The 72,089-nt window shown below is 48.2% G+C and overlaps 1 protein-coding gene across 1 annotated transcript; it reads right to left on the reverse strand.

Moving 5' to 3' along the window:
• Nucleotides 1-28,851: 28,851 nt before the first annotated feature.
• On the reverse strand, nucleotides 28,852-51,021 carry LOC121274154 (rhomboid-related protein 4-like). Its single transcript, XM_041181334.1, has 3 exons — nucleotides 50,469-51,021; nucleotides 45,749-45,878; nucleotides 28,852-29,212 (listed from the first exon to the last, which is right to left on the reverse strand). Exons 1-3 carry the CDS (start codon nucleotides 51,019-51,021, stop codon nucleotides 28,852-28,854), a joined length of 1,044 nt encoding a protein of 347 aa, XP_041037268.1.
• Between the last annotated feature and the right edge of the window lie 21,068 nt (nucleotides 51,022-72,089).

The raw sequence follows: 72,089 nt of genomic DNA on the forward strand, positions 1-72,089 counted from the left end.
AGTGCCCACTCTCCCCCCTTTGCCTGTGATTATGTCAGTGCCCACTCTCCCCCCTGTGCCCATGCTTACGTCAGTGCCCACTCTCCCCTGTGCCCGTGCTTACATCAGTGCCCACTCTCCTCCCCTGTGCCCGTGCTTACGTCAGTGCCCACTCTCCTCCCCCCTGTGCCCGTGCTTACGTCAGTGCCCACTCTCCTCCCCCCGTGCCCATGCTTATGTCAGTGCCCACTCTCCCCCCTGTGCCCGTGCTTATGTCAGTGCCCACTCTCCCCCATGCCCGTGATTATGTCGGTGCCTACTCTGCTCCCCGTGCCCGTGCTTACATCAGTGCCCACTCTCCCCCTGTGCCCGTGCTTACATCAGTGCCCACTCTCCCCCTGTGCCCGTGCTTACATCAGTGCCCACTCTCCTCCCCTGTGCCCGTGCTTACATCAGTGCCCACTCTCCTCCCCCTGTGCCCGTGCCTACGTCAGTGCCCACTCTCCTCCCCCTGTGCCTGTGCTTACATCAGTGCCCACTCTCCCCCCTGTGCCCATGCTTACATCAGTGCCCACTCTCCCCCGTGCCCGTGCTTACATCAGTTCCCACTCTCCTCCCCTGTGCCCGTGCTTACATCAGTTATCCACTCTCCCCCTGTGCCCATGCTTATGTCAGTGCCCACTCTCCCCCCTGTGCCCGTGCTTACGTCAGTGCCCACTCTCCTCCCCCCTGTGCCCGTGCTTACCTCAGTGCCCACTCTCCTCCCCTGTGCCCATGCTTACATCAGTGCCCACTCTCCTCCCCTGTGCCCGTGCTTACATCAGTGCCCAATCTCCCCCCTGTGCCCATGCTTACGTCAGTGCCCACTCTCCCCCTGTGCCTGTGCTTACATCAGTGCCCACTCTCCCCTGTGCCCGTGCTTACATCAGTGCCCACTCTCCCCCTGTGCCCGTGCTTACATCAGTGCTCACTCTCCTCCCCCCTGTGCCCGTGCTTACGTCAGTGCCCACTCTCCTCCCCCCTGTGCCCGTGCTTATGTCAGTGCCCACTCTCCCCCTGTGCCCGTGCTTACGTCAGTGCCCACTCTCCCCTGTGCCCGTGCATACATCAGTGCCCACTCTCCCCCCTGTGCCCGTGCTTACATCAGTGCTCACTCTCCTCCCCCCTGTGCCCGTGCTTACGTCAGTGCCCACTCTCCTCCCCCCTGTGCCCGTGCTTATGTCAGTGCCCACTCTCCCCCTGTGCCCGTGCTTACGTCAGTGCCCACTCTCCCCTGTGCCCGTGCTTACATCAGTGCCCACTCTCCCCCTGTGCCCGTGCTTACATCAGTGCCCACTCTCCTCCCCTGTGCCCGTGCTTACATCAGTGCCCACTCTCCTCCCCCTGTGCCCGTGCCTACGTCAGTGCCCACTCTCCTCCCCCTGTGCCTGTGCTTACATCAGTGCCCACTCTCCCCCCTGTGCCCATGCTTACATCAGTGCCCACTCTCCCCCGTGCCCGTGCTTACATCAGTTCCCACTCTCCTCCCCTGTGCCCGTGCTTACATCAGTTATCCACTCTCCCCCTGTGCCCATGCTTATGTCAGTGCCCACTCTCCCCCCTGTGCCCGTGCTTACGTCAGTGCCCACTCTCCTCCCCCCTGTGCCCGTGCTTACCTCAGTGCCCACTCTCCTCCCCTGTGCCCATGCTTACATCAGTGCCCACTCTCCTCCCCTGTGCCCGTGCTTACATCAGTGCCCAATCTCCCCCCTGTGCCCATGCTTACGTCAGTGCCCACTCTCCCCCTGTGCCTGTGCTTACATCAGTGCCCACTCTCCCCTGTGCCCGTGCTTACATCAGTGCCCACTCTCCCCCGGGGCCCGTGCTTACATCAGTGCTCACTCTCCTCCCCCCTGTGCCCGTGCTTACGTCAGTGCCCACTCTCCTCCCCCCTGTGCCCGTGCTTATGTCAGTGCCCACTCTCCCCCTGTGCCCGTGCTTACGTCAGTGCCCACTCTCCCCTGTGCCCGTGCATACATCAGTGCCCACTCTCCCCCCTGTGCCCGTGCTTACATCAGTTCCCACTCTCCTCCCCCTGTACCCGTGCTTACGTCAGTGCCCACTCTCCTCCCCTGTGCCCGTGCTTACATCAGTTCCCACTCTCCTCCCCCTGTACCCGTGCTTATGTCAGTGCCCACTCTCCTCCCCCCCTGTACCCGTGCTTACGTCATTGCCCACTCTCCCCCTGTGCCTGTGCTTACGTCAGTGCCCACTCTCCCCCGTGCCCGTGCTTACATCAGTGCCCACTCTCCCCCCTGTGCCTGTGATTATGTCAGTGCCCACTCTCCACCCCTGTGCCCATGCTTACGTCAGTGCCCACTCTCCTCCCCCATGCCCGTGCTTACGTCAGTGCCCACTCTCCTCCCCCGTGCCCATGCTTATGTCAGTGCCCACTCTCCTCCCATGCCCGTGATTATGTCGGTGCCTACTCTGCTCCCCTGTGCCCGTGCTTACGTCAGTGCCCACTCTCCTCCCCCCTGTGCCCGTGCCTACGTCAGTGCCCACTCTCCTCCCCCTGTGCCTGTGCTTACATCAGTGCCCACTCTCCTCCCCCTGTGCCTGTGCTTACATCAGTGCCCACTCTCCCCCCTGTGCCCATGCTTACATCAGTGCCCACTCTCCTCCCTGTGCCCATGCTTACATCAGTGCCCACTCTCCCCCCTGTGCCCATGCTTACATCAGTGCCCACTCTCCTCCCTGTGCCCATGCTTACATCAGTGCCCACTCTCCCCCCTGTGCCCATGCTTACATCAGTGCCCACTCTCCTCCCTGTGCCCGTGCTTACATCAGTTATCCACTCTCCCCCTGTGCCCATGCTTATGTCAGTGCCCACTCTCCCCTGTGCCCGTGCCTACGTCAGTGCCCACTCTCCTCCCTGTGCCCATGCTTACATCACTGCGCACTCTCCCCCCGTGCCCGTGCTTGCGTCAGTGCCCACTCTCTTCCCCCCTGTGCCTGTGCTTACATCAGTGCCCACTCTCCTCCCCTCCCCCCCCCCAATCCTGGCAGCGCTGAGCTTTTCAGCAGGGTGATTGGCCAGCCAGCGTGAAATGGCGGGCATCAGTCCATTCCCTGGCTGCTCCTGGGCCCACCGATTGCGCCCACACACCGAGCTAAAAATCCTGCCCCTGGTTTCCGATGTTCCAAGAAAGGGATGGCAAACTAGATTACAGAAAATAGGAGCAGGAGTAGGCCATTCGGCCCTTCGAGCCTGCTGCGCCCTTCAATATGAACATGGCTGACCATCTGTCTGAAAGTCAAACTCCTGCTCTCTCCCCATACCCCTTGATGCTTTTAGAATACAGAAATCTATTTCTTTCTTCAATATGTTCAGCGACTTGGCCTCCACAGGCCTCTCTGTGGCAGAGAATTCCACAGGTTCACCACCCTCTGAGTGATAAAGTTTCTCCTCATCTCAGCCCTAAATGGCCTACCCCGTGTCCTGAAGCTGTGACCCCTGGTTCTAGACCCCCCCCACCCCAGCCGGAGGAAACATCATGGACAGTCACTGAATGAGACACTGAGGGTGTCTGACCTGCCACACTGAAGCAATTTTGCAGGAACCTCCTTCCAAACAGATTTCTACTGACAACTGCACATGCTGAAATATTTTAATCGAGCATTTTAAAACAGAAAGTAAAATCACATCAAATTTTGCCAAGAGAAACAATACATTTGACCTGCCCATGTCGGTGTTTCTGCTCCACAAGAGCCTCTTTCTACCTGCTTCATCCCACCCTATCAACAGCTTTTGTCCTATTCATTTCTCCCTTGTGCTTATCCAGCTCCCACAACCATGTAGGCTCCATAGCCTCTCACCCAATATCTACTACCGGCAGACCTCAGAAACCAGCCCTTTGAATTAAAAAAAAACTGCCAACAATTGCATAGAGTTGTCATCCAAACACGTTTTTGGAAAAACTCATTCCAAAAAACTGAAAAAAAATTTAAATCCCTGTAAATGGTTCATCTGTTGTAAGAAAGAAAACATCTATTTCACAAACCAATTCAAAGACAGGTAATCCTTTAATAAACTCATAAAACTGAATCAAAATATAATCACCCCACAACCCTGCCAAGGAAAGTGGTTCTGGTGCTTTTGAAAGTCAGCCAAGCATTCATAACGCGCTCCACTGTAATTACAAACCAGTGCAGTACACACAAACCATTGCAGCTCACAGACAATGCAGCTTATTGAAATTGCAAGCACGGACGGCTATGATTGTGTTCTAAGCTACACCATGTGGCCTGTCAATTAATGCACTCTAGCAGCAGGTGTTTTTTTTTACTCTAAGTGAAAGCTGCAGACGTGTTATCAATTTTAAAGGGATATCTAACTTACAATACAGCATCTAAATATTGAAACCGAAAGAAGTTTTTTCTTTCAGCCTGTCAATGAAACGACTCCAGGAGTAGGCGACTGCTTTTTTCTGGTTCCCCAGCTGGGACGGGGGATTCCCCCCATAGTTCACAACCGCCCCGAGAGGCCGTGAACCATGTATTCTTATGGAAGGGGCCCGACTCCACTAGAATTGCGGGGAGGGTTTAACCCACCCACTGCCGTAACTGAGTCAGCAGGAGTGCTACCCGCACCCTTATTCTGTGCCAGTGAAAATTGCAAGAAATGGGAATGAGGGTGGGCACCATGGAATCAGCTCCCATCCAGAATTTTAAAGTGATCCTGAGTCACCCTGACTCGCAGATGATCCAGGCCTAAGGTTAAATTTATGTGGAGTGATTACACAAAGGAGTTTGTATTCCCTGGAATGTAGATGGTTAAGGGGTGATTTGATAGAACTTGTCAAGATATAAAGGGGAACTAATAGTCTAGACAGAGAGCAACTATCTCTGCTAGCTGGAGAGTCTAGGGCTAGAGGGCAGAATCTATAAATTAGAGTCAGACCTATCAGGAGTGAAATTTGGAAACATTTCTGCACAGAAAGGGAGGTAGAAGTTGGAACTTTCATCCAGAATAAACAATTGTTGCTGAATCAATTATTAATTTTAAATCTGAGATTGATTGGTTCTCGTTATCCAAAGATATTAAGGAATATGAGACAAACATAGGTGAATGAAGCTAAGTCACAAGTCAGCCACAATCTCATTGAACAGTGAAACCAGCTCAACCAGCTGAATGTCACCCCACCATGTCCTGCTGTCCAAGGAAGGCTGAATGGTGTCAGAGGTCGATGATCAACTTTGGGTGGAGGGTAGTTGGGGTGGTCAAGGGCGGGTGTCATCTTGCCACCTCCAAAGGTTGTCAAATTTGAGAATTACATTTTGTCAAATGCTGCTGAAAATTACATTTTGAGAAGTGCAGGGTTTTATATGCTCTGTAAGCGAGGAGAGGGGACTGGCTGCTTTGCAACGAAGCCAGGTTACAGGCAATTCTGTCACCCATCTTGCAACTGCTGACTTCCTGTCATGTGGCCTGCCAAGTGGCAGACATGTTGGTGATATTTATTGGGCTGGGACAAGTTCCAAAATGAAGGAATGACACAAACTGTTACCCTCCGAAACTCTTGGATTCAACCTCCAACCATTTGAGGAGAAAACAAGAGAGTGAATTCAGCCAGCGAATTCATCCCATTCATGAACTCCATCACCGAACTTTAACAACAGCCTGGGATCTCGAGAGACTGAGACTAAACATGTTAGGGACAACCAAGGACCTTTAACCAGAGGTCAATCTCTGGAGCTTCTCTTGCACTACCTCAGGTAATTTTACTTTGCAAATAGCTTCTGTTAAAATTTATCCTTGTCACGCCCATTGGCAAGAGTTTTGTTTCTGTCCCTAAAACTGAGTTTGGAAGATCAATAACAGTGCGGCAACTCAAAGTTCCCCATTTCTGATCCTCTGGTGCATGACACATCTTGGAAAGGAGACAGCCTTCTCCATGTCAGCCCTCATCTCCACCTCCCTCCATTGCATTGTCCCTCCGCACCTCTGTAAACCTCCATTCCATGCTACTCCTGAAAATTGCCTTCTGCTTTTCTGACTCTCTACCTTGCACCCCCACCCCCTTCCCCTGGCACCCCCAACCCAACCTTGCATCCTGTCTGCTCTAATTCTTTGGCTAAACTGTCAATGCCATCAGCCTCTTCCCAGTCCTTCCCTCTCACACTTGTAGGAGAAGAGTCTGGCACATACCGGGTTAATGTGGGACTGGGTACAGTATCTCCCACACAGTGATGTAAGAAGGTACATGACCCAGACCTAGGCAGGAGGCAGTGACATTGTGGCATTGTCTCTGGACTAGTAACCCAGAGGTCCAGGCTGATGTTCTGGGGACCTGGGTTCGAATCCCACCATGGCAGATGGTGGAATTTGAATTCAATAAAAAATCTGGAATAAAAGGATAATGATGATGAAATCATTGCCATTTGTAAAAACCCATCTGGTTCACTAATGTCCTTTAGGGAAGGAAATCTGCCCTCCTTACCTGGTCTGGCCTACATGTGACTGCAGACCCACAGCAATGTGGTAGGTTCTTAACTGCCCTCCGAACAAGAGCAATAAATGCTGGCCCAGCCAGTGACACCCACATCCCATGAGCAAAGAAAAAATATATAAATGCCGGTTTGTAACACAGAACGCTGGGGTACGAGTTTGGCAAGCTCCTCAAAGCAGAAAGTACAGATTGGCTGCAGTTCAGATTTTGGCTTTGGTGAAGTCTTTCCCAGCTCATTATTAACACATTTGAAGAGTGCTGGTAAACTCCTGCTGTAGACGTCCATCTGGGTATGGGTCCATGTGGGCCATCGCTGGAATGAGCCAAGTGGAGCTTCATGTCTAAGTCGAGCCAGAGCATGATGGATTACCGAGGAGTGTGTACTGTACCCTGCTCTGGTCTATCTATTTCAGAGCACACTACGGAAATGGATCTATGCTTGTCTCCCTGCCACTGCTATTCTGCAGAATCCAGCCACCCTGCAGAATCCACCAAGCTCACCAGATTTGGGTTCATGGGTGTGTCTTAACTGTGTGCCAAAGTGGGCTGAGTGACCAGTTTCAATGCTGTCCACCTCAGGGACTCGGTCTCTCAGCCGCTTCCTCCTTCCCACTCACCTGCAAGTACAATCAGCGGTTTCGAAGCAAGCAGCACATTTAAGAAGGGAGACCAGGCACTGTGTGGCCTGCAAGTTAGAAGATTGGCGGGGGGGTTGGGGGCCAGAGCAAGAGTGGGACCGGGGCCCAGGGAGAGAGCAGGGTTGGAGAGCCCATGGCAAGAATGAGGGCCTGAGGGCTGTTACAGACCAAGGTGGGAGAAATGCACAGTCAATTCTAGCTTCACTTCTCCACATAACAATGGTTTACATGTTTAATTCACCCACAAAACTGGCCAATTATTTACCTTTGATACTGCTGTTCCCAGCATAAGAACTCTAACCAAGACTTCCTTCAATAAACACAAAGAAATATTGATTTATTATAAAACAAGCTACTTTTTAAAAACAAGTTAATAAACCAGTTGGCATACAAGTTTTGTAGTTTAGAAGTGTAACAATTTTCTTCTTTTTAAAAAAAAACAGGTATTTGAACCCCCATACACTCAGACACGAACAAAAACACAGGACAAAGCAAACACAGCACCCTGCAGAGGCTGGAGGATTAGAATATTTCTTTTAAAAAGGTTAAAATTCAAAGAGATCTCGACGGTGTTGATCTGACAGGATTCTGGTCACAATAGAAGTTCTTTCAGATGGATTTGTTGGTACAACTGTCCTTGATCAGTCTTACTTGTCACAACATCGCAAACTCTCAAAAAAAAACAGATGTTATCTCTGAGGAAGGTTTAACACAAAGGTGGGGCAGAAAGGGGGTAAGAGAGGGTCTTTCCATTGCAGCCTGCTTCTAAGACACACACACACACAAACACAGACACACTCTCTCCCTCTGACTGAGAGTTTTAAAGAATAAGATATTAGAGAATACTTCTCTTAGGTCAGGTGTTTTTAACCAATAAGCAAGAGTCTTTATCCTGGTAATAGCATTTCTTTGTTAATCCAGATATACAAAGTCTCTCTTCCCTGTTAACCCATGGTTTCTTGAAGATTGACATGTTCAAGCCCCGAATTAAAAATAACTCAGGATGAAGAATGTCCAAAGTTAAATGTCCTACAAATTTCCCAAAAACAGGCTCCACACAGAGCTCAGAGTGAAAAAGGACCGGGTGTGACAGTGAGGGGAGAGTGTGAATGTCTGTGTGTGAATGTGTGTGAGAATGAGGAGAGAGTGTAAGTGAGTGTGTGTGAGAGAGAGTGAGGGGAGAATGTGAGTGAGTGTGAGAGTGAGGGGAGAGTGTGAATGTCTGTCTGTGTGAGGGAGGAGAGTACGATTATGAGAGCGTGTGTGAATGTGTGTGAAAGAGGAGAAAGTGTGAGGGTGTGTGAGACAGAAGATATTGTGAGTGTATATGAGAGGAGAGAATGAGTGTGTGTGAGAGGAGAGAGTGTGTGTGTGTGTGAGAGAGGGGAGTGTGTGTGTGTGAGAGAGGGGAGAGTGTGTGTGTGTGTGTGTGAGAGAGGGGAGAGTGTGTGTGTGTGTGAGAGAGGGGAGGGTGTGTGTGTGAGAGGGGAGAGTGTGAGTGTGTGTGAGAGAGGGGAAAGTGTGTGTGTGTGTGTGTGTGTGAGAGAGAGGGGAGAGTGTGTGTGTGTGTGAGAGAGGGGAGAGTGTGTGTGTGTGTGAGAGAGGGGAGAGTGTGTGTGTGTGTGAGAGAGGGGAGAGTGTGAGTGTGTGTGAGAGAGGGGAGAGTGTGAGTGTGTGTGAGAGAGGGGAGAGTGTGTGTGTGTGTGAGAGAGGGGAGAGTGTGTGTGTGTGAGAGAGGGGAGAGTGTGTGTGTGTGAGAGAGGGGAGAGTGTGTGTGTGTGAGAGAGGGGAGAGTGTGTGTGTGTGAGAGAGAGAGAGGGGAGAGTGTGTGTGTGAGAGAGGGGAGAGTGTGTGTGTGTGAGAGAGGGGAGAGTGTGTGTGTGTGAGAGAGAGGGGAGAGTGTGTGTGTGAGAGAGTGGAGAGTGTGTGTGTGTGAGAGAGGGGGGAGAGTGTGTGTGTGTGAGAGAGAGGGGAGAGTGTGTGTGTGTGAGAGAGGGGAGAGTGTGTGTGTGTGAGAGAGGGGAGAGTGTGTGTGTGTGAGAGAGGGGAGAGTGTGTGTGTGTGAGAGAGGGGAGAGTGTGTGTGTGTGAGAGAGAGGGGAGAGTGTGTGTGTGTGAGAGAGAGGGGAGAGTGTGTGTGTGTGAGAGAGGGGAAAGAGTGTGAGTGTGTGTGAGAGAGGGGAGAGTGTGTGTGTGAGAGAGAGGGGAGAGTGTGTGTGTGTGTATTTTTGATATATTTATCTGTGATATATTTGATGATCTGAGTAATTGTCTTCATTTTTCACTTTTTCAAAATTATGGGGGTGAAATGAGGCACAATTTCCAGCCCAGAAACAGGCCATTCAGCCCATCTGCTCTGTGCTGGTGTGTCTGCTCCACACGAGCCTCCTCCCACCCCCTCTTCATCTCCCCCTATCAGCCTATCCTTCTATTCCTGTCTCCCTCATGTGTTTATCCAGCTTCCCCCTTAAATGTATCGATACTATTCACCTCGACCACTCCCTGTGGGAGCGAGTTCCACATTCTCCTCACTCTCTGGTAAAGAAATGAGCTCAGACGACGCTCACGTGAATCACACGCTCTTCACAAGAATAATTCACATTTTGTCCCACTGCCCCGTCTCTCCCCATAGCCCAGTACCAACCCCCAAACTAATCCCACTGTCCTGTCTCTCCCCATAGCCCAGTACCAACTCCCAAACTAATCCCACTGTCTCGTCTCTCCCCATAGCCCAGTACCAACCCCCAAACTAATCCCACCGTCCCGTCTCTCCCCATAGCCCAGTACCAACCCCCAAACTAATCCCACTGTCCTGTCTCTCCCCATAGCCCAGTACCAACCCCCAAACTAATCCCACTGTCCCACTCTCCCCATAGCCCAGTATCAACCCTCAAACTAATCCCACTGTCCCACTCTCCCCATAGCCCAGTACCAACCCCCAAACTAATCCCACTGTCCCGTCTCTCCCCATAGCCCAGTATCAATCCCAAACTAATCCCACTGTCCCGTCTCTCCCCATAGCCCAGTACCAACTCCCAAACTATTCCCACTGTCCCGTTTCTCCCCATAGCCCAGTACCAACCCCCAATCTAATCCCACTGTCCCGTCTCTCCCCATAGCCCAGTACCAACTCCCAAACTATTCCCACTGTCCCGTCTCTCCCCATAGCCCAGTACCAACCCCCAAACTAATCCCACTGCCCCACTCACTCCCCATAGCCCAGTACCAATCCCCAAACTAATCCCACTGTCCCGGCTCTCCACATAGCCCAGTATCAATCCCCAAACTATTCCCAATGTCCCGTCTCTCCCCATAGCCCATTATCAATCCCAGTATCAATCCCCAAACTATTCCCAATGTCCCGTCTCTCCCCATAGCCCATTATCAATCCCCGACTAATCCCACTGTCCCATCTCTCCCCATAGCCCAGTACCAACCCCCAAACTAATCCCACTGTCCCGTCTCTCCCCATAGCCCAGTACCAATCCCCAAACTAATCCCACTGTCCCGTCTCCCCATAGCCCAGTACCAACCCTCAAACTAATCCCACTGTCCCGTCTCTCCCCATAGCCCAGTACCAACTCCAAAACTAATCCCAATGTCCCGTCTCTCCCCATAGCCCAGTACCAACCCGCAAACTAATCCCACTGTCCCGTCTCTCCCCATAGCCCAGTACCAACCCCCAAACTAATCCCACTGTCCTGTCTCTCCCCATAGCCCAGTACCAACCCCCAAACTAATCCCACTGTCCCGTCTCTCCCCATAGCCCAGTACCAACCCCCAAACTAATCCCACTGTCCCGTCCCTCCCCATAGCCCAGTACCAACTCCCAAACTAATCCCACTGTCCCGTCCCTCCCCATAGCCCAGTACCAACCCCCAAACTAATCCCACTGTCCCGCTCTCTCCCCATAGCCCAGTACCAACCCCCAAACTAATCCCACTGTCCCGCTCTCTCCCCATAGCCCAGTACCAACTCCCAAACTAATCCCACTGTCCCGTCTCTCCCCATAGCCCTGTATCAATCCCAAACTAATCCCACTGCCCCACTCTCTCCCCATAGCCCAGTATCAATCCCAAACTAATCCAACTGCCCCGCTCTCACTCCATAGCCCAGTACCAACCCCCAAACTAATCCCACTGCCCCGCGCTCTCCCCATAGCCCTGTATCAATCCCAAACTAATCCCAATGTCCCGAACTCTCCCCATAGCCCTGTATCAATCCCAAACTAATCCCACCGCCCAGCTCTCTCCCCATAGCCCTGTATCAATCCCAAACTTATCCCAATGTCCCGAACTCTCCCCTTGGCTCTGTATCAATCCCTAAACTATGCCACTTCCACGCTCTCCCAGAACTCTGTATCTCCCTCTGCATTGAAGATTTGTTCGATTTCCCATGAACAGATGTTTGTTTTTGGCTCAGATGGTGAAATATGGAATTCTTCACAGGAGCTGCTGACTGTAGTGAAACATTCTGCCTCCATCTGTTTGTAATGACTGTCCCCTGGTGGAATCATTGCTGGGTCCTCAGTGCTGAAACACAAAACTGCTTCTTAATCTTTCTCTGTATTGGAAACTTTTATTGCTTTTATTCTTTAATAACATTGAGTGTCTAGATTGAAATAATCTTCCATTTCTTCCCCTACGTTGACATTCCTCATCTTCATAACCATCAGAATTCACTAAAGAAAGATCAATTTTAGAAAGAATCTTTGTTTAGACAGTTCGCTTATTGTCCATATTTATGTACAGTTTAGTAAAGTGGGAACTTGCATTTATCTAGCACCTTTTATGATCCCAGCATGCCCAAAGTGTTTTACAGCCAACTAAGTACTTTGGCACTGGAGTCACTGTTGTAAAATGTGCGAATCTCAGCAGGTAATTCATGCACAGCATGATTCCACTAACAGCAATGTGATGATGATCAGATAACCTGATATTTTAAAAAAAAAATTATGTTAGCTGAGGGATAAATTTTAGCCTAGACACCAGGGTGGCCTCCGACTGCTCTTCTACCAATCCCGGCCGTGGGGGTTTTTCACACCCCTCTGAGAGGGTGGGCAGAGCTATGTTTTAATGCCTCAGCTGAACGGCATCTCCAGCAGTGCAGCACTTACTCAGTACTGCACCTGGAGTGTCGGACTGGATTATGTACTCAAGTCGCTGGAGTGGGGTAAGTTCAAATAATTGTACCTTCCGAAATATTGGATTCTTGCCCAAATTGGGAATCTTGCTGGGTACAATTCCACAGCTGGCCCTGCCCTCCAGTGTCCTGTGACTCAGACCGTGAGCCTTGGCATGGCTACTAATCTGAACGAGCAGGAGGACGGACACTGGCTGCTGACCTGGACCCTGGCTGAGCTCTCCGCTGCTGGTCAGCACTGAGTCCAGACTGAGGCGCTGTCACTGCTGGCACCAGCTGGAGAATTTCATCCATTCTCAGGGGTGCTCGCAACTTCAGGAGGTCCAGGTAGAGGTTCCTTCCTGGCTTTCTCAACTCACTGATACTAGAAGGTCCTAGAGTTTCTGACATTACAACAGTGGCTACACTTCAACAAAAAGCACGTCATTGGCTGTAAAGCACTTTGGACCATCCTTGTTCACTTCAACAACAAGTAATTCAATGTCTGTAAAGCACTTTGGACCATCCTTGTTAATGGTATGTCACTTGTAGCATCAAGGTTAAGTACATACAGTACATTGCTTGATTAGGTATCTTGAGCACATATAAAGAAAGACTGCTGGGACCCTGAGTGTTGGTAGGTAGGAGGCAGAGATATATAATGCTGCATCCTGTAAATAACCATACCATCAAGAAATCAATCGCTATCTAGTTCCATGCTTCATCTGGCTGCTACATAAATGCAGGCTCTTTCTGCATCCCTTCCTTTCAATTCCTTCCTCTCTTCCTTTCTAACTATTCTGCCTTCCTTTTCACTCTTCCTTCCCTCCTCTCACTTCCCCACTATCTTTCTTCAGTCTCTCTTTCCCTTTCCTTCCTTCCTTTGTCCCTCCCTCTCTTTCTCCCTCCCTCCTTTCTTTCTGTGTTGACTTCAGCTGATTGCTGGGATAAGGGAGGGTGTGTGTTATGAGGAGAGGTTGAGCAGGTTGGGCCTGTATCCATTGGAGTTTGGAAGAATGCGAGGTGACCTTATTGAAATGTATCAGATTCTGAGGGGGGTGGTGCTTGACAGGGTGGATGCTGAGAGGGTGTTTCCCCTCATGGGGGAATCTAGAACTGGGGGCACACTTTAAAAATAAGGGGTCTTCCATTTAAGATGGAGATGAGGAGGAATTTCCTCTCTCAGAGGGTAGTGAGTCTGTGGAATTCTCTCCCCCAGAGAGCAGGGGAGGCTGGGTCACTGAATAGATTCAAGGCTGAGTTAGGTTGACAAGGGAGTCAAGGATCACGGGGATCAGATCACCCCTTAACTTTCTAAGTTCCCTTGTGTAATCTCACCTTGTAATTTAACCCTTGGAGTACACGTATCACTCTGGCGAATCCACAATGCACTCCCTCCAAGGTCAGAAGGTGTGGTGCCCAGGGCTGAATGCATGTCTCCAGCTGTGGTCTAACACAGAGAGGATTTACAAGGATGATCCCAGGAATGTGTGGGTACACAGATCAGGAAAGGTTTGACAGACTGGGTTTCGTTTCTCTTTGAGGGAAGGCAGCTGAGGGGGGACCTGCTAGAGGTCTTTACAATTCGGAAAGGTTTTGGTCCACTGGATACAGACGGAATGTTTCCTCTTGTGTGGGGGGGGGAGACCAGAACTCGGGGCCATCAGTATAAGACAGTCACTAATAAACCCAGTGGGGAATTCAGGAGAAACCCCTTTACCCAGAGAGTGGGGAGAATGTGGAACTCGCTCCCACAGGGAGTGGTCGAGGTGAATAGTATCGATACATTTAAGGGGGAAGCTGGATAAACACATGAGGGAGACAGGAAAAGAAGGATAGGCTGATAGGGGAAGATGAAGAGGGGGTGGGAGGAGGCTCGTGTGGAGCAGAAACACCAGCACAGAGCAGATGGGCCTGAATGGCCTGGGCTGGTTTCTGTGCTGTATATCCTATGTATGTGCTGTTCTGTATTGTAACCATTCCATATAACCAGGGCACTCTATAGCTGAAGAAGGACCTCTACCTTGTATTCTAGCTCCCTTAATGAAGGCTGCCTGTCCTGCCGATGAGTTGGTCGACTCTTTAGCATCGAGAGGAAGGTTCTTCAGAGGAACTTCCATGCACCACACCTCAGGAAGGGCAGATTGGCCTCAGGGTGGAGGTGGTGGGTGGGCAGTGTAGACTCACCAGAATGTTACTGCGGCTGAAAAGGTTAAAATATGAGGACAGGTTACCCAGCCTGGGCTTGTATTTCCTTGAGGTTAGAAGGTTAAGGGGTGATCTAATCGAGAGGTTTAAGCTGATTCAATAGGGTCGATGGAGAGAAACTATTCCCTCTGGATGCTGTTGAGGGTGGGGGTTGGTGGGGGAGGGAGTCCAGAACAAGGGAGCCAGTCCATTCAGGGGGTGATGTCAGGGAGCACTCACAAAGAGGAGGGGAAATCTGCAACTCTCTGCCACCCCAAAAAAGGCTGTTGAGGTCGAGGGTCAATTAAAAATTTCAAAACTGAGATTGAGAGATTTTTGTTGGGTAAGGGGGGGGGGGGGGGTGGGGTCAAGGGTTACGGAATCAAGGTGGGTATGTGGAGTTAAGATACAGATCACCCAATGACCTAATGCAATGGTGGGATAGGCTCAAGGGGCCAAATGGTCTCCTTCTGTTCCTGCACTGAGCGAGTAAACCCTTTCCTTCAGCTTTCAGTCAGCCTGTTTCTGATGGTGGGTCCCTCCCTCAAACCCTGCCTCATCTTGCCTCTCGAGGGCTGATGGATCCACCCTCTGTTCCCCTGCCCCATTGACACCAGGGCTGAGACGTGATTCACCTGATCTCCAGAGAATGACAACCGGCCGTGACACAGCTCTGCAAAGCAACGATCGGCAGGAGCCCCTCGGGGAGTGGGAGGGGAGGGGAGGGGGCTGGTGTCAGCATCTTCTCCGTTGCCTCCGGTATCTGGGTGGAGATATGGGTCGGTTGTCTGAAAAACACAGCAAACAAATCTCTGAGCGTCAGCAAGTGGACTCTGTCTGGCCTTCCAACTTTCTCAACCATCCCTCCCAAATCTTGGACCATCCATTGAAGCACTCAGCGGTCAGGAGGGGGCTGGCCTCCTTGCCCCTCCCCCTCCCACTGCCCAACCTCATAGAACCAAGAAACACTGTTACAGGGCAGGAATAGGCCGCTCGGCCCATCCTGCCTGCTGGCCCTTCACAAGGCCGATCCAGGGCCAGCTGCCCTTCCCTGTCCGCATGTTGCCCCCCTCAGCTTCCATAACTGGGTGGGGCTGGTTGATGTGCCCAAGGGGCACACACTGATATCAGCGCCATGTCTATTCAGTCCAGCAACTGCTGGTGGTGTCTCAGGCACTTTGGCCCATTGGTTCTCCTGCAGTGTTGCTCACTTTCTGTGTTTTTTAAATTCATTCATGGGATGAAGGTATCTCTGGCTGGGCCAGTATTTATTACCCATCCCTAATTGCCCCTTGAGAAGGTGGTGGTGAGCTGCCTTCTTGAGCCACTGCAGTCCATGTGGTATAGGTACACCCACAGTGCTGTTAGGGAGGGAGTTCCAGGATTTTGACCCAGCGACAGTGAAGGAACAGCGGTATGTTTCCAAGTCAGGATGGTGAGTGACTTGGAGGGGAACTTCCAGGTGATGGTGTTCCCATGTGTCTGCTGCCCTTGTCCTTCTAGATGGTAGTGGTCGTGGGTTTGGAAGGTGCTGTCGAAGAAGCCTTGGTGAGTTGCTGCAGTGCATCTTGTAGATGGTACACACACTGCTGCTACTGTGCGTCGGTGGTGGAGGGAGTGAATGTTTGTAGATGGGGTGCCAATCAAGTGGGGCTGCTTTGTCCTGGATGGTGTCAAGCTTCTTGAGTGTTGTGGGAGCTGCACTCATCCAGGCAAGTGGGGAGTATTCCATCACACTCCTGACTTGTGCCTTGTAGATGGTGGACAGGCTTTGGGGAATTAGGACGTGAGTTACTCTCCACAGGATTCCCAGCCTCTGACCCGCTCTTGTAGCCACAGTAATTATATGGCTGGTCCAGTTCAGTTTCTGGTCAATGGTAACCCCCAGGATGTTGATAGTGGGGGATTCAGCAATAGTAATGCCATTGAACATCAAGGGACGATGGTTGGATTCTCTCTTGTCGGAGATGGTCATTGCCTGACACTTGTGTGCCACGAATGTTACTTGCCACTTGTCAGCCCAAGACTGGATATTGTCCAGGTCTTGCTGCATTTGGACATGGACTGCTTCAGTATCTGAGGAGTCGCGAATGGTGCTGAACATTTTGAAATCATCGGCGAATAACCCACTTCTGACCTTATGATAGAAGGAAGGTCATTGATGAAGCAGCTGAAGATGGTTAGGTTGAGGACACTAAGAACAAAGAACAAAGAAAAGTACAGCACAGGAACAGGCCCTTCGGCCCTCCAAGCCTGCGCCGATCATATTGCCCGTCAACTAAAACATTTTGTACTTCCGGGGTCCATATCCCTCTATTCCCATCCTATTCATGGATTTGTCAAGATGCCTCTTAAACACCACTATCGTACCTGCTTCCACCACCTCCTCTGGCAGTGAATTCCAGACACTCACTACCCTCTGTGTAAAAAACTTGTCCCAAACATCTCCTCTATAGTTTTCTCCTCTCACCTTAAATCTATGTCCCCCTAGTAATTGACTCTTCCACCCTGGGAGAAAGCTTCTGACTATCTACTCTGTCCATGCCACTCAATTTTGTAAACTTCTATCAAGTCGCCCCTCAATCTCCGTCGCTCTAGTGAGAACAATCTGAGTTTCTCCAACCTCTCCTCATAGCTAATAACCTCCAGACCAAGCAGCATCCTGGTAAACCTCCTCTGCACCCTCTCCAATGCCTCCATTATCCTTCTGGTAATGTGGTGACCAGAATTGCACGCAATATTCCAAGTGTGGCCTAACCAAGGTTCTATACAGTTGCAGCATGACTTCCCAGCTTTTATACTCAATACCCCTGCCAATGAAGGCAAGCATGCCATATACCTTCCTGACTACCTTATCCACCTGCGTTGCCACTTTCAGTGACCTGTGGACCTGTACACCCAGATGCCTCTGTCCGTCGATGCACTTAAGGGTTCTGTCATTTACTGTATAATTCCTACCTGTATTAGACCTTCCAAAATGCATTACCTCGCATTTGTCCGGATTAAACTCCATCTGCCATTTCTCTGCCCAAGTCTCCAACTGATCTATATCCCGTTGTATCCTTTGATAATCCTCTTCACTATCTGCAACTCCTCCAACCTTAGTGTCGTCTGCAAACTTACTAATTACCCCAGTTACATTTTCCTCCAAATCATTTATGTATACTCCAAACAGCAAAGGTCCCAGCACTGATCCCTGCAGAACTCCACTAGTCACAGCTCTCCATTCAGAAAAGCACCCTTCCACTGCTACCCTCTGTCTTCTATGACCAAGCCAATTCTGTATCCATCTTGCCAGCTCACCTCTGATCCTGTGCGACTTTACCTTCTGTACCAGTCTGCTATGAGGGACCTTGTCAAAGGCCTTACTGAAATCCATGTATATAACATCCACTGCCCTTCCATCGTCGATCATCTTTGTCACTTCCTCGAAAAACTCGATCAAGTTAGTGAGACACGACCTCCCCTTCACAAAACCATGCTGCCTCTCACTAATACGCCCATATGCTTCCAAATGGTAGTAAATCCGGTCACGAAGAATCTTCTCCAATAATTTCTCTACTACTGACGTAAGGCTTACCGGCCTGTAATTTCCTGGATTATCCCTGCTACCCTTCTTAAACAATGGAACAACATTGGCCATTCTCCAGTCCTCTGGGACCTCACTCGTAGCCAGTGAGGATACAAAGATTTCTGTCAAGGCCCCAGCAATCTCCTCCCTTGCCTCCCTCAGTACTCTGGAGTTGATCCCACCTGGCCCTGGGGACTTATCCACCTTAACGTTCTTCAAGACGCCTAACACCTCCTCTTTTTTGTTCTCAACATGATCCAGGCTATCCACACACTCTTTCCTAGACAAATCGACCGCTAAGTCCTTCTCTTTGGTGAATGAGAATGAGAAGTATTCATTCAGTATCTCTCCCATTTCTTCTGGCTCCACACACAGATTCCCACCTCTGTCCCTGAGTGGGCCCACCTTTTCCCTGGCTACCCTCTTGCCCTTTACATATGCATAAAAGGCCTTGGGGTTTTCCTTAATCCCTGTTGCCAATAACCTTTCATGACCCCTTTTAGCCCTCCTGACTCCTTGCTTAAGTTTCTTCCTACTTTCTTTATATTCTCCACGGGCTTCATCTGTTCCCAGCCTTCTAGCCCTTATGAATGCTTTCCTTTTCTTTTTGACTAATCTCACAATATCCTTCATTATCCAAGGTTCCTGAAACTTGCCATACTTATCCTTCATCCTAGCAGGAACATGCTGGTCCTGAATTCTTATCAATTGACGTTTGAAAGCCCCCCACACGTCAGTTGTTGATTTACCCTCAAACATTCGCCTCAAGTCTAGATTCCTCAGTTCCTGCCTAATATTGTTATAATTAGCCTTCCCCCAATTAAGCACCTTATCCCGAGGACTCCTGTTATCCTTATCCACCAGTACCTTGAAACTTACTGAATTATGGTCACTTTTCCTGGAATGCTACCCTACTGAAACTTCGACCACCTGGCCGGGTTCATTCCCTAATACCAGATCCAGTATTGCCCCTTCCCTAGTTGGACTATCTACATATTGTCTCAGGAAGCCCTCCTGGATGCACCTTACAAATTCTGCACCATCCAAACCCCTAGCACTAAGTGATTCCCAGTCAAAATCACCCACCACAACAACCCTATTGCTCTTACATCTTTCCAAAATCTGCCTACATCACTGTTCCTCAATCTGCCGTCGGCAATTGGGAGGCCTATAGTAAACCCTCAACATTGTGACTGCACCCTTCCTATTCCGGAGCTCTACCCATATTGCCTCGCTGCATGAGCCCACCGAGATGTCCTCCTGTCATACAGCTGTGATATTCCCCTTAACCAGCAGTGCAACTCCCCAACCTCTTCTACATCCCTCTCTATCCTACCTGAAACATCTAAATCCTGGAACGTTTATCTGCCCTAAGGAACTCCTGCAGTGATGTCCTGGAGCTGAGATGACTGACCTCCAACAACCACCACCATCTTCCTTTGTGCTAGGTATGGCTCCAACCAGTGGAGAGTTTCCCCCCGATTCCCATTGACTCCAGTTTTGCTAGGGCTCCTTGATGTCACACTCGGTCAAATGCAGCCTTAATGTCAAGGGCAGTCACTCTCACCTCACCTCAGGAGTTCAGCTCTTTTGTCCATGTTTGAACCGCGGCTGTAATGAGGTCAGGAGCTGAGTGACCCTGGCGGAACCCAAACTGGGCATCAGTGAGCAGGTTATTGCTGAGTAAGTGCTGCTTGATAGCACTGTCAATGACACTTTCCATTACTTTACTGATGATGGAGAGTAGACTGATGGGGCGGTAATTGACTGGGTTGGATTTGTCCTGCTTTTTGTGTACAGGACATACCTGGGCAATTTTCCACATAGCCGGGTAGATGTCAGTGTTGTAGCTGTACTGGAACAGCTTGGCTAGGGGTGCGGCAGGTTCTGGAGCACAAGTCTTCAGTACTAATTGTATCAGCAGGCATAGTGATGGGAGCAGGGTCCGGCACCGTGGGGTCATGGTTATGGTACTGGGCCAGTTACCCAGAGTGTGTGAGACTAAACGACACCGATAACTCCGAGAATCTGGGAAACAATATGAGCATTGATGTGTAAAAACCTATTTGCTTCACTAATGCCCTCCAGGGGACTGGAACCTTCCCCTGTACCCATGCCCCCTGTGCCCTGTCGGGGGTCTGCTCTAGGTGTCACAACTTGCGGTTAACCCTTAGTTGCCTCTCGGAAGCTTGTAAACAATTGGCTTAAAGGTGAAAGCACATCTCCTGCTATGTGCCAGCCTCGTCTGTGGGGCTTGAGACTAAAAAGGTTCATGTGCTTGATTTGTATGTGTGTTGTGGACAGTGAGGTACAAGTGGTTCACGCTTGGCGGGACAGGGTGAGAATGGAGTTACGTGGTGGACGGGGTATTGGGGTGCCAGTTGGGCTGCGGTTGTGGGGGGGGAGTGGGGTGGTGGGGGGTGCGGGGGTGGTGGAAGGGTGAGTGGCATTCTCACACACCTCTTCCCGAGCACCCAGAGAGTGGCACTGGAGGAGAGCAGGCAGTAGAGGGGGATCTTGACTCTCAGTCTGTCCACAAAGCACTTTGCAGCTTCTGAATCACTTCCAAACTGTTGTCCCATAGATAGAGACAGCAGACAATTCGCACATGATCAGATCCCATAAACAGAAATGCAATTAATGCCAGTTAATTTGCATTTTTTTAAGGGATGTTGTTTGAAGGGTAAATATAACAACGTCTGCCCTGGCTTGGCCTTGATCATCAGATGGATGAGGACCATATACCTAAAGACCTTCTGTACGGTGAACTGGCCACTAGGTCACCACCTCCTGGGTCTCTGTACACCGCTGCAAGGAGACCCCCTGAAGGTGGCGGACATTGACACTGACAGCTGGGAGCCAGTTGTTGATGACCATGACCTCTGGAAGTTAACTGTTTGGAAGGGCGAGCAGAAACCAAAGCTCAGCTGGCTGGAGAGAGGGCTGAGAGGAAACAGAGGCCAGTGAATCCTGCAGCTTCACAGCCCACCAGAGGCTGCCAGGTTAGAGTGGGACCCCACTTAGCACAGGGTTGACCAGCACAGCACAAACCTGTGTTACGAGACAGAAGACTGGCAAAGCAGAAAGCATAAAGTGCTGGAAAAACTCAGCAGGTCCGGCAGCTTCTGTGGAGAGAGAAACCGAGTTAACCTTTCCAGTTGAATGTGACTCTTCTTCAGATCTTGCTCTGTTCTGAAGTAAGGGTTGTATCCAGGACAACCCGTTACCTTCACACCAGAGGGGCTTCAGTTTAATGTCTCCTCCAAAAGACGGCACCTCTGACAGTGTGACACTCTCTCAGTGCTGGAACTGGTAGCATCAGCCTAGATCATGGACTTAGGTCTGTGGTGCGGGATTTGAACCCAGTACATCAGTACCCAGTGAATCAGAGGAGTAAATGTGACCGACTGGGCCACAACTGACACTGACAGACTAAACATGACAATGAAAACATTTCTCAGTGTGCTGTTACTTTGTCCTAGACCTGGACCCTTGCTCTCTGTGGTGAGGGCCGTTCACACAGCCCTGTGGAGAATCCCTCAGTCAACTATGCAACAATTATTCACATTTACTCCTCTCTCTGTTTCCAGTGAATCACAAACTGATTTGTCCACATCTGAACCCTTCTGGTCTGAGCCGAGATGGAGAATTGCGCCAGTATCTTTTACTCAGACAACTTCACAGCTGAGCTACATCCTACTTACAACTGACATCCACTCAACTCCGTAAACACACCCACCCATAAAAACATACGTCACAAAGACACAGCACATACGCTCGCAAAACCACACATGCACACACACATCTCAGTCCCAGGTCATCACTGCAGGAGTTCCTCAGGGTAGTGTCCTCGGCCCAACCACCTTCAGCTGCTTCATCAATGACCTTCCTTCCATCATAAGGTCAGAAGTGGGGATGTTCGCTGATGATTGCACAATGTTCAGCACCATTCGCGACTCCTCAGATACTGAAGCAGTCCATGTCCAAATGCAGCAAGACCTGGACAATATCCAGTCTTGGGCTGACAAGTGGCAAGTAACATTCGTGGCACACAAGTGTCAGAAAATGACCATCTCCAACAAGAGAGAATCCAGCCATCACCCCTTGATGTTCAATGGCATTACCAGCACTGAATCCCCCATTGTCAACATCCTGGGGGTTACCATTGACCAGAAACTGAACTGGGACCAGCCATATAAATACTGTGGCTACAAGAGCAGGTCAGAGGCTGGGAATCCTGCAGCAAGTAACTCAACTCCTGGCTCCCCAAAACCTGTCCACCATCTACAAGGCACAAGTCAGGAGTGTGATGGAATACTCCCCACTTGCCTGGATGAGTGCAGCTCCCACAACACTCAAGAAGCTCAACACCATCCAGGACAAAGCAGTCCGCTTGATTGGCACCCCATCCACAAACACTCACTCCCTCCACCACCGATGCACAGTAGCAGCAGTGTGTGTACCATCTACAAGATGCACTGCAGCAACTCACCAAGGCTCCTTAGACAGCACCTTTCAAACCCACGACCACTACCATCTAGAAGGACAAGGGCAGCAGACACATGGGAACACCACCACCTGGAAGTTCCCCTCCAAGTCACTCACCATCCTGACTTGGAAATATATCAGCCGTTCCTTCACTGTCACTGGGTCAAAACCCTGGAACTCCCTTCCTAACAGCACAGTGGGTGTACCTACACCACAGGGACTGCAGCGGCTCAAGAAGGCAGCTCACTGTCAATGTATAAATAATCACACTGCCCAGCAATCAACTTGTTAAAGACAATTGCTAGTTAAAGAGGTGAATGGCATTGATTATCCCATGTAAACAGAATGACAAGGTACAGCTGGAACACTGTGTGGGGAAGCGACTTGGAAGACAGCAGCACTGAGGAGCTGTGTTGACAATAAACCAGTTTGAACCAAAGGACCAGCCTGGATTAATTCTTCCACCAAAACCTCTTATTGTGAGTAACGTTCACCACCACCTTCTCAAGGGATGGGCAATAAATGCTGGCCCAGCCAGTGAAGCCCACATCCTGTGAACAAATTAAAAAAATCAAATATACCACACACATAGAAACACAGCCAACTATAAAACAAGGATACAACTGAACAACTTGCGCACAAATATACCAGGCACAAATATACAACAGGTGCAAATGTACAAAATGCTAAAATGTAGAACTCACACATGCATAAAAAACAAGCACACCCAAATATCAGACAGACAAATATACAATACTCACATTCAAATGTACAACAGACTCAGAAATCTACAACACGCACAGGCAGATTTACAACACACACAAATAGACTGTATACACACAGATATACAATGCACATAAAAATATACACAGAAATGTACCATATGCACACAAAAATACACAACAGGCAAATACACAACACACACAGGCAAACATACAACATCACGAAAATAGAAAACACACCCAAATATACAACACACACCCAAATAGAGCACATACAAAAACACACACACAAATCTACAACACACAATGTACAACATAGTTATATACAACACACACAAATGCACAACACACATAAGGAAACACAGCACACAACTAGACATTACAGACACAAACATACATATAAATATACAACAAATACACAGATGTACAACCCACACACAAATATTCCAAACACACCAAACACACACAAAACACCCACCCATATATACAACACACATAAATATACAACACACAAATGTACAATACAGTCAGAAATATACAACACACATGCAAACTACAACACACAAGCATACACACAGAAATATATAATTCACACAAATATACAGTGACACAAAGATACATCAGACACAAATATACAATACACAGATACACAACACACAAATATACAATAGACATACAATAATCCAACACATGTAAATATGCTAAACACACACAAATACACAACACACCAAACACACACACACACACACACACACACACACAGGAATATACAACATGCCAAACAAATATACAATACAGCACAACAGCACAAAAGTACAAACAGCACAATAAACATACAAACACATTAAATATATAACAGAAATCTACAACACACAAACACACAATACACTTAAATATACAACACACACATACACATATATAACACACACATGCAAATATACAACACAGAAACATACAATGCTTACAAATATACAGCACAGACAAAACACCTACACACATATACAACACAATCAAATATACAACACACATAAATATACAATTCATACACACATACAGAACATGAACACATGAATATACTAAACACACACAAATATAGAACACACACAAATATACGATACACACAAATTTATAACATACATGCAAAATATACAACACTAACAGATAAATATACAACACACAAATGTACAACACACAGACAAATATATAAAACACATGCAAATATACAACACACAAAAGCACACATAAAATACAACACACGCACACACACAGGAATATACAACATGCACACACAAACATACAATACACACACAGACAAATTTACAACAGCACACAAATAAGAACACCATACACACAAATATATAACACACAGAGATGTACAACACACACAAAAAGATAATATATTGAATACATGGGCGCTAATATACACACATACATAAATAGACAAACTCCCCATGCACTTATACGATACACTGACATGCAGCAGTACTACAGGTATTGATACAGAGATGGCAGAAATATTAAATAATTATTTCACTCAATGTTTACCAAGGAGATAGGACAGGTAGACATGACAATGGATGGGATCAGGTAAGCAATGAGATGAATGGAATTAAAGTTTTAAAATAGGCATGTATTGAATAAACTAAACAATCTTAAAGAAGATAAATCCCCCTGGTCTGGATGGATTGTATCCACGTATTTTGAGATTCTAGGAAAGAGAGAGCAGAGGCATTACTATTCATATTTAATAATTTGTTAGAAAAGGTGTAGTACCAGAGGACTGGTGGATCGCTAATGTAATTCCTGTATTTAAGAAGGGGGAAAAAACGTATCCAGGGATTTATAGACCAGTCAGCCTAGCCTCAGTGGTAAAGAAAATATTGGAATTCTTATTAAAGAAGAGAATAGAAGAATATTTAGAAATGAGAAATATAATGATGAATATTCAGCATGGATTTCAAAAGAGAGAATCTTGACCAACCACATTGAATTGTTTGAGGAGGTAATGGAGGGTAGTTGATGGTAGTGTAGTAGATGTAATTTATCTGGGTTTTCGAAAGGTCATCAGTAAGGTGTCCCATAATAGACTAATGAATAAAGTCAGGGAATGCGGAGTGAGGGGACAAGTGGCAGAATGGATTGCTGGCTAGCTTCCAGACAAGAGCAGAGACAGGAGTGAAGGGGGAACGGCAGGAGCTGGGTTCAGTGAGGCAGAAGGTGGGAAGTGGCCTTGCACCAGGATCAATGCTGAGACAACCGCTGTGCACAATTTATATCAACAATTTAGACTTTCCCGTCAAAAACAGAGGCCAGGATTTTCAGGATGGTGGGGTTTCCCCCCCCACCCCCACCAGTTGAAGGGTTGGCAGAGAACACATCCCCACCAAGACTGCCCACCCTGCAGCCATTTCACACTCCAATAAGCACTGACGACTGGGGGCGGCCCCTCACTGGAGACGAAGTCCCGCCTCAGAGAGCTGCTGGACAATCTGATTGGCTGGCAGCTCTCTGGTCTCTACAGCGCCAGAGGCCACAGTGGACAGGACTGGGACTGCAAGCAGTCCCCCGAGCCTTGGTCCTGGGTGTCCAGGAACAGGTAGGTTTGGGGGGGGTTCTCAGGGCAGGGATGGTGTGTGGGCCTGGGGGGGACGTAGAGAGAGGGGTGGTGGGGTGTTAGAGGAGATGCTGGGGCTGGGGGGACAGGGTGGGGGGGGGGGGGGTGAAGGGAGAGGGACCAGACCTTATGAGGGAGGAAGGGGGAGGATGGGGGTGGTGAGGCGGAGGGTGGGGTGGGGACAGTCCTGGAGTTAAAAAGAGGCTAATGATGGAGGCAGTTGAAGCCAGAACACGGGTTAATTTTCGAGCATCCCCCCCCCCGCCCCCCCAAACCCCCCACCGCAGGCCTGGAGCCCCTCCCACCAACCTGAATATTGAGGCTGGGTAGGAAACGGCCCTTAGGGGTCAATAATTGCTCAACTCGAGGACCTCAACTGGGGCAAGGGCGCGCTTAGGCCTCGCCTGTCAAAGTGTGGAGAGGACAAGGGTGGGTGGGAACCTGGTGGGAAGGTCCTCTGAGAAACTTGACCCTCACCCCAACGCCATCAATACCCCCCCAACCCCAACCCTCCCCCTTCAACCTCAACCCTCCCCCCTCAACCCCAACCATCCCCCTCAATCCCAATCCTCCCCCTTCAACCTCAACCCTCCCCCCTCAACCCCAACCCTCCCACCTCAACCCCAACCCTCCCCCTCAATCCCAATCCTCCCCCTTCAACCCTACCCCCCTCCCCTGCCTAGAGACCCACTGGTTTTTCTAAATTCACGATTGGCAACAAATTAGGAGGGGGCGGGGAGTGAGAGGTGGTCAATACTGAGGAGGACTGCAACAAATTACAGGAGCACTTGCCGAACGGGTCAATATTCGGCCAATAAAGTTCAGCGCAGATAAATATCAGGTTTGACCGAATGGGGGGTCATTTATTACTTGGAAGGTGTGAATCTCGCTGGGGAAGAGGAACAAAGGGGTCTCGGAGAATGAATCCACCAATCACTAAATGTTGCTCCACATGTTAGGAAGGCTGTTAACAAAAACAAGCCAAGCACTGGTCTGTATTTCTAGAGCGATAGAATTGAAAAGTAGGGGAGTTGTACCGAGCCTTGTGTCAAGCCTTAGTTAGGCCGCACTGAGAGAATGGTGTGCCCTCCTGGTCTCCATGTTATAAAACAGATATAGCGGCGCTGGGGAACGTGCAGAGAGGATTTACACGGATGATCCCAGGAACGTGTGGGTGTACAGATCAGGGAACGATTGACAGGCTGGGCCTCGTTTCTTCTAAAAACAGAGGCTGAGGGGGGTGAGCTAATCGAGGTCTTTACAATTCTGAAAGGTTTTGATCGAGTGGCTACAGAGAGAATGTTTCCTCTTGTGGAGGGAGATCAGAACTCGGGGTCATCAGTATCAGACCGGTCACTAATAAACCCAATGGGGAATTCAGGAGAAACTCCTTTACCCAGAGAGTGGGGAGAATGTGGAACTCGCTCCCACAGGGAGTGGTCGAGGTGAATATTATCAATTTTGGAAGGTCTAATACAGGCAGGAATTACACAGTAAATGGCAGAACCCTTAAGTGCATCGACGAGGAGAGGGATCTGGGTGTACAGGTCCACAGGTCACTGAAAGTGGCAGCGCAGGTGGATAAGGTAGTCAGGAAGGCATGTGGCATGCTTGTCTTCATTGGCAGGGGTATTGAGTATAAAAGCTGGGAAGTCATGCTGCAGCTCTGTAGAACCTTGGTTAGGCCACACTTGGAATATTGCGTGCAATTCTGCTCGCCACATTACCAGAAGGATATGGAGGCATTGGAGAGAGTGCAGAGGAGGTTTACCAGGATGCTGCTTGGTCTGGAGATTATTAGCTATGAGAAGAAGTTGGAGAAACTCAGATTGTTCTCACTAGAGCGACGGAGATTGAGGGGTGACTTGATAGAAGTTTACAAAATTATGAGTGGCATGGACAGAGTAGATAGTCAGAAGCTTTTTCCCAGGGTGGAAGAGTCAATTACTAGGGGGACATAGATTTAAAGTGAGAGGAGAAAACTATAGAGGAGATGTGCGGGGCAAGTATTTTACACAGAGGATAGTGAGTGTCTGGAATGCGCTGCCAGAGGAGGTGGTGGAAGCAGGTACGATAGTGGTGTTTAAGAGGCAGCTTGACAAATACATGAATAGGATGGGGATAGAGGGATACGGACCCCGGAAGTGCAAAATGTTTTAGTTGACGGGCAATATGATCGGCGCAGGCTTGGAGGGCCGAAGGGCCTGTTTCTGTGCTGTACTTTTCTTTGTTCTTTGTTCTTTGATATAGTTAAGTGAGAAGCTAGATAAACACATGCGGGAGAAAGGAATAGAGGGATTCGATGGTAGATTTAGATGGGGAAAAGTAGAAGGAGGGTCAAGTGGAGCATAAACATCAGCATGGACTGGATGGGCTGAATGGCCTGTGTCTGTGCCATGTATCTTGCGTGGTCCTGTGTGACATGTAAAAAATGTAGATTATATGCACACAAATATACAAGGTGCACATAATCATACAACACACACAGAATATAAACACAGAAATATGTAGTGCACACACACACACACACACACACACACACACAAATATACAATATACACACACCAACATACCACACAACGCACAAGCATACAATCAGCAAAAACATATACAGGATTGGTTTATCTCCCTCCCTGGGGACACCCATTGTAACTCCTTCACCCCCCCCAGATCCTCAAAACCCACTGTCACCCCACCCCAGGGGCAGCTAACTCAACGCAGACCGGGGATGGGATTAGGCCTCCTCCAGCCTATCAGAGCTGGGCTCCTCCCAGCCTTGGATGGAGATTGGGCCCCGCTAACATTCCAGTTGTGGATCGAACAATCCAGATCCTCGGTCGATTCCAGGACACAAAACAAACACTTCCCTCGGAAAAAGATATCAATTGCCCCCCCGGTCCCATACACACCATCCCCCCCCTCCACCTCAAAGTCCCTGAAGCCCAGCACCAACCATCGCCCACCCCCAACCCAATCCATGCCCAGCGCCTCATTACATCTCAGACCAAGGAGTGGTTTGGAAGCTCCACAAAGGAGGCCATTCAGCCCGTCGTGGCCATGCTGGCTCCGTGGAAAGGGATTGAAGGGGAATGGAAACTCATTGCGGGCGGCCGGGACGAGACGAGCTGATTACCAATAACGCCGACAACCCAGCCACTTGGGGCCCGAGTGAACGTTTGTGGAAAGAAACGCGCCACGAGCAGCGGGACAAGTCGAGGCGCCATGAACCCACCTCTCTCGAACTCCTGGTCCTGACACGTACACAGTGAATGGTGGCAGCACTCCATGAAGCGCACATTACCATATTCTTTGCCTGTAAACCAATTAATTATCATCTTCAGGGGTCCTTTCACATAGGCTAGGCCAACCAGAATGCCTGCTAAGTGGCCAACGAAAGAAGATCTAAAGTTAACAGAAATAAAACAAGCAGTCTTCATGGAACTTGCAACTTAGATATCAATAAATATATATCTAGTGTGTAACACATTATGGACACATAAAATGGCACTGGACCCCAGTGTTATACAGTGACAGACCCGTCCCCACCAGTACTGGACCCCAGTGTTATACAGTGACAGACCCGTCCCCACCAGTACTGTACCCCAGTGTTATACAGTGACAGACCCGTCCCCACCAGTACTGTACCCCAGTGTTAAACAGAGACAAACCTGTCCCCACCAGTACTGTACCCCAGTGTTATACAGTGACAGACCCGTCCCCACCAGTACTGTACCCCAGTGTTATACAGTGACAGACCTGTCCCCACCAGTACTTTACCCCAGTGTTATACAGTGACAGACCCTTCTGCACCAGTACTGTACCCCAGTGGAAAATGATAACAGACCCATCCCCACCAGTACTGTACCCCAGTGTTATACAGTGACATACCTATCCCCAACAGTATTGTACCCCAGTGTTATACAGTGACAGACCTGTCCCCAACAGTATTGTACCCCAGTGTTATACAGTGACAGACCCATCTGCACCAGTACTGTACCCCAGTGTTATACAGTGACAGACCCATCCCGACTGGTACTGTACCCCAGTGTTATACAGTGACAGACCCGTCTGCACCAGTATTGTATCCCAGTGCTATACAGTGACAGATCTGTCCCCACCAATACTGTACCCCAGTGTTATACAGTGACAGACCATTCCCACCAGTACTGTACCCCAGTGTTATACAGAGACAGACCTGTCCCCACTGGTACTGTACCCCAGTGTTATACAGTGACAGACCTGTCCCCACCACTACTGTACCCCAGTGTTATACAGTGATAGACCTGTCAACACCAGTACTGTACCCCAGTGTTATAAAGTGACAAACCTGTCCCCACCAGTACTGTACCCCAGTGTTATACAGTGACAGACCCGTCCCCACCAGTACTGTACCCCAGTGTTATACAGTGACAGACCCGTCCCCACCTGTACTGTACCCCAGCGTTATACAGTGACAGACCTGTCCCCACCAGTACTGTACCCCAGTGTTAAACAGTGACAGACCGGTCCCCACCAGTACTGTACCCCAGTTTTATAAAGTGACAGACCCGTCCCCAGCAGTACTGTACCCCAGTGTTATACAGAGACAGACCCATCCCGACTGGTACTGTACCCCAGTGTTATACAGTGACAGACCCATCTGCACCAGTACTGTATCCCAGTGCTATACAGTGACAGACCTGTCCCCACCAATACGGTACCCCAGTGTTATACAGTGACAGACCATTCCCACCAGTACTGTACCCCTTTGTTATACAGAGACAGACCCATCCCCACTGGTACTGTGCCCCAGTGTTATACAGTGACAGACCTGTCCCCACCAGTACTGTACCCCAGTGTTATACAGTGACAGACCTGTCCCCACCAGTACTGTACCCCAGTGTTATACAGTGACAGACCCGTCCCCACCAGTACTGTACCCCAGTGTTATACTTTGACAGACCTGTCCCCACCAGTACCGTACCCCAGTGTTATACAGTGACAGACCTGTCTGCACCAGTACTGTACCCCAGTATTATACAGTGACTGACCTGTCCCCACCAATACTGTACCCCAGTGTTATACAGTGACAGACCATTCCCACCTGTACTGTACCCCAGTGTTATACAGTGACTGACCTGTCCCCACCAATACTGTACCCCAGTGTTATACAGTGACAGACCATTCCCACCAGTGCTGTACCCCAGTGTTATACAGTGACAGACCATTCCCACCAGTAATGTACCCCAGTGTTATACAGAGACAGACCCATCCCCACTGGTACTGTACCCCAGTGTTATACAGTGACAGACCCATCCCCACCAATACTGTACCCCAGTTTTATACAGTGACAGTCCCATCCCCACCAGTACTGTACCCCAGTGTTATAGAGTGACAGACCTGTCACCACCAGTACTGTACCCCAGTGTTACACAGTGACAGACCCTTCCCCACCAGTACTGTTACCCAGTGTTATACAGTGACAGACCTGTCCCCACCAGTACTGTACCCCAGTGTTATATAGTGACAGACCCGCCCCCCACCCGTACTCTATCCCAGTGTCATACAGTGACAGACCTGTCCCCACCAGTACTGTACCCCAGTGTTATACAGTGACAGACCTGTCCCCACCAGTACTGTAACCCAGTGTTATACAGTGACAGACCCGCCCCCACCAGTACTATACCCCAGTGTTATACAGTGACAGACCTGTCCCCACCAATGATGTACCCCAGTGTTATACAGTAACAGACCCATCCTCACCAGTACTGTACCCCAATGTTATACAGTAACAGACCCATCCCCACCAGTACTGTACCCCAGTGTTATACAGTGACAGACCCGTCTCCACCATTACTGTACCCCAGTGTTATACAGTGATAGACCTGTCAACACCAGTACTGTACCCCAGTGTTATAAAGTGACAAACCTGTCCCCACCAGTACTGTACCCCAGTGTTATACAGTGACAGACCCGTCCCCACCAGTACTGTACCCCAGTGTTATACAGTGACAGACCCGTCCCCACCTGTACTGTACCCCAGCGTTATACAGTGACAGACCTGTCCCCACCAGTACTGTACCCCAGTGTTAAACAGTGACAGACCGGTCCCCACCAGTACTGTACCCCAGTTTTATAAAGTGACAGACCCGTCCCCAGCAGTACTGTACCCCAGTGTTATACAGAGACAGACCCATCCCGACTGGTACTGTACCCCAGTGTTATACAGTGACAGACCCATCTGCACCAGTACTGTATCCCAGTGCTATACAGTGACAGACCTGTCCCCACCAATACGGTACCCCAGTGTTATACAGTGACAGACCATTCCCACCAGTACTGTACCCCTTTGTTATACAGAGACAGACCCATCCCCACTGGTACTGTGCCCCAGTGTTATACAGTGACAGACCTGTCCCCACCAGTACTGTACCCCAGTGTTATACAGTGACAGACCTGTCCCCACCAGTACTGTACCCCAGTGTTATACAGTGACAGACCCGTCCCCACCAGTACTGTACCCCAGTGTTATACTTTGACAGACCTGTCCCCACCAGTACCGTACCCCAGTGTTATACAGTGACAGACCTGTCTGCACCAGTACTGTACCCCAGTATTATACAGTGACTGACCTGTCCCCACCAATACTGTACCCCAGTGTTATACAGTGACAGACCATTCCCACCTGTACTGTACCCCAGTGTTATACAGTGACTGACCTGTCCCCACCAATACTGTACCCCAGTGTTATACAGTGACAGACCATTCCCACCAGTGCTGTACCCCAGTGTTATACAGTGACAGACCATTCCCACCAGTAATGTACCCCAGTGTTATACAGAGACAGACCCATCCCCACTGGTACTGTACCCCAGTGTTATACAGTGACAGACCCATCCCCACCAATACTGTACCCCAGTTTTATACAGTGACAGTCCCATCCCCACCAGTACTGTACCCCAGTGTTATAGAGTGACAGACCTGTCACCACCAGTACTGTACCCCAGTGTTACACAGTGACAGACCCTTCCCCACCAGTACTGTTACCCAGTGTTATACAGTGACAGACCTGTCCCCACCAGTACTGTACCCCAGTGTTATATAGTGACAGACCCGCCCCCCACCCGTACTCTATCCCAGTGTCATACAGTGACAGACCTGTCCCCACCAGTACTGTACCCCAGTGTTATACAGTGACAGACCTGTCCCCACCAGTACTGTAACCCAGTGTTATACAGTGACAGACCCGCCCCCACCAGTACTATACCCCAGTGTTATACAGTGACAGACCTGTCCCCACCAATGATGTACCCCAGTGTTATACAGTAACAGACCCATCCTCACCAGTACTGTACCCCAATGTTATACAGTAACAGACCCATCCCCACCAGTACTGTACCCCAGTGTTATACAGTGACAGACCCGTCTCCACCATTACTGTACCCCAGTGTTATAAAATGACAGACCCCTCCCCACCAGTACTGTACCCCAGTGGTATACATTGAAAGACTTGTCCCCGTCAGTGCTGTACCCCAGTGGTATACATTGAAAGACTTGTCCCCGCCAGTGCTGTACCCCAGTGGTATACAGTGACACACCCGTCCCCACCAGTACTGTACACTAGTGCTATACAGTGACAGACCTGTCCCCACCGTACTGTATCCCAGTGTTACACAGTGACAGACCCGTCCCCACCAGTACTATACCCCAGTGTTATACAGTGACAGACCCGTCCCCACCAGTACTGTACCTCAGTGTTATACAGTGATTGACCCGTCCCCACCAGAACTGTACCCCAGTGTTATACAGTGACAGACCCGTCCCCACCAGTACTATACCCCAGTGTTATACAGTGACAGACCTGTCCCCAACTGTACTGTACGCCAGTGTTATACAGTGACAGACCTGTCCCCAACAGTACTGTACCCCAGTCTTATACATTGACAGACCTGTCCCCACCAGTACTGTACCCCAGTGTTATACAGTGACAGACCCGTCCCCACCAGTACTGTACTCCAGTGTTATACAGTGACAGACTCGTTCCCAGCCAGTCTGTACCCCAGTGTTATACAGTGACCGACCTGTCCCCACCAGTACTGTACGCCAGTGTTATACAGTGACAGACCTGTCCCCACCAGTACTGTACTCCAGTGTTATACAGTGACAGACCCACCCCCACCAGTACTATACCCCAGTGTTATACAGTGACAGACCTGTCCCCACCAGTACTGTATCCCAGTGTTATACAGTGACAGACTCGTTCCCAGCCAGCCTGTACCCCAGTGTTATACAGTGACAGACCTGTCCCCACCAGTACTGTACCCCAGTGTTATACAGTGACATACCCATCTCCACCAGTACTGTACCCCAGTGTTATACAGTGACAGACCTGTCCAGTCTATTACTGTACCCCAGTGTTATACATTGACAGACCTCTCCCCACTAGAACTGTACCCCTTTGTTATACAGTGGCAGACCCATACCCACTGTACTGTACCCCAGTGTTATACGGTGACAGCCCTGTCCCCACCAGTACTGTACCCCAGTGTTATACAGTGACAGACCTGTCCCCACCAGTACTGAACCCCAGTGTTATACAGTGACAGACCTGTCCCCACCAGTACTGAACCCCAGTGTTATACAGTGACAGACCTGTCCCCACTAGAACTGTAGCCCTTTGTTATACAGTGACAGACCCATACCCACTGTACTGTACCCCAGTGTTATACAGTGACTGCCCTGTCCACACCAGTACTGTACCCCAGTGTTATACACTGACAGACCTGTCCCCACTAGAACTGTAGCCCTTTGTTATACAGTGACAGACCCATACCCACTGTACTGTACCCCAGTGTTATACAGTGACTGCCCTGTCCCCACCAGTACTGTACCCCAGGGGTAGCTACTTCCGTTGTATAGGGTATTGGTGAGACCACATCTCTCGTACTGTGTCGTATTGTAGTATTGGTCTCCTTATTTAAAGAAAGGTGTAAATGCATTGGATGCAGTTCAGAGAAGGTTTACTAGACTAATAGCAGGATTGAGTGGGTTGTTTTATGAGGAAAGGGTGGATGGGTTCGGAATTTATCCGCTGGTGTTTAGAAGGGTAAGAGGGAACTTCATTGAAACCTTTAAGATCCTGAGGGGTCTTGACAGGGTGGATGTGTAGAGGATGTCTCCTCTTGTGGGGGAATCTAGAACTAGGGGTCACTGTTTAAAAATAAGGGGGTCACCCATTTAAGACAGAGGTGAGGAGAAATTTTTGTAACAAAGGGTTTGTGAGTGTTTGGGCTCTCTCCTCAAAAGACAGTGGAAGCAGAGCCTTGGAATACTTTAAACGCAGAGCTGTAGCTGTCCTGGGAGTGTTTGATGGGGACAGTGTAGAGGGTGTTTACTCTGTATCTAACCCCGTGCTGTACCTGCCCTGGGAGTGTTTGATGGGGACAGTGTAGAGGGTGTTTACTCTGTATCTAACCACGTGCTGTACCTGCCCTGGGAGTGTTTGATGGGGACAGTGTAGACGGAGCTTAACTCTGTATCTAACCCTGTGCTGACCCTGTCCTGGGAGTGTTTGATGCTAACACTGGGGATGTATTTAACTGAGGTGATGAGGATGCCCACATGTTGGAGATCTGGTGAGAGATCCAGGTCGCTTATTTTCAAATGAAATGCCAATGATGCCAAATGTGCAAATATGGGCCTTTGTCATGATTAAGGCCCCTCGGTGCCTCAATCCCACCCCGATGAGCTGGCGACCAATCAAAGTCAAGCAGCTCTGCATGGCTCGGCAGAGCTAGTGGGAGGCAGTGGCTTCTGCTGGTAATGCACCCAGCAGTGACTCCGGGTTGCCGAGGGAGATGGGCACAACTGTGTCATGGCGGGAGGCAATCAGGGTAGAGGGGAGCATGCAATACTCAGCCGTGGCTCTTGGAAAGCCCCCACCCTCTTCCCCATGCCCTTGAATGAGGGAAACACCCCTCCCCCCACGCCCGGGAAGCAACCCCGTTAATGTTTGTTCTTTGGGTTTCCCATTTGCTGGGGCCTCATCCTGCTCTCCCTTGTCCACCATACGAGAAGCCCAAAATGTCCACCTTCACAGGGTTTATTTGTGGCCTTCCCGGGGGTGTGGCTGTGGGCATTAATTACCCACTTAAGGACCTCACTTGGCAGAGGGGCCTGTAGGCCCTTCATCAGCCTTGCTGCCCCTCGGCTTAATTGGGGCAGAGGCAGCTACCACCCTCTCGCTTGATTAACTGCCCCCTGCTGACAGCAAACCTGCCTTGGTGGAGGGTATTTAATCCCACCACTGGGCCTGTGAAATGGAAACTGGTTCCGCTATTCACAGCCCTCACCACGATAAGCACTAATTATACATCTTGACTGATGTACCTAGAGAGTTGGCCTGCTGTCTGTGATGCTTGAATAACAGGGGGAATGTTAAAAACAAAAAAACTGCGGATGCTGAAAATCCAAAACAAAAACAGAATTACCTGGAAAAACTCAGCAGGTCTGGCAGCATCGGCGGAGAAGAAAAGAGTTGACGTTTCGAGTCCTCATGACCCTTTGACAGAACTTGCGTTCGAGTCCAAGAAAGAGTTGAAATATACTTTCTTGGACTCGAACGCAAGTTCTGTCGAAGGGTCATGAGGACTCGAAACGTCAACTCTTTTCTTCTCCACCGATGCTGCCAGACCTGCTGAGTTTTTCCAGGTAATTCTGTTTTTGTGTGGGGGAATGTTCGTACAATTAAGGACAAGTGCTTTTCTCGCAAACACCCCAACAGAACTGATTGTATTTCTGTCCTTCCCGCGACCTGAACTATCCCCGAAACCGTTGGATTCGAGTCAGTAACACCTTCGACTGTAAAAATCAAGCCAGCCCGATTGTAGTGGTTTGTGAATGTAGTTCAGATGCTCAGTTATTGGGTCATTGGCTAGGGTTAAATGAATGCTGTGGAGTGAATGGGAGAGCTGACCCCTCCCCCCACTCCGACACTGCCCCAGATCGTCGCCAGGTTGAAGAATGTTTATTTGCCCCCTTTGTGATTGACATTTCTGGTGATGACGAATGGTCAGTGCTTTATTCCTGACGTTGACAGCTGTCTGGGTTGAACGGGGGGTTGTTGTAAGTGTTGGGGCCTGTGGGACCTACGTAAATACTCCTGCTTCCCGTGTGCCATGGTTGGTTTGCCCAATGTCCTTCCACTGTCTGGCGCCCAGTGCTGCCACTGTGCCAGGTCGCCAGTGTCCAATCCGAGCTCACAACTTAAAGGCAGCTGTGCCTCAGTGGGTCACCCCATCACCTCTGGGTCAGGAGGTTGTGCTTTGGAATCCCACTGCAGGAACCTGAGCACAAAGTCCAGGTCGACACCCCCCACAACCAGTGCTGGCTGAGTGCTGCACTGTCAGCGGTGCTGTCTCGCTGATGAAACTGACCTCTCAGGTGGATGTAAAAGATCCCATGGCCACGTCTGGAAGGAGACTGGGCGGAATGCTCGCCGCTGTTCCAGACCTGATATTTATCACTCATCACCTGGCCATTCTCGGATTGCATTTTTTGGGCTCTTACTGTGCACAAATTGGCTGCTGCATTTCCTACATTACAACAGTCACTCCACTGGGGAAGCTCATCATGGGCTGTAAAGCGCTTTGGGAGGTCCTGGGGTTGGGAGAGATACTATCGCAATGAAAGCCTTTCTTTCAATTTGTCCAACCTATCCTGCCTGAGACTGGTCCCCCTCAACGGGCGACTGGGTCAAATTCTAGCTCCTCACTTCCCCAAGGGTGTCACACGGGTCTACAAGAGGAAAGGCCCACCACCAACTTTCTCAAGACCAACAGATGTTGACCTTGCTAACCACACTGACACTCTGTAAATGGAAATTCCTACACGAGGCCTGTGGAGTAAAGGGTTAACATCAGAAGCGTACATGAGGCTAATGTAATAATGATGTCAGATCACATGACTGAAATGTCAGGGAAGTTGGAAAGATGAGAAGCTCCAGCTTCATGCAGAGGTCCAAATGTGTAAATATCCGCTGTAAATAAAAAGTAATGGTTTTAAGAAACTACAGACTACAGCAGCACGCTTTGGGAGAAGAGACAATCCCTAAAATCCCCATCTAGAGCCCAGCCACACAATGAAACATGGTGGCAGCGAGTCATAGACCCACGAATCTCAAGAAGAAGATACAGGGCTGGCAAGGAAAGAGAGCCTCGAAGGAGGGAAGAAAAAATAAAAAATTAAGACTCACCAAGATGTTGGAGCATCACGGGAACAGCAGATACAAGCTGAGACACAGACCCAGGGATCAGACAGCAGTGAGCACAGGCGCCAAGCAGCAAGGAGCAGCACAGAAGCAGGGACAATCCCAGGGCTCAGCAGAAACATGGAATCCAAACAACCACTCCAAGAACCATTTCAGGGTGCAGAAGGCTTGCAACAGGCCCTGAACAGGGACGACTGGAGAAAAAGGTGCACAAGGTACAGAACCGCTCCAGGATTACACCAAAAAGATCAAAAAGACCAGGGCGGTACACTATTTTATGCAGTAGAGTCCATCGCTGACAATGTGATAGCAAGGCAGGGGTCTGATGAGTCTTTAACTTCTTATCGATAAGCCCTGCAAGCTTTCAATTCTCATTTCAGCATCTGTCAGAATCTAACAATAGAGTGGGTTAGAGTTAATAAAAGAAAGCAGAGACCAGATGAAAACATGGATCCATTCATCAACAATATCTATAGGCTGGCTGGAATTATCTTAAAGGAATCTTAAAGGACGAGCTGATTCATGACAGGATTGTAGTCGGGGTCCTAGACGAAGCATTATCAGAACTCTGGCAGACAAGAGAGGGGTTTAACACTGGCGAAAGCAGTGCAGGTTGCAAGGCAAACAAAACTCAGGAAACAGAATCGGGCGTTTGTTAGCGGGGAACGAGAGGTCCCATGGAGAAGATCGAGTGAGACCACTCAGTTTGTATGCCATAGGAGAGAACGCGTGGCAAAGCAGAAGCCCACCAAAACTGGGGAAATTGTACCAACCATCCACTTTGAAATGTTTTCAGTGAGGTGGGAACAAACTGCACTGTGGAATTATAGGCCGCTTCAAAACTACTTGTCGCTCGAAAATGTTGACAACCTGTAAAGAGAGGGAGAAAATTTTAAAACAGGACCACAAAGAAGAAGTGGTAGAACCACAAGCAAAGGAAGTAACCTTCCTGGGGGAGGTCAATGTTACTGAAAACAAGTGGAGTATAAAACTCGAAGTGGATGGACACCCCACCGAGTTTAAAACTAGACACAGGAGCAGGGGTTTCAGTTTTATCAGATGAAGTCAAATGGCTCAATGAGATTACATTGTAACCCTCATCTATCAAATTACAAAGTCCTTGTGGAACAACTTTAAAAGTTAAATCATAGCAAATGTAAAATATAAAGACCGAAAAATCTTCAAACCTCTCAATGTCATTCAAAATCAAGAATGCTCTCTACTAAAGCAGGAAGGCGTGCTGAAAACTAAAACTAACCTGTGAAGTGGATGAAGTTGCTGATGAGTATTACAGTAGCACATTGCAAAACTAATTTCCAAAATTGTTTACAGGCCTTGGGAAGTTAAAGACCAAGAGCCATATCACCCCATGGGCTGATGCTAAACCAATTTGCCTCCATATCACCCACTCTCGGACAAAGTCAAGGGAGAAATCAAAAATACAGCAGCAAAGGGTTATCTCACCCGTTACCATGCTAACAAAATGGTGTTCAGGAATGGTCACAGTCCCAAAGCCAAATGGCTCCAAAAGGATCTACATGGATTTAACCCAACTGAAGAAATCAGTGGAATTTGAAATCATCCCTTTAGCCTCAGTGGGTAAGAGTCTTGCCAAACTGATCAAGGGTATTTTATTCATCAAACTGGATGCAAACAGTGGGTTTTGACAGTTGCCTCTGGACAAAGAATCCACGTTGCTGACCACATTTATAATACCGTTCGGTCATTATTGTTTCAATAGGTTTGGAATAGAGTCCACTCCAGAAATTTTCCAGGGAATAATGTCCCACATTCTGGAAGGCATGGGAGGAGTGATATTCCATATGGATGACATACTTATACATGGCTTCATGAGAGAAGAGCATGATCGCAGGGTCAGAGCCTGAGAGTCTCAGAGGGCACAGGCTGAACGTTGAATGATAAATGCGAGGTTGCCAAGCCCATGGTTAAGTCTTGGGGTCACATGGTACAAGCCACTGGAATCACAGTTGATCCACAAAAAAACATCAGTAATCAGAGAATATTCACAACCCAGGAACGTTACTGAATTTCAATGGTCAACCAAGTAGGGAAGTTCCTACCAAATTTAGCAGAGGTCAATGAGCCCTTGAGACAGCGTAGAGAGGGAGAAACCATTCCTGCTCACAAACGGATCATGAACCAGAGGGCACAGTTTTAAAGTGATTTGAAAAAGAAGCAAACACGAGGTGAGAAACAATTTTTTCACACAGCGAGCAGTTAGGGTTTGGGATGCACTGCCTGGAAGTGTGGAGGAGGCAAGTTCAATCGAGGCTGGATGATTATCTAAACAGGAACAATGTGCAGGGTTATGGGGAAAAGGCAGGAGTTTGGCACTAAGTTAAAATGCTCGGAGAGCCAGTGCAGACATGACGGGCTGAATGGCCTCCTTCTACACTGTAACAATTCTGTGCAACAGTTTTTGAGGCAGGGGCAACAGTGGTGCTGGAATGTGGACCAGAAAAATGCTTTAGAAAGGATTAAACAACTTTTAATCTCTTCTGAAATCTTGGCACGTTACCACCCAAAATGACTGACCATAGTAGCAGCAGATGCATCGACTCTAGGTCTGGGGGCAATATTATTTCACGTGCAGAGAGAAGGCAAGTGCAGACCAGTCTACTAAGCCTCTGGGCCACTAACAGAAACAGAACAACGATATGGCACAATAGAAAAAGGAGCATTGGCATCAATGTGGGTGTATGAAAAATGCTCAGACCATCTTATGGGATTATGTTTCAAAATCAAAACTCACCATAAACCATTAGTCTCTCTTCTATACATTGAAGGAAATTGCAAAGATGCCACCCAGAATCAACAGTTCAGATTAAGATTGATGAGTTATAACTCCATCATAGAGTATTTGCAAGGGAAGTGTGAGGAACTAAGACCTCACACTGTCATGTTTTTATAAAATATATATAGCTATCCTCATGACTATTTCAAAAATCTTAAAAACTGAACAAAGATTCTTCAAATGGCTGAATTCATGTCTGCCTGTGATCACCCCTTGAACAAAAGGAGCTGCCTGACAGTACCAGGGAAACTCGCATATCGTTATCTCTGGGGAGCCACTAATGACCCCCTGTGGACTGCACAGGCCAAACTCAAAGCGAGCTATACAAAGACCATCTGCGTTTCATAACCCAGGCTGGCCAACCTAAACATGCTCGTCTGCTAAGGCAAAGGGCCCTCATATTCTTAATGGATGAGAGATTTAACAATCCCAGAGCCCCAGATGAGGAATACACATCCATTGTCAAAGACAGTGTGGAGAGGTGAGAGTCATGTGGCCTCTGGCTTGTGCAACCAGTAATATTGCCTTGTTGAGCTGAAACGCTTAGTCTGTTGTTTACAATCTGGCTGGCAGCCTAACAGAAACATAGCCCTGCCCAGGCCGAACACCTAGCCCCATCTATGTTGCTTCTGCTGGAAGTTCCATACCATTGCCTACAGGATTAGTTCATCTCTGCATGCCTACCTTATCATGTGAAGTCAACACCATTGGAAAAGTAAATTATACAGCATTGGTTCTCAACCCACTGGCCTCTGTTAAGGATTGCCTCATTGGTCAAAGAACAAAGAATAAAGAAAAGTACAGCACAGGAACAGGCCCTTTGGCCCTCCAAGCCTGCGCCAATCATATTGCCCGTCAACTAAAACATTTTGCACTTCCGGGGTCCGTATCCCTCTATTCCCATCCTATTCATGGATTTGTCAAGCTGCCTCTTAAACACCACTATCGTACCTGCTTCCACCACCTCCTCTGGCAGCGCATTCCAGACACTCACTACCCTCTGTGTAAAATACTTGCCCCACACATCTCCTCTATAGTTTTCTCCTCTCACCTTAAACCAATGTCCCCTAGTAATTGACTCTTCCACCCTGGGAAAAAGTTTCTGTCTATCTACTCTGTCCATGCCACTCATAATTTTGTAAACTCTTATCAAGTCGCTCCTCAATCTCCGTCGCTCTAGAGAGAACAATCTGAGTTTCTCCAACCTCTCCTCATAGCTAATAACCTCCAGACCAGGCAACATCCTGGTAAACCTCCTCTGCACCCTCTCCAATGCCTCCATATCCTTCTTACCATGTGGTGACCAGAATTGCGCGCAATATTCCAAGTGTGGCCTAACCAAGGTTCTATACAGCTGCAGCATGACTTCACAGCTTTTATACTCAATACCCCTGCCAATGAAGGCAAGCATGCCACATGCCTTCTTGATACCTTATCCACCTGCGTTGCCACTTTCAGTGACCTGTGGACCTGTACACCCAGATCCCTCTGCCCGCCATGCACTTAAGGGTTCTGCAATTGCCTGTATTAGACCTTCCAAAATGCATTACCTCGCATTTGTCCGGATTAAATTCTATCTGCCATTTCTCTGCCCAAGTGTCCAACTGATCTATATCCCGTTGTATCCTTTGATAATCCTCTTCACTATCTGCAACTCCTCCAACCTTAGTGTCATCTGCAAACTTAGTAATTAGCCCAGTTACATTTTCCTCCAAATCATTTATATATACTACAAACAGCAAAGGTCCCAGCACTGATCCCTGCAGAACTCCACTAGTCACAGCTCTCCATTCAGAAAAGCACCCTTCCACTGTTACCCTCTGTCTTTTTTGACCAAGCCAATTTTATATCCATCTTGCCAGCTCACCTCTGATCCCATGCGACTTTACCTTCTGTAACAGTCTGCCATGAGGGACCTTGGAGAAGATCGAGTGAGATCACTCAGTTTGTATGCCATAGGAGAGAACGCGTGGCAAAGCAGAAGCCCACCAAAACTGGGGAAATTGTACCAACCATCCACTTTGAAATGTTCCAAGTGTGGCCTAACCAAGGTTCTATACAGCTGCAGCATGACTTCCCAGCTTTTATACAAATGTTGTCAAAGGCCTTACTGAAATCCATGTATATAACATCCACTGCCCTTCCATCGTCGATCATCTTTGTCACTGCCTCAAAAAACTCAATCAAGTTAGTGAGATACGACCTCCCCTTCACAAAACCATGCTGCCTCTCACTAATACACCCATTTGCTTCCAAATGGTAGTAAATCCGGTCATGAAGAATCTTCTCCAATAATTTCTCTACCATTGACGTAAGGCTCACCGGCCTGTAATTTCCTGGATTATCCCTGCTACCCTTCTTAAACAATGGAACAACATTGGCCATTCTCCAGTCCTCTGGGACCTCACTCGTAGCCAGTGAGGATGCAAAGATTTCTGTCAAGGCTCCAGCAATCTCCTCCCTTGCCTCCCTCAGTACTCTGGGGTAGATCCCACCTGGCTCTGGGGACTTATCCACCTTAACGTTCTTCAAGATGTCTAGCACCTCCTCTTTTTTGATCTCAATATGATCCAGGCTTTCTACACACTCTTCCCTGGTCTTTGACTCTGGAACCCATGTGAACCAATGTTTATTTTCTCTGTGGCCTCTGTACTGTAAAACCTTCTTTTCTCAATCCCTCTCTGTACTGTCTGAATGTGGAGGTGACATTGCAACCCTCCCTCCCACATTTTGAACGTGTGCAAATAAACTAACCCTTTGAGTTCATCTCATCTTGAGTTTATTGTGGGGTTATTAATAGAAAATTGGATCATTCCAAAACTGAGGGGTTGAGAAGCGGTGGTAGCTTATAAAGAGGGAAACAAATCAAAAACACCTTTCAGTTTGTGGACGGGTAATAAGAGGAGAAATTAGTGCTGTTTAAATTAACCCCCCTCTCCTGTCCATAACAGAAGTATCAAACAATCACACACTTTCATCAGAAGGGACCAGACAAGAGGGTTTACACTTTGTTGAGGAGGTTGAAGCATGTACAACCTTAATCACTCAGCACTTAGCAGCTACTGCACAAAAGTTGCAGGGATTAAAATAAGTCCAGCAAGGTGATGAAGAATGTCTCCAAGTCTGAGAATATTGTCTGGAAGGATGGCCAGACAATATCCTCACTAACCTGATACCACAGCAGTACACTGAACAGCGCAAGCCCCTCACAGTCACTGACGACTTCGTAGTCTTCAACGAGAGAATAATCATTCCGGGAACACTTCAGCTTGATCTTCTTCAAGGAGCCCACCAAGGCTAGCTCAGCAGCACAACAATCATCCTGGTGGCCAGGCAAGTATAGAAGGAATTACTTCAAACTGTCCTACTTGTGCTGAAAGTAGCCAAGAGCAAAAAGAAGCACCATTTACCGTCTACATTTCCTTCAGGGCCGTGGGAGTGCCTGGGAATGGAGTTAGTTGAATTTAAGAGAAAAACATCCTTATTGTCATCGATTACTACTCGCGGTGGATTGAAGTGTTCCGACTGCACAGTATCACAGCAGGAGCAGTAATCCAGTCCCTGAAGAGAACCCATGCAACACAATGCATCCCGGACAGCGTAGTGTCCGATAATAGCTGGCAATCTGCGAATGAGCTGGTCCCCAAATTCGCAAACGAATATGGCTTCATTCACGTAACCAGTTCACCTCGCTACCCTCAAGTGAATGGAGAAGCTGAGAGAGCGATACAAGCCGTCAAAGATTTATTGGAGAAAAGCAAAGAGATTAATCTAGCTGTTCAGAGTAATTGATGCTTAGCACTACAAAATCAGAGTTACAAACGGGTCGGACATTAAGAACGGAGCTTCTATCCCTAAAAACAAAAGACTCAAACCCAATATCACCATGAGAAGCCATGACAGGGTCAAACAGTGTGAAGATGAACAGAGAAGCTACCAGGCTCAGAACTTTAATCACAGACATGGAGCGCGTGAGTTAGCAGTGCTGCAGCCCAGGGACAGAGTGCGGGTCTGAGACCAACAGAAGGAAGGGACAATCATTGAAAAAGCTCTACAACCAAGATCGTCCAGGATTGAGACAGACCAGGGCATCATAAGGAAAAACTGCAGCGCCTTAATATCCTTGGAGAGAAAGCCAATAGAAACCTGGGCTTACTGCTCCGATGCTGATGAGGAAGAAGGAAGGCTCACTACAGGCTACAGCCACCACTGGGGAGATCACTCACACCGGCAGAAGGGGGATTACAGAATATCCTCAACCTCAACAGGAGAGCAGCACCAGGTCAGGGAGATTGGTCAAAGCACCTCAGAGACTAACCCTGTGAAGGCTGAGACTTGGTGGGGAGATGTAGGAGTGTGTAAATATGATGGGGATAAAGACTTGGTGGGGGAGGGGACGGAATGTAGAAGAAAGGGTTAACATCAGAAGCATACATGGTACTGGTGCAATAATGATGTCAAATCACATGGCAGAAGTAAGGGAGATCTGGCAGGAGGAGAAACTCAAGTGTCATGTGGAAATACTTGCTGTAAGCAAAGAGTAATGGAACTACAGACTCAAGCAGCATACTTTGGGAGAACAGACAATCCCCAGAACACCCCCCCGTCTAGACCCCTACCACACAACAAAACGGTGCCAAGTTGGCATAAGTCTGCCCATGCACCATCGCCCCTAATTCAACTCACTGATAAGGAGCACGGGGACCAAATTCCAGACTGGCTCGTCTAAGAAATGATTCGCCAGAGTGTCAAGTCCTGACACCATGAGCGTGTTCTTTAAGCCAACAAGATGAGCAGCACTACTTGGACCCAATACCATGGGCTGGGAAGAGGTTCCTGTATCAGTGTCGATACGAAGGGGTAGGGGATATTTTACCTTGGGGACAGTAAATGAATAAGGATAAGTTCCGCCCAGCAGGCATCCCTTCTTTTGATTTGGAATGGGCCTGGGATGTCTCCGTCAGCGCTATGACCATTGTTGATCACCTTGAGTGCAAAGAGAATGCCTGTGGGAGAGACAAAAGCACAGCAACACTATCAAATGCACAGGCAGTTTGCACCTCCCTCCCATCTTTATAACATGTCGGTATCTCGGCAGTGTTACTTTCCCAGAACTCTTTACTGGCTGCTTGAACATGACCTGAGATTCTCTCTTTCCTTCTTTAACCCAGTCAGCACCATTTCTCATTTCTGAGTCTGTTTATCCCACACCGAAAGTGGCGTCTTTCTCAATTTCAGTTTGTTCTCAGCCTCTTCGTGCCTCCCTGAATCTGCCCTTGGTTCCCTTTGTAACGTAACATTTTTGTACCTTCCAAACTCCATATTGAAATAACTACCTGCTGAATTACAGTAACCAAATTCTCATTCCATCCCGAGTCAATCTTTCCAAATCCTGTTGTGTCCCAGTTGGGCTAATCTGTCTTGTATTAAATCAACCCAATTTTACATTAGCGTACCCCACTCTCCGATACTCTGTGTACCCCACTCTCCGATACCCTGTGTACCCCACCCTCCGATACCCTGTGTACCCCACTCTCCGATACCCTGTGTACCCCACCCTCCGATACCCTGTGTACCCCACTCTCCGATACACTGTGTACCCCACCCTCCGATACCCTGTGTACCCCACCCTCCGATACCCTGTGTACCCCACTCTCCGATACCCTGTGTACCCCACCCTCCAATACCCTGTGTACCCCACTCTCCGATACACTGTGTACCCCACTCTCCGATAACCTGTGTACCCCACCCTCCGATACCCTGTGTACCCCACTCTCCGATACACTGTGTACCCCACCCTCCGATACTCTGTGTACCCCACTCTCCAATACCCTCTGTACCCCACTCTCTGATACTTTGTATACCCCACTCTCTGATAAACTGTGTACCCCACTCTCCAACACCCTCTGTACCCCACTCTCCAATACCCTCTTTAATCCACTCTCCAATATCCTATGTACCCTAGTCTCCAATAACCTATGTACCCCACTCTCCGATACCCTGTATATCCCACCCTCCGATACCCTGTGTATCCCACTCTCTGATACCCTGTATATCCCACCCTCCGATACCCTGTGTACCCCACTCTCCGATACCCTGTATATCCCACCCTCCGATACCCTGTGTATCCCACTCTCTGATACTCTGTGAATCGCACTCTCTGATATTCTGTATATCCCACACTTTGATACCCTGTGTACCCCACTCTCTGATGCCCTCTGTCCCCTTTCCGATGCCCTCTGTCCCCTTTCCGATGCCCTCTGTCCCCACTCTCCAATGCCCTCTGTCTCCTCTCTCTGACGCCCTCTGTCCCCACTCTCTGATGCCCTCTGTCCCCACTCTCCGATGCCCTCTGTCTCCTCTCTCTGACGCCCTCTGTCTCCTCTCTCTGATGCCCTCTGTCCCCACTCTCTGACGCCCTCTGTCCCCACTCTGATGCCCTCTGTCCCCTCTCTCTGATGCACTCTGTCCCCACTCTCCGATGCCCTCTGTCTCCTCTCTCTGACGCCCTCTGTCCCCACTCTCTGATGCCCTCTGTCTCCTCTCTCTGATGCCCTCTGTCCCCTCTCTCTGATGCCCTCTGTCCCCACTCTCCGATGCCCTCTGTCTCCTCTCTCTGACGCCCTCTGTCCCCACTCTCTGATGCCCTCTGTCCCCACTCTCCGATGCCCTCTGTCTCCTCTCTCTGATGCCCTCTGTCCCCTCTCTCCGATGCCCTCTGTCCCCACTCTCCGATGCCCTCTGTCCCCACTCTCCGATGCCCTCTGTCTCCTCTCTCTGACGCCCTCTGTCCCCTCTCTCCGATGCCCTCTGTCCCCACTCTCCGATGCCCTCTGTCCCCACTCTCCGATGCCCTCTGTCTCCTCTCTCTGACGCCCTCTGTCTCCTCTCTCTGACGCCCTCTGTCTCCTCTCTCTGACGCCCTCTGTCCCCACTCTCTGATGCCCTCTGTCCCCACTCTCCGATGCCCTCTGTCCCCACTCTCCGATGCCCTCTGTCCCCACTCTCTGATGCCCTCTGTCCCCTCTCTCTGACGCCCTCTGTCCCCACTCTCTGATGCCCTCTGTCCCCACTCTCCGATGCCCTCTGTCCCCACTCTCCGATGCCCTCTGTCTCCTCTCTCTGATGCCCTCTGTCCCCTCTCTCCGATGCCCTCTGTCCCCTCTCTCCGATGCCCTCTGTCCCCACTCTCCGATGCCCTCTGTCCCCACTCCGATACCTTCTGTCCCCTCTCTCCGATGCCCTCTGTCCCCACTCTCCGATGCCCTCTGTCCCCTCTCTCCGATGCCCTCTGTCCCCTCTCTCTGATGCCCTCTGTCCCCACTCTGATGCCCTCTGTCCCCTCTCTCCGATGCCCTCTGTCCCCTCTCTCTGATGCCCTCTGTCCCCACTCTGATGCCCTCTGTCCCCTCTCTCTGATGCCCTCTGTCCCCACTCTGATGCCCTCTGTCCCCTCTCTCCGATGCCCTCTGTCCCCTCTCTCTGATGCCCTCTGTCCCCACTCTCCGATGCCCTCTGTCCCCTCTCTCTGATGCCCTCTGACCCCACTCCGATGCCCTCTGTCCCCTCTCTCCGATGCCCTCTGTCCCCTCTCTCTGATGCCCTCTGTCCCCACTCTGATGCCCTCTGTCCCCTCTCTCCGATGCCCTCTGTCCCCACTCTCCGATGCCCTCTGTCCCCTCTCTCCGATGCCCTCTGTCCCCTCTCTCTGATGCCCTCTGTCCCCACTCTGATGCCCTCTGTCCCCTCTCTCTGATGCCCTCTGTCCCCTCTCTCCGATGCCCTCTGTCCCCTCTCTCTGACGCCCTCTGTCCCCACTCTGATGCCCTCTGTCTCCTCTCTCTGATGCCCTCTGTCCCCTCTCTCTGATGCCCTCTGTCCCCTCTCTCCGATGCCCTCTGTCCCCACTCTCTGATGCCCTCTGTCCCCTCTCTCCGACGCCCTCTGTCCCCACTCTCTGATGCCCTCTGTCCCCACTCTCCGATGCCCTCTGTCCCCTCTCTCCGATGCCCTCTGTCCCCACTCTCTGATGCCCTCTGTCCCCTCTCTCCGACGCCCTCTGTCCCCACTTTGATGCCCTCTGTCTCCTCTCTCCGATGCCCTCTGTCCCCACTCTCTGGTGCCCTCTGTCCCCTCTCTCCGACGCCCTCTGTCCCCACTCTCTGATGCCCTCTGTCCCCACTCTCTGATGCCCTCTGTCCCCACTCTCCGACGCCCTCTGTCCCCACTCTCTGATGCCCTCTGTCCCCACTCTCTGATGCCCTCTGTCCCCTCTCTCTGATGCCCTCTGTCCCCACTCTCTGATGCCCTGTGTACTCCACTTTCTGATGCCCTCTGTCCCCACTCTCCGATGCCCTCTGTCCCCACTCTCTGATGCCCTCTGTCTCCTCTCTCTGATGCCCTCTGTCCCCTCTCTCTGATGCCCTCTGTCCCCTCTCTCTGATGCCCTCTGTCCCCACTCTGATGCCCTCTGTCCGCTCTCTCTGATGCCCTCTGTCCCCACTCTCTGATGCCCTGTGTACTCCACTTTCTGATGCCCTCTGTCCCCTCTCTCTGATGCCCTCTGTCCCCACTCTGATGCCCTCTGTCCCCTCTCTCTGACGCCCTCTGTCCCCACTCTCTGATGCCCTGTGTACTCCACTTTCTGTCGCCCTCTGTCCCCACTCTCTGATGCCCTGTGTACTCCACTTTCTGATGCCCTCTGTCCCCTCTCTCTGATGCCCTCTGTCCCCACTCTGATGCCCTCTGTCCCCTCTCTCTGATGCCCTCTGTCCCCACTCTCTGATGCCCTCTGTCCCCACTCTCTGATGCCCTCTGTCCCCACTCTGATGCCCTCTGTCCCCTCTCTCTGATGCCCTCTGTCCCCACTCTGATGCCCTCTGTCCCCTCTCTCTGATGCCCTCTGTCCCCACTCTCCGATGCCCTCTGTCCCCTCTCTCTGATGCCCTCTGTCCCCACTCTGATGCCCTCTGTCCCCTCTCTCTGATGCCCTCTGTCCCCTCTCTCTGATGCCCTCTGTCCTCACTCGATGCCCTCTGTCCCCTCTCTCTGATGCCCTCTGTCCCCTCTCTCTGATGCCCTCTGTCCCCACTCTCCGATGCCCTCTGTCTCCTCTCTCTGACGCCCTCTGTCCCCTCTCTCCGATGCCCTCTGTCCCCACTCTCCGATGCCCTCTGTCCCCTCTCTCTGATGCCCTCTGTCCCCTCTCTCTGATGCCCTCTGTCCCCACTCTCCGATGCCCTGTGTACTCCACTTTCTGATGCCCTCTGTCCCCTCTCTCCGACGCCCTCTGTCCCCTCTCTCTGATGCCCTCTGTCCCCACTCCGATACCTTCTGTCCCCTCTCTCCGATGCCCTCTGTCCCCACTCTCTGATGCCCTCTGTCCCCACTCTCTGATGCCCTCTGTCCCCTCTCTCCGATGCCCTCTGTCTCCTCTCTCTGACGCCCTCTGCCCCCATTCTCCGACGCCCTCTGCCCCCATTCTCCGATGCCCTCTGCCCCCATTCTCCGATGCCCTCTGCCCCATTCTCTGATGCCCTGTGAACCCCATTCTCTGATGCCCTGTGTACCCGGCCCACCACAAGCAGCGACAGTACCTGAGAAGCCTACAGCGCAGTCCATGTTGAATCTCTCAGTTAGAAGGCAGGCGAGGGCCGCTTTGATCGACAGGTAGGTGAGGCCTGTCAGGATGCCAAAGGTGAAGGTGGAGAACATGAACCGGGCACTGCCAATCCTGCGCTCCATCCTGCTGCCCTTCCAGACCAGGGAGGCCATGTTGAAGCCCAGGTGGTCGACGTCAATGTGGTGCAGGGGTGCCAGGAGGAGGCGCTGCCACTCGCAGGAGTAGAAGGTGGTGTTGACACTGAGGCAAACCTCTGCCACGTTGAGTTCCGGGGCAAGGAATATGAACATGTTGAGGATGATGATGGCCAGGGTGATGGGGGGAATTCCCTTTGTTTCAATGAAGAGCAGGATGATGAAGATTATGTAGCTGCCCAGTAATTCCTCCATTGAACATTTTCTGACGCTGCTTGACGCCGGAGATGTCGGGCTATATTCCCTCAGTGCCCTTTGTAACAGTCCAGAGTCTGCACGGGAAAGATAGATTGCGCTATTCAAACAGGGGAACGCCGTGAAGAATGGAGCCATCTCGGGCTGAGAGAAAGGCTTTTTTCAGGGTGACCTGCCGCGCCTCACACAACGACAGCCAACTTCCTTCCCATGTGGGACAGCATATTGTGCACAGCAAGATCCCACCAGCGGCAGCCCTTTCCTTTCTCTGGCTTAATGAGGGGAGCGCTGGCCCAAGACCCTGGGGAGAACTCCCCTGCCCTCCGTCATACAACGCCAAGGGAGACAGGGCCTTGGCAAGGCTTCACCCAACAAGAGGGCACCTCCGGCTCCCTCGCTCCTCCTCACCGCACCCAACCCCAATGCCAGTGCTTCTCCTGCTACACTGGGAGGGTGTCGGCCTGGATTAAGGCAGTGGGTTTGCCCCGGGAGTGTAAACTAACAACAGGAGGCGGTGGAAACCAACAACAGGACAAAAAACCCCCACCCATCTCTGTCTGTACAGAACCTGGGCAGGTTTGGAACCAATAATCCCCATGGTCACTGAGATGACACTCTGAACACATCAACAAGGCCAAGGTAAACTCATCAATCTCCAGCCAGGTCTCCGCTCATCTGCTGCTGTAAACATGTCCACACGCAGGACTCTGTCAGCTCCAGACTCGCCTTTTCCAACACTCGTCAGGTCCACTTCCATTTGCAACAGTTGGATAGTTCAGCACATCAAAAAACTCTGTCCTTACTCACACACACACCATCCAAGTTCTGTTCTAACTCACACTCACACCATCCAAACTCTGTCCTTACTCACACTCACACCATCCAAAAATCTGTCATTACTCACACTCACATCATCCAAACTCTGTCCTTACTCACACTCACACCATCCAAACTCTGTCCTTAGTCACACTCACACCATCCAAACTCTGTCATTACTCACAATCACACCATCCAAAACTCTGTCCAAACTCATACTCACACCATCCAAACACTGTTCTAACTCACACTCACATCATCCAAACTCTGTCCTTACTCACACTCACATCATCCAAACTCTGTCCTCACTCACACTCACACCATCCAAACTCTGTCCTTACTCACACTCACATCACCCAAACTCTGTCCTTACTCACACACACATCATCCGAACTCTGTCCTTACTCACACTCACACCATCCAAACTCTGTACTTAATCACACTCACACCATCCAAACACTGTCCTTACTCACACTCACACCATTCAAACTCTGTCCTTACTCACACTCACACCATCCAAACTCTGTCCTTACTCAAACTCACAACATTCAAACTCTGTCCTTACTCACACTCACACCATCCAAACTCTGTACTTAATCACACTCACACCATCCAAACTCTGTCCTTACTCACACTCACACCATCCAAACTCTGTCCTTACTCACACACACATCATCCGAACTCTGTCCTTACTCACACTCACACCATTCAAACTCTGTCCTTACTCACACTCACACCATCCAAACTCTGTCCTTCCTCACACTCACACCATCCAAACTCTGTCCTTACTCACACTCACACCATCCAAACTCTGTCCTTACTCACACTCACAACATCCAAAATCTGTCCTTACTCACACTCACAACATCCAAATTCAGTCCTTACTCACACTCACACCATCTAAACTCTGTCCTTACTCACACTCACACCATCCAAACTCTGTCCTTACTCACACTCACAACATCCAAAACTCTGTCCTTACTCACACTCACACCATCCAAATTCTGTCCTTAGTCACACTCACACCATCCAAACTCTGTCATTACTCACACTCACACTATCCAAAACTCTGTCCTTACTCATACTCACACCATCCAAACACTGTTCTAACTCACAATCACACCATACAGAATCTGTCCTTACTCACACTCACACCATCCAAACTCTGTCCTTACTCATACTCACACCATCCAAACTCTGTCCTTACTCACACTCACATCATCCAAACTCTGTCCTCACTCACACTCACACCATCCAAACTCTGTCCTTACTCACACTCACATCACCCAAACTCTGTCCTTACTCACACACACATCATCCGAACTCTGTCCTTACTCACACTCACACCATCCAAACTCTGTACTTAATCACACTCACACCATCCAAACACTGTCCTTACTCACACTCACACCATTCAAACTCTGTCCTTACTCACACTCACACCATCCAAACTCTGTCCTTACTCAAACTCACACCATTCAAACTCTGTCCTTACTCACACTCACACCATCCAAACTCTGTACTTAATCACACTCACACCATCCAAACTCTGTCCTTACTCACACTCACACCATCCAAACTCTGTCCTTACTCACACACACATCATCCGAACTCTGTCCTTACTCACACTCACACCATTCAAACTCTGTCCTTACTCACACTCACACCATCCAAACTCTGTCCTTCCTCACACTCACACCATCCAAACTCTGTCCTTACTCACACTCACACCATCCAAACTCTGTCCTTACTCACACTCACAACATCCAAAATCTGTCCTTACTCACACTCACAACATCCAAATTCTGTCCTTACTCACACTCACACCATCCAAACTCTGTCCTTACTCACACTCACACCATCCAAACTCTGTCCTTACTCACACTCACAACATCCAAAACTCTGTCCTTACTCACACTCACACCATCCAAATTCTGTCCTTAGTCACACTCACACCATCCAAACTCTGTCATTACTCACACTCACACTATCCAAAACTCTGTCCTTACTCATACTCACACCATCCAAACACTGTTCTAACTCACAATCACACCATACAGAATCTGTCCTTACTCACACTCACACCATCCAAACTCTGTCCTTACTCATACTCACACCATCCAAACTCTGTCCTTACTCACACTCACATCATCCAAACTCTGTCCTTACTCATACTCACACCATCCAAACTCTGTCCTTACTCAGACTCACACAATCCAAACTCTGTCCTTACTCACACTCACACCATCCAAACTCTGTCCTTACTCACACTCACACAATTGAAACTCTGTCCTTACTCACACTCACACCATCCAAACCCTGTCCTTACTCACACGCACACCATCCAAACTCTGTCCTTACTCACACTCACACCATCCAAACTCTGTACTTACTCACACTCACACCATCCAAACTCTGTCCTTACTCACACTCACACCATCCAAAACTCTGCCCTTACTCACACTCACACCATCCAAAACTCTGTCCTTAAACACACTTACAACATCCAAACTCTGTCCTTACTCACACTCGCACCATCCAAACTCTGTCCTTACTCACACTCACACCATCCAAAATCTGTCCTTACTCACATTCACACCATCCAAATCTGTCCTTACTCACACTCACACCATCTAAACTCTGTCCTTACTCACACTCACACCATCCAAAACTCTGTCCTTACTCAGACTCACACCATCCAAAACTCTGTCCTTATTCAGACTCACACCATCCAAAACTCTGTCCTTACTCACACTCACACCATCCAAACTCTGTCCTTACTCACACCATCCAAAACTCTGTCCTTACTCACACTCACACCATCCAAACTCTGTCCTTACTCACACCATCCAAAACTCTGTCCTTACTCACACTCACACCATCCAAACTCTGTTCTTACTCACACTCACACCATCCAGAATCTGTCATTACTCACACTCACACTATCCAAAACTCTGTCCTTACACACACTCACATCATCGAAACTCTGTCCTTACTCACACTCACACCATCCAAACTCTGTCCTTACTCACACTCACACCATCCAAACTCTGTCCTTACTCACACCATCCAAAACTCTGTCCTTACTCACACTCACACCATCCAAACTCTGTCCTTACTCACACCATCCAAAACTCTGTCCTTACTCACACTCACACCATCCAAACTCTGTTCTTACTCACACTCACACCATCCAGAATCTGTCATTACTCACACTCACACTATCCAAAACTCTGTCCTTACACACACTCACATCATCGAAACTCTGTCCTTACTCACACTCACACCATCCAAACTCTGTCCTTACTCACACTCACACCATCCAACCTCTGTCCTTACTCACACTCACACCATCCAAAATCTGCCCTTACTCATGCTCACACCATCCAAACTATGGCCTTACTAACAAGCTCAGCATCCAAACACTGTCCTTACTCACACTCACACCATCCAAACTCTGTCCTTACTCACACTCACACCATCCAAAACTCTGTCCTTACTCACACTCGCACCATCCAAAACTCTGCCCTTACTCACATTCACACCATCTAAAACTCTGTCCTTACTCAGACTCACACCATCCAAACTCTGTCCTTACTCACACTCACACCATCCAAACTCTGTCCTTACTCAGACTCACACAATCCAAACTCTGTACTTACTCACACTCACACAATCCAAAATCTGTCCTTACTCACTCACACCATTCAAACTCTGTCCTTACTCACACTCACACAATTCAAACTCTGTCCTTACTCACACTCACACCATCCAAACTCTGTCCTTACTCACACTCACATCAACCCAACTCTGTCCTTACTCACACTCACACCATCCAAACTCTGTCCTTACTCACACTCACACCATCCAAACTCTGTCCTTACTCACACTCACACCATCCAAACTCTGTCCTTACTCACACTCACACCATCCAAACTCTGTCCTTACTCACACTCACACCATCCAAACTCTGTCCTTACTCACACTCACACCATCCAAACTCTGTACTTACTCACACTCACATCATCCAAAACTCTGTCCTTACTCACACTTACACCATCCAAACTCTGTCCTTACTCACACTCACAACATCCAAACGCTGTCCTTAGTCACACTCACACCATCCAAACTCTGTCCTTACTCACACACACATCAAACACACTCTGTCCTTACTCACACTCACACCATCCACACTCTGTCCTTACTCACACTCACATTATCCAAAACACTGTCCTTACTCACACTCACACCATCCAAACTCTTTCCTTACTCACACTCACACCATCCAAACTCTGTCCTTACTCACACTTAAACCGTCCAAACTCTGTCCTTACTCACACTCACACCATCCAAACTCTGTCCTTACTCACACTCACACCATCCAAACTCTTTCCTTAATCACACTCACACCATCCAAACTCTGTCCTTACTCACACTTAAACCGTCCAAACTCTGTCCTTACTCACACACACACCACCCAAACTCTGTCCTTACTCACACTCACACCATCCAAACTCTGTCCTTACTCACACTCACACCATCAAAAACTCTGTACTTACTCACACTCACAATATCCAAAATCTGTCCTTACTCAAGCTCACACCAATCAAATTTTGTCCTTACTCAAACTCACACCATCCAAACTCTGTCCTTACTCACATTCACACCATACAAAGTCTGTACTTACTCACACTCACATCATCCAAAACACTGTCCTTACTCAAACTCACATCATCCCAACTCGGTCCTTACTCACACTCACACCAGCTAAAACTCTGTCCTTACTCACACTCACAACATCCAAATTCTGTCCTTACTCAAACTCACATCATCCCAAATCTGTCCTTACTCACACTCACACCATCCAAACTCTGTCCTTATTCACACTCACACCATCCAAAACTCTGTCCTAACTCACACTCACACCATCCAAACTCTGTCCTTACTCACACTCACACCAGCTAAAACTCTGTCCTTACATACACTCAAATCATCCAAAATCTGTCCTTATTCACACTCACACCATCCAAGCTCTCTCCTTACTCACACTCAGACCTTCCAAAACTCTGTCCTTACTCACACTCACACCTTTAAAATCTGTCCTTAATCTCACTCACACCATCTAAACTCTGTCCATACAAAAACTCACACCATCCAAAATCTGTCCTTACTCACACTAACACCAAACAAACTCTGTCCTTACTAATACTCACACCATCCAAACTCTGTCCGTACTGAAAGTCACACCACCCAAACTCTGTCCTTAGTCAAGCGCACATCATCCAAACTCTGTCCTTACTCACACTCACACCATCCAAACTCTTTCCTTACTCACACTCACACCATCCAAACTCTGTCCTGACTCACACTCAAACCATACAAACTCTGTCCTTACTCACACTCACACCATCCAAACTCTGTCCATACTCACACTCACACCATCCGAACTCGGTCCTTACTCACACTCACACCATCCAAACTCTGTCCTTACTCACACTCACACCATCCAAACTCTGTCCTTACTCACACTCACACCATCCAAAATCTGTCCTTACTCACACTCACACCATCCAAACTCTGTCCTTACTCACACTCACATCATCCGAACTCTGTCCTTACTCACACACACATCATACAAACTCTGCCCTTACTCACACTCACATCATCAAAATTCTGTCCTTACTCACACTCAGAACAACAATACTCTGTCCTTACTCACACTCACACCATCCAAAACTCTGAACTTACTCACACTCACATCATCGAAACTCTGTCCTTGCTCACGCTCACACCATCCAAAATCTGTCCTTACTCACACTCACATCAACCCAACTCTGTCCTTACTCACACTCACATCGTCCGAACTCTGTCCTTACTCACACACACACCATCAAAAACTCGCTCCTAACTCACACTCACACCATCCAAACTCTGTCCTGACTCACACTCACACCATCCAAACTCTGTCCTTACTCACAATCACACCATCCAAACTCTGTCCTTACTCACACTCACACCATCCAAACTCTGTCCTTACTCACACTCACACCATCCAAACTCTGTCCTTACTCACACTCACACCATCCAAACTCAGTCCTTACTCACACTCACATCATCCAAACTCTGTCCTTACTCACACTCACACCATCCAAAATCTGTCTTTACTCACACTCACATCAACCCAACTCTGTCCTTACTCACATTCACATCATCCGAACTCTGTCCTTACTAACACTCACACCATCCAAACTCTGTCCTTACTCACACTCACATCATCCAAACTCTGTCCTTACTCACACTCACACCATCCAAACTCTGTCCTTACTCACATCACATCATCCAAATTCTGTCCTTACTCAGACTCACACCATCCTAACTCTGTCCTTACTCTCACTCACACCATCTAAACTCTGTCCATACAAAAACTCACACCATCCAAATTCTGTCCTTACTCACACTAACACCAACCAAACTCTGTCCTTACTAACACTCACATCGTCCAAAACTCTGTCCTTACTAATACTCACACCATCCAAAACTCTGTCCGTACTGAAAGTCACACCACCCAAACTCTGTCCTTAGTCAAGCTCACATCATTCAAACTCTGTCCTTACTCACACTCACACCATCCAAACTCTTTCCTTACTCACACTCACACCATCCAAACTCTGTCCTGACTCATACTCAAACCATACAAACTCTGTCCGTAATCACACTCACACCATCCAAACTCTGTCCTTACTCACACTCACACCATTGAAACTCTGTCCTTACTCACACTCACACCATCCAAACTCTGTCCTTATTCACACTCACACCATCCAAACTCTGTCCTTACTCACACTCACACCATCCAAACGCTGTCCTTAGTCACACTCACATCATCCAAACTCTGTCCTTACTCACACACACATCAAACACACTCTGTCCTTACTCACACTCACACCATCCACACTCTGTCCTTACTCATACTCACATTATCCAAAACACTGTCCTTACTCAAACTCACATCATCCAAACTCTGTCCTTACTCACACTCACACCATCCAAACTCTTTCCTTACTCACACTCACACCATCCATCTCTGTCCTTACTCACACTTAAACCGTCCAAACTCTGTCCTTACTCACACTCACACCATCCAAACTCTGTCCTTACTCACACTCACACCATCCAAACTCTTTCCTTAATCACACTCACACCATCCAAACTCTGTCCTTACTCACACTTAAACCGTCCAAACTCTGTCCTTACTCACACACACACCACCCAAACTCTGTCCTTACTCACACTCACACCATCCAAACTCTGTCCTTACTCACACTCACACCATCAAAAACTCTGTACTTACTCACACTCACAATATCCAAAATCTGTCCTTACTCAAGCTCACACCAATCAAATTTTGTCCTTACTCAAACTCACACCATCCAAACTCTGTCCTTACTCACATTCACACCATACAAAGTCTGTACTTACTCACACTCACATCATCCAAAACACTGTCCTTACTCAAACTCACATCATCCCAACTCGGTCCTTACTCTCACTCACACCAGCTAAAACTCTGTCCTTCCTCACACTCACACCATCCAAAGTCTTTCCTTACTCACACTCACACCAGCTAAAACTCTGTCCTTACATACACTCAAATCATCCAAAATCTGTCCTTATTCACACTCACACCATCCAAACTCTCTCCTTACTCACACTCACACCATCCAAAACGCTGACCTTACACTCACACCATTAAAATCTGTCATTAATCTCACTCACACCATCTAAACTCAGTCCATACAAAAACTCACACCATCCAAATTCTGTCCTTACTCACACTAACACCAACCAAACTCTGTCCTTACTCACACTCACATCGTCCAAAACTCTGTCCTTACTAATACTCACACCATCCAAAACTCTGTCCATACTGAAAGTCACACCACCCAAACTCTGTCCTTAGTCAAGCTCACATCATCCAAACTCTGTCCTTACTCACACTCACACCATCCAAACTCTTTCCTTACTCACACTCACACCATCCAAACTCTGTCCTGACTCATACTCAAACCATACAAACTCTGTCCGTAATCACACTCACACCATCCAAACTCTGTCCTTACTCACACTCACACCATTCAAACTCTGTCCTTACTCACACTCACACCATCCAAAGTCTTCCTTACTCACACTCACACTATCCAAAACACTGTCCTTACACACACTCACATCATCGAAACTCTGTCCTTACTCACACTCACACCATCCAAACTCTGTCCTTACTCACACTCACACCATCCAACCTCTGTCCTTACTCACACTCACACCATCCAAAATCTGCCCTTACTCATGCTCACACCATCCAAACTATGGCCTTACTAACAAGCTCACCATCCAAACACTGTCCTTACTCACACTCACACCATCCAAACTCTGTCCTTACTCACACTCACACCATCCAAAACTCTGTCCTTACTCACACTCGCACCATCCAAAACTCTGCCCTTACTCACATTCACACCATCTAAAACTCTGTCCTTACTCAGACTCACACCATCCAAACTCTGTCCTTACTCACACTCACACCATCCAAACTCTGTCCTTACTCAGACTCACACAATCCAAACTCTGTACTTACTCACACTCACACAATCCAAAATCTGTCCTTACTCACTCACACCATTCAAACTCTGTCCTTACTCACACTCACACAATTCAAACTCTGTCCTTACTCACACTCACACCATCCAAACTCTGTCCTTACTCACACTCACATCAACCCAACTCTGTCCTTACTCACACTCACACCATCCAAACTCTGTCCTTACTCACACTCACACCATCCAAACTCTGTCCTTACTCACACTCACACCATCCAAACTCTGTCCTTACTCACACTCACACCATCCAAACTCTGTCCTTACTCACACTCACACCATCCAAACTCTGTCCTTACTCACACTCACACCATCCAAACTCTGTACTTACTCACACTCACATCATCCAAAACTCTGTCCTTACTCACACTTACACCATCCAAACTCTGTCCTTACTCACACTCACAACATCCAAACGCTGTCCTTAGTCACACTCACACCATCCAAACTCTGTCCTTACTCACACACACATCAAACACACTCTGTCCTTACTCACACTCACACCATCCACACTCTGTCCTTACTCACACTCACATTATCCAAAACACTGTCCTTACTCACACTCACACCATCCAAACTCTTTCCTTACTCACACTCACACCATCCAAACTCTGTCCTTACTCACACTTAAACCGTCCAAACTCTGTCCTTACTCACACTCACACCATCCAAACTCTGTCCTTACTCACACTCACACCATCCAAACTCTTTCCTTAATCACACTCACACCATCCAAACTCTGTCCTTACTCACACTTAAACCGTCCAAACTCTGTCCTTACTCACACACACACCACCCAAACTCTGTCCTTACTCACACTCACACCATCCAAACTCTGTCCTTACTCACACTCACACCATCAAAAACTCTGTACTTACTCACACTCACAATATCCAAAATCTGTCCTTACTCAAGCTCACACCAATCAAATTTTGTCCTTACTCAAACTCACACCATCCAAACTCTGTCCTTACTCACATTCACACCATACAAAGTCTGTACTTACTCACACTCACATCATCCAAAACACTGTCCTTACTCAAACTCACATCATCCCAACTCGGTCCTTACTCACACTCACACCAGCTAAAACTCTGTCCTTACTCACACTCACAACATCCAAATTCTGTCCTTACTCAAACTCACATCATCCCAAATCTGTCCTTACTCACACTCACACCATCCAAACTCTGTCCTTATTCACACTCACACCATCCAAAACTCTGTCCTAACTCACACTCACACCATCCAAACTCTGTCCTTACTCACACTCACACCAGCTAAAACTCTGTCCTTACATACACTCAAATCATCCAAAATCTGTCCTTATTCACACTCACACCATCCAAGCTCTCTCCTTACTCACACTCAGACCTTCCAAAACTCTGTCCTTACTCACACTCACACCTTTAAAATCTGTCCTTAATCTCACTCACACCATCTAAACTCTGTCCATACAAAAACTCACACCATCCAAAATCTGTCCTTACTCACACTAACACCAAACAAACTCTGTCCTTACTCATACTCAAATCGTCCAAAACTCTGTCCTTACTCACACTCACACCATCCAAACTCTGTCCTTACTCACACTCACATCGTCCAAAACTCCGTCCTTACTAATACTCACACCATCCAAACTCTGTCCGTACTGAAAGTCACACCACCCAAACTCTGTCCTTAGTCAAGCGCACATCATCCAAACTCTGTCCTTACTCACACTCACACCATCCAAACTCTTTCCTTACTCACACTCACACCATCCAAAACTCTGTCCGTACTGAAAGTCACACCACCCAAACTCTGTCCTTAGTCAAGCTCACATCATCCAAACTCTGTCCTTACTCACACCATCCAAACTCTTTCCTTACTCACACTCACACCATCCAAACTCTGTCCTGACTCATACTCAAACCATACAAACTCTGTCCGTAATCACACTCACACCATCCAAGCTCTGTCCTTACTCACACTCACACCATTCAAACTCTGTCCTTACTCACACTCACACCATCCAAACTCTGTCCTTATTCACACTCACACCATCCAAACTCTGTCCTTACTCACACTCACACCATCCAAACGCTGTCCTTACTCAGACTCACACAATCCAAACTCTGTACTTACTCACACTCACACAATCCAAAATCTGTCCTTACTCACTCACACCATTCAAACTCTGTCCTTACTCACACTCACACAATTCAAACTCTGTCCTTACTCACACTCACACCATCCAAACTCTGTCCTTACTCACACTCACATCAACCCAACTCTGTCCTTACTCACACTCACACCATCCAAACTCTGTCCTTACTCACACTCACACCATCCAAACTCTGTCCTTACTCACACTCACACCATCCAAACTCTGTCCTTACTCACACTCACACCATCCAAACTCTGTCCTTACTCACACTCACACCATCCAAACTCTGTCCTTACTCACACTCACACCATCCAAACTCTGTACTTACTCACACTCACATCATCCAAAACTCTGTCCTTACTCACACTTACACCATCCAAACTCTGTCCTTACTCACACTCACAACATCCAAACGCTGTCCTTAGTCACACTCACACCATCCAAACTCTGTCCTTACTCACACACACATCAAACACACTCTGTCCTTACTCACACTCACACCATCCACACTCTGTCCTTACTCACACTCACATTATCCAAAACACTGTCCTTACTCACACTCACACCATCCAAACTCTTTCCTTACTCACACTCACACCATCCAAACTCTGTCCTTACTCACACTTAAACCGTCCAAACTCTGTCCTTACTCACACTCACACCATCCAAACTCTGTCCTTACTCACACTCACACCATCCAAACTCTTTCCTTAATCACACTCACACCATCCAAACTCTGTCCTTACTCACACTTAAACCGTCCAAACTCTGTCCTTACTCACACACACACCACCCAAACTCTGTCCTTACTCACACTCACACCATCCAAACTCTGTCCTTACTCACACTCACACCATCAAAAACTCTGTACTTACTCACACTCACAATATCCAAAATCTGTCCTTACTCAAGCTCACACCAATCAAATTTTGTCCTTACTCAAACTCACACCATCCAAACTCTGTCCTTACTCACATTCACACCATACAAAGTCTGTACTTACTCACACTCACATCATCCAAAACACTGTCCTTACTCAAACTCACATCATCCCAACTCGGTCCTTACTCACACTCACACCAGCTAAAACTCTGTCCTTACTCACACTCACAACATCCAAATTCTGTCCTTACTCAAACTCACATCATCCCAAATCTGTCCTTACTCACACTCACACCATCCAAACTCTGTCCTTATTCACACTCACACCATCCAAAACTCTGTCCTAACTCACACTCACACCATCCAAACTCTGTCCTTACTCACACTCACACCAGCTAAAACTCTGTCCTTACATACACTCAAATCATCCAAAATCTGTCCTTATTCACACTCACACCATCCAAGCTCTCTCCTTACTCACACTCAGACCTTCCAAAACTCTGTCCTTACTCACACTCACACCTTTAAAATCTGTCCTTAATCTCACTCACACCATCTAAACTCTGTCCATACAAAAACTCACACCATCCAAAATCTGTCCTTACTCACACTAACACCAAACAAACTCTGTCCTTACTAATACTCACACCATCCAAACTCTGTCCGTACTGAAAGTCACACCACCCAAACTCTGTCCTTAGTCAAGCGCACATCATCCAAACTCTGTCCTTACTCACACTCACACCATCCAAACTCTTTCCTTACTCACACTCACACCATCCAAACTCTGTCCTGACTCACACTCAAACCATACAAACTCTGTCCTTACTCACACTCACACCATCCAAACTCTGTCCATACTCACACTCACACCATCCGAACTCGGTCCTTACTCACACTCACACCATCCAAACTCTGTCCTTACTCACACTCACACCATCCAAACTCTGTCCTTACTCACACTCACACCATCCAAAATCTGTCCTTACTCACACTCACACCATCCAAACTCTGTCCTTACTCACACTCACATCATCCGAACTCTGTCCTTACTCACACACACATCATACAAACTCTGCCCTTACTCACACTCACATCATCAAAATTCTGTCCTTACTCACACTCAGAACAACAATACTCTGTCCTTACTCACACTCACACCATCCAAAACTCTGAACTTACTCACACTCACATCATCGAAACTCTGTCCTTGCTCACGCTCACACCATCCAAAATCTGTCCTTACTCACACTCACATCAACCCAACTCTGTCCTTACTCACACTCACATCGTCCGAACTCTGTCCTTACTCACACACACACCATCAAAAACTCGCTCCTAACTCACACTCACACCATCCAAACTCTGTCCTGACTCACACTCACACCATCCAAACTCTGTCCTTACTCACAATCACACCATCCAAACTCTGTCCTTACTCACACTCACACCATCCAAACTCTGTCCTTACTCACACTCACACCATCCAAACTCTGTCCTTACTCACACTCACACCATCCAAACTCAGTCCTTACTCACACTCACATCATCCAAACTCTGTCCTTACTCACACTCACACCATCCAAAATCTGTCTTTACTCACACTCACATCAACCCAACTCTGTCCTTACTCACATTCACATCATCCGAACTCTGTCCTTACTAACACTCACACCATCCAAACTCTGTCCTTACTCACACTCACATCATCCAAACTCTGTCCTTACTCACACTCACACCATCCAAACTCTGTCCTTACTCACATCACATCATCCAAATTCTGTCCTTACTCAGACTCACACCATCCTAACTCTGTCCTTACTCTCACTCACACCATCTAAACTCTGTCCATACAAAAACTCACACCATCCAAATTCTGTCCTTACTCACACTAACACCAACCAAACTCTGTCCTTACTAACACTCACATCGTCCAAAACTCTGTCCTTACTAATACTCACACCATCCAAAACTCTGTCCGTACTGAAAGTCACACCACCCAAACTCTGTCCTTAGTCAAGCTCACATCATTCAAACTCTGTCCTTACTCACACTCACACCATCCAAACTCTTTCCTTACTCACACTCACACCATCCAAACTCTGTCCTGACTCATACTCAAACCATACAAACTCTGTCCGTAATCACACTCACACCATCCAAACTCTGTCCTTACTCACACTCACACCATTGAAACTCTGTCCTTACTCACACTCACACCATCCAAACTCTGTCCTTATTCACACTCACACCATCCAAACTCTGTCCTTACTCACACTCACACCATCCAAACGCTGTCCTTAGTCACACTCACATCATCCAAACTCTGTCCTTACTCACACACACATCAAACACACTCTGTCCTTACTCACACTCACACCATCCACACTCTGTCCTTACTCATACTCACATTATCCAAAACACTGTCCTTACTCAAACTCACATCATCCAAACTCTGTCCTTACTCACACTCACACCATCCAAACTCTTTCCTTACTCACACTCACACCATCCATCTCTGTCCTTACTCACACTTAAACCGTCCAAACTCTGTCCTTACTCACACTCACACCATCCAAACTCTGTCCTTACTCACACTCACACCATCCAAACTCTTTCCTTAATCACACTCACACCATCCAAACTCTGTCCTTACTCACACTTAAACCGTCCAAACTCTGTCCTTACTCACACACACACCACCCAAACTCTGTCCTTACTCACACTCACACCATCCAAACTCTGTCCTTACTCACACTCACACCATCAAAAACTCTGTACTTACTCACACTCACAATATCCAAAATCTGTCCTTACTCAAGCTCACACCAATCAAATTTTGTCCTTACTCAAACTCACACCATCCAAACTCTGTCCTTACTCACATTCACACCATACAAAGTCTGTACTTACTCACACTCACATCATCCAAAACACTGTCCTTACTCAAACTCACATCATCCCAACTCGGTCCTTACTCTCACTCACACCAGCTAAAACTCTGTCCTTCCTCACACTCACACCATCCAAAGTCTTTCCTTACTCACACTCACACCAGCTAAAACTCTGTCCTTACATACACTCAAATCATCCAAAATCTGTCCTTATTCACACTCACACCATCCAAACTCTCTCCTTACTCACACTCACACCTTCCAAAACGCTGTCCTTACACTCACACCATTAAAATCTGTCCTTAATCTCACTCACACCATCTAAACTCTGTCCATACAAAAACTCACACCATCCAAATTCTGTCCTTACTCACACTAACACCAACCAAACTCTGTCCTTACTCACACTCACATCGTCCAAAACTCTGTCCTTACTAATACTCACACCATCCAAAACTCTGTCCATACTGAAAGTCACACCACCCAAACTCTGTCCTTAGTCAAGCTCACATCATCCAAACTCTGTCCTTACTCACACTCACACCATCCAAACTCTTTCCTTACTCACACTCACACCATCCAAACTCTGTCCTGACTCATACTCAAACCATACAAACTCTGTCCGTAATCACACTCACACCATCCAAACTCTGTCCTTACTCACACTCACACCATTCAAACTCTGTCCTTACTCACACTCACACCATCCAAAGTCTTCCTTACTCACACTCACACCATTCAAACTCTCTCCTTACTCACACTCACACCATCCAAAACTCTTTCCTTACTCATACTAACGTCATCCAAACTCTGTCCTTACTAACACTCACACCATCCAAACTCTGTCCTTACTCACACTCACACCAGCTAAAACTCTGTCCTTACATACACTCAAATCATCCAAAATCTGTCCTTATTCACACTCACACCATCCAAACTCTCTCCTTCTCACACTCAGACCTTCCAAAACTCTGTCCTTACTCACACTCACACCTTTAAAATCTGTCCTTAATCTCACTCACACCATCTAAACTCTGTCCATACAAAAACTCACACCATCCAAAATCTGTCCTTACTCACACTAACACCAAACAAACTCTGTCCTTACTCATACTCAAATCGTCCAAAACTCTGTCCTTACTCACACTCACACCATCCAAACTCTGTCCTTACTCACACTCACATCGTCCAAAACTCCGTCCTTACTAATACTCACACCATCCAAACTCTGTCCGTACTGAAAGTCACACCACCCAAACTCTGTCCTTAGTCAAGCGCACATCATCCAAACTCTGTCCTTACTCACACTCACACCATCCAAACTCTTTCCTTACTCACACTCACACCATCCAAAACTCTGTCCGTACTGAAAGTCACACCACCCAAACTCTGTCCTTAGTCAAGCTCACATCATCCAAACTCTGTCCTTACTCACACCATCCAAACTCTTTCCTTACTCACACTCACACCATCCAAACTCTGTCCTGACTCATACTCAAACCATACAAACTCTGTCCGTAATCACACTCACACCATCCAAGCTCTGTCCTTACTCACACTCACACCATTCAAACTCTGTCCTTACTCACACTCACACCATCCAAACTCTGTCCTTATTCACACTCACACCATCCAAACTCTGTCCTTACTCACACTCACACCATCCAAACGCTGTCCTTAGTCACACTCACATCATCCAAACTCTGTCCTTACTCACACACACATCAAACACACTCTGTCCTTACTCACACTCACACCATCCACACTCTGTCCTTACTCACACTCACATTATCCAAAACACTGTCCTTACTCAAACTCACATCATCCAAACTCTGTCCTTACTCACACTCACACCATCCAAACTCTTTCCTTACTCACACTCACACCATCCAAACTCTGTCCTTACTCACACTTAAACTGTCCAAACTCTGTCCTTACTCACACTCACACCATCCAAACTCTGTCCTTACTCACACTCACACCATCCAAACTCTTTCCTTAATCACACTCACACCATCCAAACTCTGTCCTTACTCACACTTAAACCGTCCAAACTCTGTCCTTACTCACACAGACACCACCCAAACTCTGTCCTTACTCACACTCACACCATCCAAACTCTGTCCTTACTCACACTCACACCATCAAAAACTCTGTACTTACTCACACTCACAATATCCAAAATCTGTCCTTACTCAAGCTCACACCAATCAAATTTTGTCCTTACTCAAACTCACACCATCCAAACTCTGTCCTTACTCACATTCACACCATACAAAGTCTGTACTTACTCACACTCACATCATCCAAAACACTGTCCTTACTCAAACTCACATCATCCCAACTCGGTCCTTACTCTCACTCACACCAGCTAAAACTCTGTCCTTACTCACACTCACACCATCCAAAGTCTTTCCTTACTCACACTCACACCAGCTAAAACTCTGTCCTTACATACACTCAAATCATCCAAAATCTGTCCTTATTCACACTCACACCATCCAAACTCTCTCCTTACTCACACTCACACCTTCCAAAACGCTGTCCTTACACTCACACCATTAAAATCTGTCCTTAATCTCACTCACACCATCTAAACTCTGTCCATACAAAAACTCACACCATCCAATTTCTGTCCTTACTCACACTAACACCAACCAAACTCTGTCCTTACTCACACTCACATCGTCCAAAACTCTGTCCTTACTAATACTCACACCATCCAAAACTCTGTCCATACTGAAAGTCACACCACCCAAACTCTGTCCTTAGTCAAGCTCACATCATCCAAACTCTGTCCTTACTCACACTCACACCATCCAAACTCTTTCCTTACTCACACTCACACCATCCAAACTCTGTCCTGACTCATACTCAAACCATACAAACTCTGTCCGTAATCACACTCACACCATCCAAACTCTGTCCTTACTCACACTCACACCATTCAAACTCTGTCCTTACTCACACTCACACCATCCAAACTCTGTCCTTATTCACACTCACACCATCCAAACTCTGTCCTTACTCACACTCACACCATCCAAAACTCTGTCCTTACTCACACTCACACCATCCAAAGTCTTCCTTACTCACACTCACACCATTCAAACTCTCTCCTTACTCACACTCACACCATCCAAAACTCTTTCCTTACTCACACTAACGTCATCCAAACTCTGTCCTTACTAACACTCACACCGTCCAAACTCTGTCCTTACTAAAACTCACACCGTCCAAAATCTGTCCTTACTCACACTCAAACCATCCAAAACTCTGTCCGTACTGCAAGTCACACCACCCAAACTCTGTCCTTAGTCAAGCTGACATCATCCAAACTCTGTCCTTAATCACACTCACACCATCCAAACTCTTTCCTTACTCACACTCACAATATCCAAAATCTGTCCTTATTCACACTCACACCATCTAAACTCTGTCCTTACTCACACTCACACCATCCAAACTCTGTCCTTACTCACACTCACACCATCCAACATCTGTCCTTACTCACGCTCACACCATCCAAAACTCTGTCCTTACTCACACTCACACCATCAAAAACTCTGTACTTACTCACACTCACAACATCCAAATTCTGTCCTTACTCAAATTCACATCATCCCAACTCTGTCCTTACTCACACTCACACCATCCAAATTCTGTCCTTATTCACACTCACATCATCCAAACTCTGTCCTTACTCACACTCACACCATCCAAAACTCTGTCCTAACTCACACTCACACCATCCAAACTCTGTCCTTACTCACACTCACACCAGCTAAAACTCTGTCCTTACATACACTCAAATCATCCAAAATCTGTCCTTATTCACACCCACACCATCCAAACTCTCTCCTTACTCACACTCAGACCTTCCAAAACTCTGTCCTTACTCACACTCACACCTTTAAAATCTGTCCTTAATCTCACTCACACCATCTAAACTCTGTCCATACAAAAACTCACACCATCCAAAATCTGTCCTTACTCACACTAACATCAAACAAACTCTGTCCTTACTCACACTCACATCGTCCAAAACTCTGTCCTTACTAATACTCAAACCATCCAAACTCTGTCCGTACTGAAAGTCACACCACCCAAACTCTGTCCTTAGTCAAGCGCACATCATCCAAACTCTGTCCTTACTCACACTCACACCATCCAAACTCTTTCCTTACTCACACTCACACCATCCAAACTCTGTCCTGACTCACACTCAAACCATACAAACTCTGTCCTTACTCACACTCACACCATCCAAACTCTGTCCATACTCACACTCACACCATCCGAACTCGGTCCTTACTCACACTCACACCATCCAAACTCTGTCCTTACTCACACTCACACCATCCAAACTCTGTCCTTACTCACACTCACACCATCCAAAATCTGTCCTTACTCACACTCACACCATCCAAACTCTGTCCTTACTCACACTCACATCATCCGAACTCTGTCCTTACTCACACACACATCATACAAACTCTGCCCTTACTCACACTCACATCATCAAAATTCTGTCCTTACTCACACTCAGAACAACAATACTCTGTCCTTACTCACACTCACACCATCCAAAACTCTGAACTTACTCACACTCACATCATCGAAACTCTGTCCTTGCTCACGCTCACACCATCCAAAATCTGTCCTTACTCACACTCACATCAACCCAACTCTGTCCTTACTCACACTCACATCGTCCGAACTCTGTCCTTACTCACACACACACCATCAAAAACTCGCTCCTAACTCACACTCACACCATCCAAACTCTGTCCTGACTCACACTCACACCATCCAAACTCTGTCCTTACTCACAATCACACCATCCAAACTCTGTCCTTACTCACACTCACACCATCCAAACTCTGTCCTTACTCACACTCACACCATCCAAACTCTGTCCTTACTCACACTCACACCATCCAAAATCTGTCCTTACTCACACTCACACCATCCAAACTCTGTCCTTACTCACACTCACACCATCCAAACTCTGTCCTTACTCACACTCACACCATCCAAACTCTGTCCTTACTCACACTCACACCATCCAAAATCTGTCCTTACTCACACTCACATCAACCCAACTCTGTCCTTACTCACATTCACATCATCCGAACTCTGTCTTTACTAACACTCACACCATCCAAACTCTGTCCTTACTCACACTCACATCATCCAAACTCTGTCCTTACTCACACTCACACCATCCAAACTCTGTCCTTACTCACATCACATCATCCAAATTCTGTCCTTACTCACACTCACACCATCCTAACTCTGTCCTTACTCTCACTCACATCGTCCAAAACTCTGTCCTTACTCACACTCACACCATCCAAAGTCTTCCTTACTCACACTCACACCATTCAAACTCTCTCCTTACTCACACTCACACCATCCAAAACTCTTTCCTTACTCACACTAACGTCATCCAAACTCTGTCCTTACTAACACTCACACCGTCCAAACTCTGTCCTTACTAAAACTCACACCGTCCAAAATCTGTCCTTACTCACACTAACACCAACCAAACTCTGTCCTTACTCACACTCACATCGTCCAAAACTCTGTCCTTACTAATACTCACAACATCCAAAACTCTGTCCGTACTGATAGTCACACCACCCAAACTCTGTCCTTAGTCAAGCTCACATCATCCAAACTCTGTCCTTACTCACACTCACACCATCCAAACTCTTTCCTGACTCACACTCACACCATCCAAACTCTGTCCTGACTCATACTCAAACCATACAAACTCTGTCCGTAATCACACTCACACCATCCAAA

Source organism: Carcharodon carcharias, assembly GCF_017639515.1.
Source record: "Carcharodon carcharias isolate sCarCar2 chromosome 33 unlocalized genomic scaffold, sCarCar2.pri SUPER_33_unloc_1, whole genome shotgun sequence".
NCBI lineage: Eukaryota > Metazoa > Chordata > Chondrichthyes > Lamniformes > Lamnidae > Carcharodon > Carcharodon carcharias.

What these genes read in the sequence shown, in the direction of transcription:
- LOC121274154 (XM_041181334.1), bottom strand. Translation starts at nt 51,021, where the DNA reads ATGGCTCCATTCTTCACGGCGTTCCCCTGTTTGAATAGCGCAATCTAT. An exon ending in CTGCGCTGTAGGCTTCTCAG is followed by an intron (nt 45,879 to 50,468) that starts GTACTGTCGCTG and finishes TCTCTCCCACAG; the next exon opens with GCATTCTCTTTGCACTCAAG. An exon ending in ATTCATTTACTGTCCCCAAG is followed by an intron (nt 29,213 to 45,748) that starts GTAAAATATCCC and finishes TGTTAACTTTAG; the next exon opens with ATCTTCTTTCGTTGGCCACT.